We start from the raw sequence: 68648 nt of genomic DNA, 5'->3' as shown, positions 1-68648 counted from the left end.
GTCATCACCTTCTATAGATTGTTTTTCCCAGCCATCATTATCTTCACAGAAAGGGACCCAATTTTCTACATCGATACAAATGGGAGGTCAACTACCCAGACATATAGAGATCAATAGAGAGACCCAGCCATGCACAAATGTAAAAATAGAACCACGTTCGGAAGCAAAAAATGTCGATTTGTTTTCCGACATTGGAGATCGTTTTGTTGTCATTGTTGGTATGTTTATATTTTTCTTACTTCTTATTTATTTTACTATAAATGCACATTTACAAAATAGTAACAATGTCACTAAATCCATTTTTGCAGATAGTAATGGAGGTAGAGTAAAAAGACCATTGCACTCGATTTATGACATTTGACATCTTCCAGAAGGGGAGCGAATTAATATGGAGCTCAATAATCTTGGTCAACCCATCAAAAAGCAAGACTCCAAGGTGGTAAGGTTTGGTGGCCTGATAACGAGAACTAATAAGTTGGTTCTAATAATTTACAAGGATTGGAGGTCGGTGCCTAAAACTATAAAGGAGGAAGCGTGGGGTCTTATAATGGTATAGAACTTGTATTAAACCATTATTATTAATTAAGTAGGTATATTTTGAAAACTTTGTTAGAAATCAAGACATATACTTATGTAAATTTATTTTGACTGTAGGGCAAGTTTAAACTTCCTGATGACAAATTGGATGCATTCAAAAAATAGATATTGAAGGACCTGGGAAAAAAATGGAAAGACTACAAGCACGAATTGAAGAAAAAGTTACTTCTTGAAAAAGATACCTCTGCACCACAAGTTGTGGCAAGGGAAGTCCCGATATGGTGGACTTATCCTAACTAGCAGAGTTGACCAATCTTTGGTTCGATCCAGAATATAAGGTAAAAACGTGCGCATTTCTCTTAGATTTAGAAAGTCAATCAACTAGTTATTTTAATCATAATTCTCATAATTTTTGTGATGTTGTAGTCAAATGTAATAAAAATAAGGAGTGTCGTAAGAAGCAGGTGGTTGGTCACAGCGGAGGATCAAAAAGTTATGCAAGATATGCCCATGATGTGGTATTTATTTAATTAGTATTTATTTACTGTTGAATATTTGTTAGTTCTTTATTTTCATTATCTGTTTAATCTAGAATATTGGACGCAGAAAAAATCAATCGAAACATTGTTAAGTTGAGCCCAGTTGTTTGTCACGACCTATAAGAGAAATGATGGCACCCACTACAATGATGAGACGAGGAAGAAAGTGGTATATTTATTTTCAAATTTATTACTTTTAAATTTTAATGGATTTATAAGATGAATAATGTGTATTTTTTATTATCTATTACAGGCTGAGATGGAGGAACTTTTAACACAGGACACAAGTCCGATAGAAATGGGGTCTGGAGGAACCATGACTTGGGCATCAGATGATGTTTATTCTAAAGTTATGGGCCCAGAACGGCCTAGATGTGTGAGCAGTTTGGGATTTGGGCCAACCCCTACAAGGCAAACTTGTTAACATTCACTACCAACTTCTACGCAAGAAGATAGTATATTCAAGGAAGAGCTGGATAAAATGCGGAACGAATTAACTGAATTGCGAAACTTAGTAAACACATCCGTGCATGCACAGGTGAGCACCCCACATATGTTTAGTTGATATCAATCAACCTTATTTTGGAATTTTTAGACTCTCATTTGAATTTATTTTCAAGTTTGGGGATAAAATCAAATAGAGAATGAAAATGAAGAGAAAGATGAAGAAGAGGGGAATGATGAAGAAGAAGAAGAAGAAGAGGAAGAGAATAACGAGGACGAGAATTGAGGGGATTATAAGTCAAGAATTTGAAATTATATTAATATTTTAGTTTAATGGTATCTGCAACTTTTCTTAATTGAGATAATATTTATTTATGTCATATATCGACGTTAGCTCCGTTTTGCTAAGTTGGAATTGGAATGGATTCTAAAAATTTTAAAGTCAGGTGTTAGGTGAAGTGGTGGATTATGCATTAGTTTTACTACTCTTTTCCTAAGTTGTGAATCTTAATAAGATGCTCTTTACTAGTTTGGTTTATGACCCATTCTTTGAATGAATAATTAGTGATTTATAAAGAAAAATTATTATTCAAGTCCCTTGATAAATTGTCGATCTTTTTTTAAGTGCCGCAAAAGCTATATATTATTATCGACATAACAATATAAACGCTGGAATATTACTAATTTACCTGCGTAAAATTGATCAATTGTAAGCCTTTTTTAAACAATACAAACGCTAGAAAACTCAATAATTTATCAGCGTAAAATTGATCAATTGCTGACGTTTTGTTAAATGCCGAGAAAGCAATATATTATTTTCGGCGTAACAATATAAATGTCAGAAAACTCAATAATTTATTGGCATAAAATTGATCAATTGTCAGCGTTTTGTTAAACGCCGAAAGGCTATATATTATTTCCGGCATAACAATATAAATGCTAGAAAACTCAATAATTTACCGGCGTAAATTTGATCACTTTTCGGCATTTTTTTAACGCCGCCAAAGCTATATATTATTACTGGCGTAATAATATAAACGCCGGGAAACAACTAATTTACTGGCGTAAAATTGATAAATTTTTTGCGTTTTGTAAACGCCGTCAAAGCTAGTTATTATTACTGGTGTAACAATATAAACACTGGAAAATTCAATTATTTACCGTCATAAATAATAAGCGCCGGCAATAATCTATTTTTACCAGCGCATAAACAACCGCCGATAATATAAATGCCAGCAATTCTTATTTTTTTGTAGTGTTTCTTGCTAGTCTATCCTATATGTCTGTGTATAGCCTTTTGCCACCAGTCTTGTTTTGTACATTTCGATCAATCCATCTGCCTTGTGTTTTATGGAAAATACCCATTTGCATCCTGCTGCTTTCTTCCCTTCAGGTAACGGAACTATGGTCCATGTGTCATTCTTTAGTAGTGCCTCCATTTCTTCCTTTATTTCCTGAGTCCATTTTGGATCAGACAAGGCTTCCTGAACTCCAGCTGAAACTTGACTTGAGGAAAGTACATGTGCAAATCCTCTGAGGGGTTCAGATAATCTCTTGGTAGACACGTAGTTGGCAATTGGATACTTTGATCTTCGCTCTTTAATATCAGGAGAGTATCTATTTGGTGGCTTGCCACGATTTTCCTTGAAAGGCAATGTATATCCAGCAGGAGTATTCAAGTCACTTATATTTGAAGGCATGTCAAGAGTGCTTACCTCAAGAATATTCTCAGGAGATGGGTCTGCAAGTACTGAGGAAGGGGGGAGCTTGGTTCAGTTTCCGAAGGCGTATCATTTCTTGAAGGTGTATTCTGCTCTGTAGGCCCATTCGGCCCTATGGGCTTAGCCGGCCCTAGGTTTGGTGCTTCATCCACCACTGTTTCACTGTTCGGCTAGTCAAAGTGCAACCAATTCTGCTCTTCATCTCGTGTCTCCCCCTGAAGTGAAGAGTTGGGAGTAGGGAAAAAGGTGTCGGACTCAAGGAATGTGACATCCATAGTCACATAGGTGCGTCGAGTAGAGGGATCATAGCACCAATAGCCCTTTTGGTGCACGACATAGCCCAATAAGAGGTAGCGGAGAGCACACGGATCCAGTTTGGTTCATTGATTTTTGAGCCACACACCCAAATACTCAGGGGGAGCATTAGGGCTGTGGATAGGGAGACATGGGACACCAGAACCTGGAGTGGAGTCTTAAAACTAAGACTTTGGAGGGTAGTTTGTTGAGTAAATGCACGGCGGTGGACACCGCATCATACTAGTATCGAGTCGGGACATAAGTTCCATGTAGTAAAGCTCGTCCAGTTTCGAGAATATGGTGGCTCTTCCGCTCAGCTACACCATTTTGCTGAGGGGTTTGAGGACACGATATCTCATGAACGAGTCCATGGTGTTCGAAATAGGTGCGGAAGCGCTGATTAACATATTCACCGCCATTATTAGAGTAGAGAACTCGTAGCTTGGCTGAAAACTGAGTTCGGATCATCGCATGGAATGATTGAAACACGTGTAAAGCTTCATCTTTATGTTTCATCAAGTAAAGCCAAGTCATACAGGTACAGTCGTCAACAAAAATGACGAACCAATGAACACCAGAACTAATAGAGATAAGGGAAGAACCCCACAAATCAGAGTGAACTAAACCAAAGGGAATAGTGCTTTTATTCATACTTAGTGGATAGGAAGTTTGGTGACTTTTAGCTAAAATGCAGGTATTACATTTAAGGTCAGATAGCACCATATTAGAAAAAAGATCAGGTAGTAGATGTTTCAGACAACCAAAATTTAGATGCCCCAAATGTCAATGCCATAGCCAGATTTTTTGTTCCCTTCCATCACTCTATATGTGATGAGTATGACCCACACTAGCGTCTTCCATGTAGTATAGGCCCCCCCTTTTAGTACCACACCCAATTATCTCATTGGTGAGAATATTCTGAAGACAAAATGTAAGATAAATTAGAACAGCACAATTTAATTTTATAGTAACTTGACTAACAGACAATAATTTATGCGAGAGCGATGGTACAAGTAACATATTTGACAATTGGAGAGAAGGAGACAGATACACAGATTCGGCCCCTATGACTTAAGAGATAACCCCCATTAGCATTTGCAACACTGGTGCGTCGCGGTGGAGATGTCGTAGTAAAATTGGTAGCCGCAAAAGTCATGTGGTCTGTGGCTCTGGAGTCAAGGAGCCAGGCACCACGATCAATATCATAGGAGGAGGTAACTAAACCAGAACCATAGTTACCTATATTGGAGATGGGTCCCGCATCTTGGGAAGACTCAGCTTGAGGAATCAAGGAAATGTGGGGTTCGGCTAACACTACAACGACCTTGCCCGTGTTCACATCCTTACCAGCCGAGTCCTTCTTTTTCCTTGCTTGCAACTCACACCACCAATCAGGATAACCATTTTTTTTAAAACAATTCTCACTTGTGTGGCACTAGTTGCCACAATGGGAACATTTCATTCCATCAGGAACAGTCTGTGACTTAGGGATGCAGTGGATTTTCCAGTGGGCTGGCTAAAGACCGCAATAGAAGGTGAGGTGGTTGAACTCAGTTTCAGCCCCTTGGTGGTTAGAATCGCACCAGAGGTATTGTCGGGGTCGCCAGTGCTCATGACTGCCTGCCGGAGAGCCTCCCTGTGAACATGAGCATAAGCTTGCTCGATGGAAGGAAATAGACGCATCTGAAGCACATTGCTGCGGATGTTGTCGAGGCGATCATCAAGACCGTTGAGGAAGGTGTAAACGCGATCCTCTTGGAGTAGGTTGTTGTAGTGGTGGACGTCGGTGGTGCATTCCATCGGATTCGGACGGCAGAAATTGATTTCCCGTTGAAGTCCTTGTAGTTCGGTGTAGAACTTCTTAAGGGAGTCGACGACTTGTTGCAGGCGAGCCACACGTCACTGGAGTTCGTAGACTTGAGAATTATCACTACCATCGAAATAAGTCGTAGCAATTGTAACATCCCGTATTTTAGTGTATTTTCACAGAAAGATTATTTTTATAATTCAAAAATTTATTCTCTTGTTTTAAAATTATCGGATATTTTAAATGGGTTATTTTATGATCTTTAAATTGTGAAAATTAAATTGTTATGTTTTTTTAATATTTATTTATTGTTATACATTTAAATTATTCTTCTTTTAAATTAATTGATTGTGAGATTTAATTATTTTATTTTCATTATATCATTACGTTTAAATTATTTTAATTGATTTGCTGTTTTAAAATCATTTCCGTTGGATTATTTTTGTAACCCAAGATGTGAGGATTGAACCTCATTTCTTTCCCTCTATTTTCTCTTTCCTCTCTTTTTCTTTTCTTTTTCTTTTCTTTTTCTTCTTTTTTTTTCTTCTCCTTCTAGCTCCCTCCCATGCGACGCACTCTCTCTCTCTCTCTCTCCCCGTCCGATTTCTCTTCCACCCAACCCACCGCCGTGAGCTGCCGGTGACCGACATCGCCCCCTCCGTCCACCTCCCCACCGGCCGGCGACACCATCCTGTCAATCCCAGCCCCTATCTCGCCGACGTTCTCCTCCACGCACGACTTGAAGCCTCGACGTTCCTTGTGCCCGCGCGCCGCCGTCGTGCCACCTCCGGCCACCATCTCTTCACCACTTCATCCCCGACCTCTTGGCAACCCAATGGACCCAACCCCGGCTCCGATCCGTCACCGGTGAAGCACAACCAAGCTCATCTCCTTTTCATACTTTTTGTCCTTAAAACCACTCTTTGCGCCACCACCCACGGTAAACCACCACCACCATTGGCTTCACCGACCTCTCTAGGCCCTACCCTATCAATTTTGGGTCTTAGTTTGTCTCCGTTGAAAAGTGAGTATTTGAGACCCACGGCCACAGTGTATTTTACACTGTTACATTGCTGAGTCACCACTTCTTGCACCTCTGTAATCCTTCAAAAATCATATTATAGTACTGTAAGTATTTTTCCAAAGAACTTTTGTGATTTAAATGTATTTTTGCACTAACACATATTATTGTGAACTGGTTGGTTATGCCGGATTGAGTCCGAGGAGTTTGGGGGTCGGATGGATTGCAGACGGAGTTGATTAAATGTTTGGTTTGTGATTGGATTGTGTTGACATTGTTGGTTGTTGGATATTGGTGTTGTGTTTTGTTCACTACATTTGCACGCATGTTCATGTTTGTAATTGAAAACTGAGTTTTTGCATGATTGCATACATGTTCATGTGTTTATTTGAAAACTGGGTTTTCATGTGAGAAATGATTTTTGGGTGTGTTTGAAACAACTGGATCGACTGGTTTGAGAAAAAGGAAAAGAGACTGTAGGGACGGTGGTAAGCAGGGATGGTGGTATAGTCCTGCCTATGATTCCCGCCTACAGTGCTTTGATAAGTATTTATTGTGTGGAAAGGAACTGTAGGGATGGTGGTGAGCAGGGATGGTGGTACAGTCCCGCCTGTGATTCCCTCCTACGGTGCACGCGGTGGGGGTGGTGGTAAGCAGGGATAGTGGTTGTGTCCCGCCTGTGATTCCCACCTACTGTGCACGCGGTAGGGATGGTGGTAAGTAGGGACGGTGGTAGAGTCCCGCCTACGACTCCCGCCTACAGTGTTCGATAATTGGTTTGTTTTGTGTGAATCATTTTCTGCGAAAATGACAGACTATGTTTTTGGGCCAAAATGAGATTTTGGCGTGTGTTGGAAATAATCATTTTTTGGAAAAAAATGGTATTTTATGGATGAGTGGATTTTGTCATATAAATGCATGTTGGTTGCATTAATATGTTTTTATCCCGAGAGTTGTTTGGTTATACTTACCTGTGGTACCATTTTATGGTATCGCAGATTTTGATGCAGATGAGGATGAAGAGCCTTAGCTTGGCTCCATTGGTAGAGTGATCTGGGATTGCTCCTGTTTATTGAGTTTTTTTTTTTTTTTTATCAATTTATGTGTTGCCTTTGTAATATATTTGGGATGACTGTATAACTCTTTAAAGGTAATTTATTTTGAATATTTGTATTTAAATTTCTGATACTTAGATGACTTATTTATATTTTCCGTTGCGATTTTTATTGTGCACTATTGCATGTTGCACACACTTGAGCACATTTCATTAGGATGCGTGACCCGTGTTGTCATTATCCTGACGTCACGATTCCCTTGTTTTTGTACGTTGGAGTCGGGGCGTCACAACAATGGCATCCCAGACCAATTTTGCAGTGGGAAATCGGATGCAATTGCCAACGAGTGTCGGATCCATAGAGTTTATCAACCATCCTTTGACAATGGCATTATCGGTATGCCATTTTCGAAAGGATGGATCTACCGGTGGTGACGGTGAACAATCGTCGTTGATATAGCCTAGTTTTTCTTTGCCGGAGATGTACATCTCGACAACCTGGGACCAAAGGGCATAGTTGGAACCATCCAACTTGATGTCGATTGGAGCGGTCGAGTTTTCGGTGGTCAAAGTTGGGACCTGGACTTTGGAGAAAGCTTCGGTCATTTGGTTGGTAAGGGTGGTGAGGATGGAGTTGCTATATGGTGGAGGGTCACCGGAGTTGGTTGTAACGCTAGTGTCGGCCATAGCTAGAGAGCACGGATCAAACAAAGAAAGCTAGAGTTTTTTTGATGGAGGGAGCCAAGGATCGGATTCCTTGCTCTGATACCATGATAAACTTCACTTTTCTATTCTTTCGTATTTCACACTATATCAGCTTTACATTGAGAGAATACAAATATATAGAAACTTGCAATTCTATTTTTGGCTATACAAATATCTGACCAAAGATCATGTCATACTTGTCTGGGCTGCTTTTATATTTACATGTACAACTATCTACTTCCTCAATTGGTTTCTAACAGCTAATCTATATTTACGTCTACAGCTGTATCTTTCCTAAGTTGGTTTCTAACAGCTCACGCCAACATTATTCCCCAAATTTGGATTAGCACCCGAGTTGTCCTCCGGTCAAGAACTGCCCCTATTTGATGCGGGCACATCTGTCTCGACAATTGCTCTCTGCCTTGTACCGGAGCTCGGAATAACACCCAATGTGGCCTAGTTCCTGGGCACTGGAATGCTAGACAGGAACGACTTAACCGATGGGGTTTGCACCGCTGTGGACTCTAACTCCTTCCGCCTCCTTCGTTCTTTTTCTTCATTATCGTCTTCATTGTCAATCTCGATCGATTTGAACGCAGAAGGAGCTACAAGAGGCTTGAATAGGACGACCCTTTGGCCTTGGGCTCCAAGGATGAGGTATTTGAAATAGCCTGAGGATGAGGTATTTGAAATGGGTTGGTGGGGTCTTGATGGAGAATAAAAGGGTTGGGGGGCAGCGATGAGGGTTGCTTGGGTTTTGGTTGGGGTAGGGTTAAGGAGAGAGAGGAAGATTTGGGTTGGGGAAGAGAGGAGAAAAAGGACGAGGTCTTAGGATTTACAGATTTTGGTTGCAGTTGTGGTTGATGATGATCTTCTACTTCTTCCTCATTTGAAGAGGCGTGGTTGGCTAGAAAAGAGTCCATTAGAGAGACCTAGAGGAGCGTGAAACCTAAACAAGACTACGTGAAAAGTTGCAGTTGGGATGGGTTCAGGACTCAGGAGAGGATTTCGGGTTTTGGCGAAGAACCTACCCCTAATAAGTTATGTTAGATATAGTCGTAGCGTCCACAAGCATTGCGCAATCTTTTTCGAAAAGAGTGGGCTCAACCAATAGTTTTAAAAAATTAGTTTTTGTTGATTTGAGTCTCTTATACATTTTTTTTAAAAGGATTGCGCGATACTTGAGCATTCAATGACCGGAAATATCATTTCTTTTTTCAAATTAGCAACCAGCTTGGTTATTTTCCTTGCATCATTGCATGCCGCGTACCTCTGTGGAATTCTCATGTCTTCTTAATTAATTGGGCGGTGGAATTGAAAGAGGTTAATTAGTTTTAATTTGGTTTTATAAGTTGATTTCTTTGACATGCATTTAAAGCCGGTTCCTAGTTCAATACTGAAATAGGCTTTCCCCAATTAAAAGGAAAAATAAAATGAAACACAGAATTAAGGTATTTAGTATTTACACCCCATGCACGTCTAAGTAATTAATTAAATTTTGTATTAATTTTCATATATATAAACAATTAAGTACTAGCTAGTAAGAGGAGCCTAAGACTATATATATATATATATATATATATATATAAGAAAATCTCCTATATCATAAAAATTATTTTCATTTTTAATTCATATCGTTTCGTTAAACATATGTATTACATATCAATATTGGTGCACGAATTGGTGCCCAAACTTACTTGCAATAAGATTTTTCCATATATATATAGTCTAAGCAGCAGCAGGATCATCCCCATGTTGATCATCCGAAGCCAGGCCGTCTAAATATTGCACACATGATCATCATCCGGAGTTCCGCGACAACAGAGATCATGTACTCGGCGTTCGGGCTGCACCCAGTGCCCATCCTTGTTCCTCACCATTCCCTTATTTTCATCCTGCCTCCAGTTAGGCAGGACCAAATATTCATCTTCCAGGAAATCAGAGGCTTTGTTCACCAATGCAATATCTCTTCCACTTGCTAGCTCAAATTTATGGCTTTTTCCATGGTATCTGCATCACATTATTAACCAAATTAATCATGACATTAACCCCACATGCAAGAATAATGCCATGCCATGAATTAATGCATGCACGTACGATATTGAAGAAATATATAGCGTTTTTCATGCAGAAAATAGGAACAAATTATATATTGAGATTCTAGTTACCCATCAAGCAAATGCAGGTGAGCCTCCAAATTATGTGCACGAATCGGATCATCATGAACAGCCTTCTTTAAGAACGGCGAGTTCCTGTGATCCAATGCAAGCTCAACCCCAACGTGCGAGTAACTCCACGGCAACCACTTTGCATACCTCATCATCATCGGCGGCGATCGCTCGTTGAAAAAAAACCCCGGTACCTTCGGCACCACGTCGTGAGCATTCACCACCCTCAACACCTTCAAACCCAACGTCGACTCCAGCCTCTCCACGCACAACGGCACGGCCGGCCTGTCCGCGGCTAACTCTTTCAAGCTCGTTTCAACTATATCGTACGCGCTTAGAATGGCCAACGCAGCCCCGAGACTATGCCCCGTGATGGTAATGCTTACTTCTTCGTCTGCGTACTTATCGAGTAACCTTCTGACCTCGGAAAGTATCTGCTCTCTCGCTGAAAGCCTGCAATACTTGCAGTCCTCTTTCTTGCCTGTATAGAGGTCTAAAAACCCTTTTTGGACTTTCACAGTTGCATCCGAGCATGGGATTTTCGAAGAAATTGGCACGAGGAAATCCATGATGTCCTCCATCCACTCTAGCCGTGTCACTGTGCCTCTCCATGCAATAGTTATGTCACGGCGGCCTAAGCGCCGGGAGGTTTCGTCGTTTGAAACGGCGATGTATCCGATCCAATTAGCGTGCTTGCTCCACACTTTAGGGAAGCTGAATTCCTGAAAAAGTTTGGCAGATTGATGTTTGAGGTCCCAAACTGCAGGTAGCGACAGACAGTGTAACCGAGCTGTGACATTCCTAGGGAGTCAAAGAATTCACTTGGCGTGTACTTACAGGTGCCGCAGTACTTGGAAAAGAGGTTATAATCGAAGGCGTCGTAACATGCTTGTGCCATTTCGCCGTACCGGATCAGCTCCGATCGAAGACGCGGATCCATGGGATCGAGTAGGTCAATCCAGTCGTTTTGGCCGTGGATTTCACGCCAGAAATCCGCTTTTTGGCACTCAGATGCCGGTAATTGGATGGCGATTTCATGTTCTGCTTCATCTTGTTCTACTTGCGGTATTGATCTCTCTTTCTCGGGCTCGGTGATGTTGGTTAATAAGGATGAGTAATCGCATGTTTTGGGGAGTACGTTGGGAAAAGTTTGAAACTCCAACGTGGGAGTTTTGTCCGAGAAATGGTGCTGGGACATGAGTTATGGATTGGAGGGGGTTCTTGGTGTTTATAATTGTACTGAAGGCCGCGGGAAGGACAGTGCTAGAGAGAGAAATGGCTAACATTTATAATTAACTTCTGGTCCGTGTAATTGTTATCAAGAACTAGAAGAGGGGGATCGAGGAGATGCCTTAATTCCCTTCTGTAGATGGAGATATTTATAAACGTCTGGTCCGGAAAGATCATGTATTCTAGTTCACACAATAATTAAGATCATGTACATGTTACTTTCTCATTTACATTCAATATCTGAACGTTATTTTATTTTTGTGCAACCGTTGAATTTTCAAACCTGGGAAAAGTCAATGCAGACTGCATGGCGGCCATGCAGGTTGCAATATTATTGTCTTGATGATCTTAAATACATAAAAGCGACTGATCAGAGAGCAAGTCCAATCGATCACCTAGCTAGTCGCGCGTGCGCGGTACGTACGTAAGAAATAAGGAAGGAGTCTCGAGTGAGTCAAATTTGGAATTAAGGAAGGCATCATCTAAGGGTACGTACGTATATATCAAATGACATCACGGAAGACGTTTCATCGTAATTAATACATGATCACGGCCTTTTGTCGATTTAACGTAGGGTTTTCGGATAGATATATAGATCATCAATACAGCAGAGCCAAGTCAAAGTATTGTGTTTTTAGCCATTATTTAAGATCGCATAACCAAAGTACGTCGACATTTATAAATAATGAAAATCTATAATTACAAATTAAGGTGCAATTAAGCTAGCAATTATATATATCTGATCTTTGAAATCTAAATCTATTGGATTGAAGTTAATTACTAACTTACTGAATAGAGCAATATATACTTACTACTCTTCATTCTAATTATATTAATGTCATTTGATCCCAATTATATATACGTGACAATTAATTATAATGTATCACATTTCAAGAAGTAGCTTCTAATTCTATCGATTATTTAAATTGCAGCAGTACTTAAAATGTGTCACATCTCAATACCAATTACATATATAATGAATAAAATGAAGAATAATATTAAACATAACAACTAAGAGTACGTACTAATTGCGTGCATGTACATATATATAGAAAGTATCTTCCCAAAAAGGGCAAACTTCTTTTAAGTTGATCTCGTAAGTTTCACATGGCATTTTAGGCAATTTGCACTTATGCAGCTGCATGCCAATATATATATATATATATATATAGTTATATATATAGTTGCTAATGATTAAATTAGATTTGATTCGTTCCTTTAATTTGCTTTATATATTAACATTTAACCTGTCCATAGTTATTATATATATATGCAGCTCTAATTATCTAATTAAGTTTGATTTGTTTGTATTTTATGTGGGCATCATTGCATGCAGGCCCCTTATATAAATATATATATATATATATATGTATATATATATATATATATATATATAATAGGGAAAATACTAAGATGCCCGAGAGGTGTGACCAATAGGCCGGATTGACCGATAGTTGTTTTGGATGTGTGTGTGTTTTTTAAAAATATTTAAATGTTAAAAAACACACAAAACTACTATCGATCAATCCTCTCGATCACACGGCCTCTCGGGCATAATAGCACCAACCATATAGTATATGCCATCCTCCTGATCCATTTTTATCATAAATTAAAACAATTTTAATTTATATTAATGATTATTTTTTTAATATATATCATGATAACCATGCAAACTGTGAGAAATTTTCGTTTACCCAGTAATTAATTTTGCGTTGTTCATGATTGCTTTAAGATTCAACTAATAAGATGCATATATATATATAATAAATAATTATCTTAATTTTAAAGAATTGACAAATTAGAAAATGAGTAGTTTTTTTAATAATCGACGTGATAGAGTAATTGTTTGTTGGGTAAAGTGAGTTTGATAGTTTGAGAGATTAAATTAATGCAGTTTTCTTTTTTAAGGAAAGAAAATCAGTGAATATCACTTTCCTAGTTTGAAATATAAATTAATGTAATTAAAAAACGATGTTATTAATAATTATCAAATGCCTGCAATTAATTTTGGTGAGTGCTTTTTTTCTTTCAATAATTAAAAGTTATATTAAAATAACAGTAAGACTAGTTATTCTATACTTTATTTTTCTAATTATCATCTTTTCATCATCATGTGCATCAAATTATTGGACAATTATTAATTTGTTACTTTTTATTATTCACCAACAAGCTGTACGTCTTTCAAATCTATGACGATCATTATGTAACATTGAAATTTGAAAGACTTGAATGACTGATCATCTGGTACTATTATTGTCGACGTTGTTATTAGTAATGGTCGATCTGGGGGCCTAAATTCGGAAACCCTCCTCAATTAAAGGTTTGAAATCTCAAAACCCGAAAGTGATAATGGCGAGAACGAGACATTTCTTGATAACTCTAGAAAAATATTCTTAGGATTTTGCATAAAAACTTTAATCTTGTGGAAGGGGTTTTTTATACCCACCTGGGTCGGGTGCAGGTCGCTGATCCAACAACCCGTAATCCATGACTTGGCAGACCAGGAGGTGATAGGGAAAATGGCCCAAACCAGACTGAGAAGAGGAAAAACAGACGATAGTTCTCCAAACTCGACGCATTAATGAGGAAAAGACCTGTCGGGATCATGTCCTGTGCAAGATCGGCTACATTAAATGATACGTCGAGTGGCCAGTCCCGAGGTCGAGTCCCTATTACTGACAAGCGCAATCGCATTAAATGCAACACAATGCCATCTGGAACAGGGAATAATGATCATTACAGCGACATAAAAGATCCTACAAGGGATTGGATATAAAAGGGTAAAATGCTGACTACAGAAACAGGTCACTCATTCTTTCAGCCTCACTCTCCCTCTAGCTCTCTTCTACTTCTTTCTTCCTTTGCTCTGTCCTAGAGATTCTTATTTTGGCATCGGAGGCAACACAGTCACACCCAGTCACCACTTCTTCCACTCTCGTAGGTACTGGAAGCGCCATCGCAGTTGAAGGCTACAAAACAAGCATTAACACTATGATTCTAAGTATACAAGAAAAATAATGGGATATTGACCTGTTACTCTCCCATTGGATGGTGTGAACATCCTGACATCCTATACGCATCCTCTTTTTTTTATTTTTTTTAATGTTTTCTCATTTAAATAAATTGGAACTTTAATATTTAATGAAGTGGTACTATTGCTAAGGGTGCTACGTGCCTGACCTAACCACCCTCCCTTGGCCCTTGCCGTCCACAATCGTTGAATGGGAAGACAAATTTTCAAGTCCATCGTTCATCCAAACTATCCCTACATACAAGATTCACAAATCCAACACTTCCATGCCGATTATCAATCATCATCATGCCAAGTAGGGCTGTAATCGAGCCGAGCTAAGTTAGTCTTTGGCTTGTTGAGCTTGGCTCAACTCAAAATACTTGAATTTGAATTCGAGCTCGAGCTTGAGATTTTTATTTATTCTTTGTTTGATCTTGACTTGGTAAGCTAAATTTTTAACTTTGAGCTCGAGCACGTCCCAAAAACGAGGTCAAGCTCGGCTCGAATTGTTTATTTTTTTATTTTTAGAATAAATAATTAATAAATTAGATAATAAAAAACTAATATTGAATTCAACTAACAAGTAGAACCTCTATTGAATTATAAGATTTTAAAAATTTATAAATAATTAATATCTAACTAGTTGATATTTATCCATAATGACAATATATTATATGCCTATAGAAATTATTAATACATACACATAATATAATATCATATATCTATTTCATATATGGTTTCCACATACTAATGAACTATTTGGAGTGAATGATGATCAAGTCTTGAGTGCCATTGAGATGACGTAGTGCGCTCGCCAACCAGAGCTTGAGGAGGAGAGGATGACGCTGGAAAGGTGTAGAGACCATTACGTACGGGGCCATGAAGGAGGGGTGTCTGCCATCTTGGAATCCTTCACAATAAAACAAGAACTATGAAACTCAAAGAACACTAAATTATCATGGCAAAACTGTCACACATAAACTAAGTTTTTGGTTATATCTGGAACATGTAAAAGATTTTTGCGAGAAAAGGAGTTAGAAGAAGAGTGCACTACAAATTCACCAATGTGCAAAATTGGTAGTGCAGTGCCATCTCCAACACGAATCTGGTCAGGACCATTATATGCAGTAGAGTGAAGGTTGAGGTGGGCTAAGTCAGAGGTGAGGTGGTTGGTAGCAACATTGTCTGGGTACCGGGTTTGGTCAGGAGTAGAGGCAGAGGTAGTGTAGTTGACAATGAGGGATCGAGGTGGGCCACTTTGGTATGCATGATCAAATTTGTAGCAGCATTTTAGTGCTACATGACCAACTTTGCCACAGACTTGGCAAGTCGGTTTTGAATGGGGAAGAGAGGATGTATTCAGAGTGGAATGATTTGGAGTGAAAGTAGGAGGAGAGAAAGAATTTGGGCGAGCTCTACCACGACCTTGATAACTGCCCGGTTGTTGCCACGATAGTTACCGGCCATGGCCGCGAGCAGAGCATGTGCTCAGCCTCGCAAGCATGTTGGAAATAAAATTAGTAGAGGAGAGAGGGGTTCCTGTAGCACTCATTGTATTTGAGAGATGTTTAACCTTTCAGAAGAACTCAGTCATAGAGGTGGAACCTTTGGACATAATGGCAAGTTGATAGCGAAGCTGAATAACTCTGGCATGGGATTGGGAGGTAAAAAGTTTGCCTATAGCAGACCAAACTTCTCTAGCTGTGGAGTAGCCTATGACTTGGGCTATGAGATTATTGGATAAGGAAGAAATAAGGGCACTCAAGATGCTTTGGTCTGTTTGGTTCCAGTCTAGAAATTCTGGGTTGAGTGTGATTTTATTAGGTAGAAACCTAGGAGGAGGTGAACTAGAGCCATTGACGAAATGGAATAAGCGATGGCCTTTCAGATATGGAACCATCTGAGCTCGCCAGATAAGAAAATTTTCATTGTTAAGTTTTACAGAAACTAGATGATTCAGATGGGGGAGAAGGGGAGAGGAAGATGGAGGGTTTGGGGTTTGGGTTTTGGGAGTTTTGGGGAGAGATGAATCTTCCACCATTTCAGACGTTTGTCTATAGTGGCTCTGATGCCATGTAAAATAATAGAGTTGAAATGTATTATTTTCATGTATTAAAGCGTTTGTACAGGTCTCTATTTATAGAGTATTGTGCCAAAATCATTCTGGCATTCTTACAAGCACGTGTTGTGCCAATGGCCTAATGCTAGCTGTGGGAATTTGTTATAATAGAAAAATATGCCTTTGTACAAACAGAATCACAGAGGAATAATTCCAAAATACAAATAAAGAATTCTAGAAGAATTTATTGCTGAGATGGCTTTGTATCCACATTTGCTGCTGACTTGGAGTTTGTTGATGTAGTATCTGAGTTGGAGGATGAAGTGGCATTGCTATTAGCAAGGCGGCAGATCAAGAAACAAACCAAGTAGAAAATGCAAAGTACTATAGATGCAGAAAGTACTGTTATCACTATGGCCACCATGGATATCCCATAAGATACTGTTGCTACCAGCCTGGAGACTCTCCTCACACCAAAACTACTGATGAAGCCATCTCTAAACAAGGCTCATATTGGGGAGTTGATAACCACTAGGGCTGCTTGGCTGGTCCCCCGCATCTGACATAGGCGGTCCATTTGACTTCTTGAACCCGAGATGCTTCTTGAGAAACAAAAGAATGAGATGAAGAGGCATGAAGCTTGGCGTGTTTATGTAGCCCTGCTGCTGATATGCATGTTTGTAAAAGAGAATGATTTTTCCAGCATGCAGTGGGTCAATGTATATATGATCGCCTTAAGATGTGCCCACCTCTACCATCCCCACCAGCATGTGCAGCATGGAGGACGCAAGAGTTGTTACCACCACCCCAAGTAAGAAAATTGTTCCTTTTTCCTGTAAAAATATCTCATTGAAACACGTTGCTATTTACGAGTGTTGAATTCATTGAACTGCAATCAGAGTAAGATTGTGTGAAAAGCTGTTCTGCACCTAAAATTTTCTTTTTGTTTGGGAGGGACCCTGAATATGCTATATCTAAATTGTTGCATACTAAATGCTTTTTAACCTTTCTCACCAAGACAAATGCAAGAGGAGCATGAAGCAATTTGAAGAGCAACCGCCCAACAGAAAAATAGTAATTGATGGCCCAATTCTTGGGATGCCAACCAATTCATCGCCACCATACATGGAAGGGAAAGTTGTGGCTCCAACTCCTTTGAGTGACTCAAATGTGGGTCCATCGTCGTCCTCTACACAAATGTCTAAAGAGCGAATTTTGGACAAGATAGGTAGGAGAGACAAGGGTAATAATCAATCTCGGAATACATGGGCTATCCTCACTCAAATATGGAAGAATGACTTCGATTTTGGCAGTCTCCTGATATCGTCGTTTGAACTGTTTGGTGAAGGTATGTTATCCTTCATTCCAGCTCTTGAGATGTCTCTGTTCTTATGACCACAAGTACAGATGGCACTTTTTGGATGAGTAGATTATATATGTGGTGGATGCATTTGGATCTAATTAATGAACTTAAAGGCCACCCTTTTTGATCTCCACAAGATCAACATTCCCATTAGAAATATGATCAAAATTGCATGAATAGGAAATCATAAGCACGAGTATCCTCATCTATTTAGATCAAGCTTCACGTTGATGCCAAAGTGGATCCACAAGGCATGTACAATGTTGCCTTTGCTTGTTTGTGCTTTCTCATCCCCGTAAGGCGCATTAAAACGATTTTCAGATGATCAGGGGAAGACTTTGCTTGCCTTCGTCGGATCAATTGCGTATGGGGGACACACGACGACAACATAATTTAATCAATAGTTACTTGCTGCTTAATCAAATGTGTTTGTTGCTCGATCAAAGCATGATCCACATCTAGCTACTTGCTAATTGAAATAATGATTGTATCCACCATCACGATTTTGAAAAATTTCACAAATTAATAACTCTGAACATTGCTAACTACGTTCACACATTTTATTCTAATCTTGTCATTTTATTCTAATCTTGTCTGAGACCAGCGTGTATAGTTAAATTTAACAGATAAAAAATATCATATCTAATAACGTTAGCATATCTTAGGCCATTGTAAAGACCTAAAACCTTTAAAAGGATGCCAAAGTTAAAATTTTGGAGGAATGATATTTGCAGTCGTTGAGTGCGCAAGTGTCACACAATCTCTTTGAAAAAAGTGAATAAATACGGGATCTACATGAAAAAAAACTAATTTTTTAATAGTAGATCTCACTCTTTTTCAAAACGATTGTGCTGCACTTGCGCATTTCACGACTGTATGTAGCATTACTCAAAATTTTGATCTTTAAAACTTAGTTGAGTATCTTGATTCTCTCATTTCTCCTAATGAGGAAAAAAACCTTATAAACTTTGTTTGAGTGTAGAGAAGCACCAAAACTCTATATAATGTAACAAAGTAATTCTAGCCACCGAGAGTAGCAACTTGTAGATTTTTCAAAAACTTATAAATAATGGGGCAGGGGAGTGGATGGCTCTTAAAAACTAGTCCCTATTGCTAGTCTAAAATGAACAATACTACCCTTGAGGAATAATTTACTAATGAATATTCCAATAGATAGCAATACATTGCCAATTCAATAACTAAAAGGCACTATGTAATTTCCTTTCATGTAATTGAGGGTTTAGTATCCTTAACTTATCCTTCTAGATTATCTGATTATAAAAAAACTTCTACTTGGAGAACATGAACTTTTGGATAAAGCAAATATGCAAAAATAATGCTAGAAAGTATAAATGATACATTTATATCGTTTTGAAAACATATTACATGAGTATGTTTCATTTACTACTTCCTACGATTCACCCGACGATTCACCCGGCTTATTCGAGTTTGGCGTTGCTTCTTGCCAAAAATCTTGATGAGCTAATCTTGCTTTTTAGTTGTCACAATGTGCCCGATAACAACTCCAAATACGAATCCACATCCATATCCCATCACAACTACTTTCCAACCAAAATCAAATAAAAATCTTGGACCCTGATTCTCTTCAAAGGTTGAAGGTGGAGGTGTTGAAATGTCAGAATCTCCACAGATTGTGGACAATGGCCTTCCACACAGTCCTTGATTATCTTCAAATGAAGTATTTGGAAATGTTCTAAGCTATTGTCCCTGTGGTATGGGTCTAGTGAGGCAATTATGTGACACATTAAATTTTGAAAGGAAATTGAACTGGATTAATTCAGGAGGTATCTCTCCGAACAACTTGTTTTGAGAAAGGTCTAATGATTCTAGCTGTGTCAAGTTCACAAAGGATGATGGGATGTGACTAGTGAAAGCATTATTGGAAAGGTTCAGCACATGAAGTCCTTCTAGATTCCCCAGTATGTACAACAAATTGGCTACCCCGCGTTTTTCCCTTTTTTTTTTTGAGAAAAGATATTTGTAACTGTGAATTGTGCAACTGTTGCGTAATCGCTTTGAAGAAAGTGAATAAAACATAGGACCCACATGAAAATAATTAATTTTTTAATAATGGACCCTACTCTTTTTTAAAACGATTATGCGATATTTACGTACTTCACAATTAAATATAAAATTATTTTTATTAAAAAGATTATATTCAAACCCATACCATACGTTCAAAGCATCGCTTTAACTCTTTTCTTACGTGAATGACTCTATTATGATTGACTTAAATATATATATCAAGACTATCTTGATTGAGTGTGATATATAGAAGACTTGAAGATTTAATTAGGTACGTGAATTTATAATTGGTGGGCTCTACCCTGCATATCAATTTATTGCTAGACTTTCTTGATAGCATCTGTGGTAGAAAATTGCCACTCACGATAAGGAAAAAGACTTTGAAAGCCAACAAATAGGCAAGAACCATTAGTCTTCGTACCCCACATCATGCACATTTAGGAGTGGAAATTTGAAAATCAACATGTAAAGGAAATAGGCTACCCACGTCTTTCCCTTTCTTTCTTTCATTTTAAAAATTGAATGCAACGTGTAATGCATTCAATTTTGGTATACCGTGTACTAAAAGGATATTCAAACCCATATCATACGTTTAAACTAACGCTCTTCTTTTTTTACATGTATGACTCTATTATGGTAGACTTAAGGGGAGGTTTTGATAATGAGTTGAGAATAAAATTAAAAATTAAATAAAATATTATTAGAATATTAATACCAAGATTATTAATTCTTGATTGATTGTGATATATATAGAAGACTTGAAGATTTATATAGGTAGGTGGTCACTACCATGGATATATATATTAACTTGTTGCTAGACTTCTGTCTCTTAATAAACATCTCTGATCTTTCTCTTTGATGTTTATTCATGTTTAATTTATATATATACACCAAAGAAGAACGGGTATATAAACTGGTGTTCATGTCATCTTCATGAAAGTTCATTTACTTCATTTCATAAAAATGGGAATAAAAATCCAATCTCTATCTAGGCAAGTAATATTCCTAATTAATGAGAGTAGAGAGAGATCAGTGAGATCGTTCCAAACAAATCGTTATTGGATTTAAAGCTGGGATTAATATTGGTGCTTCTAATTTTTCTTAATTAGCAAGTTTAGCTAATTAAAGGCTCTCTAATAGTTGTTGAATGTTTTGCCAAGACAATAAAGAAAAATGATATTTTCATTTTTGGTTTTTTGAGTTCGTACCAATTAATCACACTCTCTCTAATGGAGACTGCCATGCATGTATATCTTTCTTTCAACAAATGAATTATGGGCAGGCCAGCCGCCTCCTCGCCCTATCACTTGCAATTAGTTTTCATAGATAATGAAAATACAACACTCAGATTAATTTGACTTTATAAGTAACTCAAATTAATTTATTAGTTCCTTTATTAATTTTCAAAAATCCCAAAATCAAAGATCAAAATCATCAGCTAGCTAAAACATTGAGAAAGACTATACAAGTATATATCCAATCCAAAGTAAAAGTAATTAAGATAATAAAAGCCATAAAAAATAAAATAAAACCAATGTAATCATGGAATTAATGGCTAGACAAATCAACCACAAAATTTGCATGACGAAAAACCAAATTGGTGCATGACATATATGGTGCATGGTGTGGATAACCGGCAGGTTACTCATCACATATTTCATGGGGGAGCACACATTTCAGCAACATTAATGATGCAACGTTGAATAAATAGCTAGGCACACATCTTTTAGTTAATTTGAACTAATATTACCAGAAGCTAGCAATTAGATTTGCTTAGGATCGATGAGGATAAGATCGAGTTGGAAATTTAGTCTGTATGAATATTCAAAAGAAAACCTAAAACGACATGATAATGATCACCTCAATTTGAAAAGATTCAACCCCATACCATATGTTCGCTCGTTCAAATCGTCGCTCTTTTCTCTTGCGTGAATGACTATATTAATTATGTTATACTAATTCCACATTGATCAAGACTTTAATTTCTTGATTGAGTGTGATTGAAGACCATATCGTGTTAAGAAAGAGAAATGATGAAACACCCAGTCCCAACACCGAGCTCAGGCCAAGTCTGCGTATTATAAATTTTTTTTTTTTTAGGGAGCCCAAATTAGATTAGTCGGTTAAGTTTTGGAAAGATCCCGGACCCATAAATTATTATGATATTATAAGAGTTTTATTAGGTTTAATATTTGGACAAAAACCCATTTAATATTTAGGAACTAACTGAGCCCTAAACAATTAACAATTGACCAAAGAAATTCTTCTAAAAGCTTAGAGATATTATTTGACGATGGATTTATTTTGGACATGAGGATTAAGACCCGGTTTATTTGTGAAATCCAAGCTCATGATCATATCCAATTTCAACCACTAGGCTTAAAAGTTTTGAATCCCCTTCACGTTAAAATTCCTTAACCAGCTACCTTCTATATATTTTAAACCCATGCAAGTATTTCCTTTCCTCATCAAACTTAGAGTTTTCAGTTTCACAGCAACCCCACGTCGCACGTCCTCCCCCACGGGCAGACCATGTTGTATTGTACTGCAACCTCCCCTCCACGCCAACCCAAGCCACTACACACACACACACACACATATGTATATATATATATATAGAGAGAGAGAGAGAGAGAGAGAGAGAGAGAGAGAGAGAGAGACCCATGCACTGTGTGTCCATCCCATTAGCCTCCGTTAATCCACACCAATCCACACCAGCAACAAACACCAGCAACAACCACCATCATCAAAGCCCTGGACAGCTATGTTGAACCTCACCAACAAGCCCTCCATGAGACCCCACCATGCATAGCAGTTCCTCCCAAGGTGTTCAGCCCACACGATTTCTTTCCCCTGCACCACCCACACGATCACAAACCACTAAACCCACGTTCAATCCATGCACACAACCAGCCATCCTACCCCTATTTTATACGTTCACTGAACCAAAGCAGTGGTCAACCTCCATGAATGCGAAATCAAAAGATGCCGTCACGACAACTGCTCCTCACGTAGATGAAGACCCACTCCATTACCACCTAGTCGTGAACTACCAAGCACTGAGGTGCTGCTTTCCTCAGCCATAAAGCCATTGTAGGCCAGCTCCCCTTATTCCGAAAACCACCTAACCCATGTACGTCCACCGCACGTGAATCCCTTCAAGCACGACAACTCCAATCACCTCATAAGGCGCTACCTCACGTCGGAAACACTATGAAAACAGCCCAGTGATCGCGTCCCAACCGCCCAGCAAACCTCCACGTAGCCATTAGTCCTCTATCTTACAATGCCAAAACAGAGCAATTTTTGTGCTCTCAGCCCCAAATACTTTCCTGCACGAAAATCCACCACCCTCACGCACCTTCATAGGCAATTGAAGACGCCAAAGATAAAGACTCCATAGTCGGACCTGCAGCCCCCACCGCTTGGTCATCATGCTCCCCCTCTTCTCCCACGAATGTGAAACACGAAGTGGACAGCACCCACGTCTCATGGTTTCAACCCAACCCTCACGAAAATCACCACTCCTGAGACTAACGCCGCCCAAATCCACCGTTTTACGCCGCCATGTAGACATCCAGCACCATTGTCTGTAGCCCTCATGTCTCATGGAGCGTAAAATCCCTCTCCCCACCTTTCTGGCTCTTTCCCTCGCTCCACGTTATCTCTCTCTCTCTCTCTCTCTCTCATTTTCATGCTTTGTCGCCCAAAACAACCATCGCCACTCACCCAAGACGGAGGTTCACGGTTGAACTCACGGCTCACGCCCACATTCATACTCTTCTCATAAGCCTCTCTAGTCTCTCCTCCACTTCACTTGTTAAATTGTTAAGCCCCTTACATAGTAAATTATATATGTGACCAATGTTTATTAATAATGATGATATTATTGTGATAATACTAAAAGAAATTAGATGTGTGGCCGTTGGAGATATTTTACAGTTTAATCACATGATCATTTGGAGAAATTATGTGGAAATCAAAATATTTTGGGGAAAGTTGATATTTTTAGGGTTCCGAGGATTGTTAGACATTAAGAAAAAATATAGAATTTTATATCTCAGGTTTTAATTACAACATATGTGTTCAATTGGAAATTTACGCAGGTTACGTGATTATTTTATAGGTGACGATTAATATTTGCTTGGTACTGTGGTGAGAAAATTCTAAAAAGTTAAAAAGTCCAAATAAGCGAGATTCTTATACTAGATTTTGCATAAAAAAGAAACGAACTGAGGTTGATTTTGAAAAATATGCATGCTTTATTATGAAAATAAATTTGAAATAACCTCAGTTATTTGTTCTACATTACTCACGAAATCAGTATGAAAGAGAAAAGTATTTTTGTCATGACTGGTGTAAACATGAGCAAATTTTTGGTATTCTGTTTCTGAACTATGCAAAAAGAACGAATATGAAATTTATAAAAATTTGTGCATGTTATGCGAAGATGTTCTGAATCTGTTTTTTAATATGTGAAATAATTTGAATCTATTTCCGTTCTCTATTTTGATATGATGTGGCATGTGAAAATCTTGGCATGAATTTCTGATTCTATATCTAATTATTATCTGGTTTCGATGTTGCTTTTGTTCTGTTTCCGTTAAGGCCCTGTCACTGGTATAATAATGGTATATGGCCCCACTATGAGTATAATGGTGGTTTATAACCCTACCACGTGGGTTAAATATGATATACAACCATGCCACAGGTATAATAGTGGTATACGGTCCCACCATGGGCATAATAGTGGCATACAGCCCCGCCATGGGTATAATGATGGTTTATAACCCTACCACGAGGGTTAAACATAGTCCCTATCCTAATGTGATGCTCTGATATGATATGAAGATAATGTCTCAATTTGTGATATGCCAAAAGATTTTTGAATAATAATATTTTTGAAAGTTTCTCTCTAATATTTTGATAACATGTTCTGATTCTGCATTCTGAAAATAAATGTTTTGATTATGTATTTTGAAAGTAAATATTTTGTTTTGTATTTTGAACTCTGTAAATGTTCATGTTTACATACTAGTTTATGTCATCTGCTTACTGAGTTATTGATAACTCACCCCTTATCTCTACAATTTTTTTCCAGATAATTTGAATATTTCAGTTGAGGATCAAGATTATGAAGCATAAGTGAGATGATTTAAGTATAATAGATTAAGTATAGAAGATTTCTATAAGTATTGGTGAATTCTATTAAGTAATTTTGTCGTGTTATGATAACTTGGTAATTTTAGGAGGTTGATTATATTGAAATAGCTGGTTTGAAATAACAATTTTTATATGGTATTGAGAATTTGGAGTCTATAAATATATTGTTGGAATGTGATTTTAAGTGATAGGGAGTAACTCTCTAACCCCATTCGGGACCGTGGCGTTACAAATGATGTTGCCGCATATGAAGTGACATTTTATTTAAGTGCCTCACTTACAAATTAATTATCTAATATTATATATATGCCACTTCAGTTAATATGATTAGAGATAATAAAATCTAAGAAATTTTATGTATTCTTTTTCATTTCTTTTGTCAGAATGCATGTGCCATATATAATTCTTGATTTATGATTGTGTGGACGGAAGAGGGAAGTGAGAAAAGGCCCACACACATATATATAAATATATATATATATATATATATATATATATATATATACACACTAGGTCGGGAGCAACGTGCAAATCACGTTGCCTAGTTGAGTGAAACAATTTTTTTCTTTTTACAAAAATAATATGGTTAAAAAAAAGAATTAATCAATAATTTAATGATTGAAAAATAAATAAATTTTAGCAAATATAGAAATAAAAACTATAATAATTAGAAAGAAGGGACCAATAGATCAATACTGCCATTTTCAAAATTGACGGAGACATAAAAAATGAAAAATCACTTTTACCCCTTATCACATAATATCTTATCGTTCATAGGTCATATATATAAATGTGTGAAATGATTTATTGTAGATTATCTAGGTGAGTCTCTTAATTAAATCGTATTAGATATTTCTTAAAACTGGATAATGATCAACAAATATTATAATCCTCAAATGTCGTAATCTTTTCATTATTTTATGATATGATATTTTATAATTATATGTAAATAATTTATTATATTTTATTTATAAATCTATCATTTAATATAAATTTGGCAATGAATAAATTTTTTTATATATAATTATATATATATTGAATTTAATTTCAGAGTTGGTGATCACTGCAGTACATGGGAATTGAAATAATATAATATAATGGTTAAAAGGTAGAAAATATTATTGCATGAAAGTCTGATAGTGATATTCATGTTCTATTAGTATTCCATTTCCTTTCCATTTCCCTTTCCCTCCCAATAATATATCCTTTTTATTATTATTAATGGGTTCTCTCTTGCACAGCCTCACGACAGACAACATCCAACCCTTCCCTTTCCCTCCCAATAAATTTTACCATTTTTAATGTCTTTGTCATTGAAGATCTCAAATCACGAGAATATCCATATTGCAAAGCTTGGCCAAACATCGAGATTTTCGTTTGGATGGACCTGCGGCTTGGGGGAACCAAAAAATAAAAAACTCATGCTCGGCTATGTCTTTTGGCCAGACAAATGAAATAAAGAAAAAGAAACGCATGTGGACCCACCCGAAGAAAAGGAAGAAAACGTACGGCTTGGTTCTTCCCTGGGTATCTTTTAAGAAACACAGACAAAGAAGAATTAAATTTCACAAATGTTTTCTTTTAAGAAGCTGTTCACATCACAAATCTACCAGTCTCAATTCTTATCTTGAATAATTGTACCTATCAATTTGTTCATCCATTATAAAACAAAACGATTATAATTTAAAACATTATCATTCGGCAATTAAGTGTAATTTAACACTGCCTTTGGAGTCTATCGGTGGTGGTTGACCACCCCCATGGGATCAGAGTTTCGACTAAATTACCAAACTTTCATATATAACAACCATATGGATATACATATGAGAGACGTTAAAATCAATTCCACCAAATTTGGATCATAATATAGGTAAATACCCCCCATCTGAGCTGCCTAAAACCACTATACATAAAAAGTAAACATATTTTTACAATTCATTCATTTATGTGCAAGGAAGTTAAGGAGAAAAAGAAGATTTTGTTTGATTCTCGAGAAAGTAAAGGAATAACACTTGAAGAATAGCTCAATGATCAAAACACATTGAGAATGTAAACTACATGAGTTTCCTCATTTTTACGTCCGTTTCAATGACCGAAACAGAGAGCGAAAATATAAAGATGCACATATTAAAACGTCAATACATGAATCTCCAATCATTAAGTCCAAGATTTGGCAAAAACAAATCTCCACCTCCACTTCGTCGAACTTAAATTGAACTATACAAATAGCTGAACCCAACTTTACCTCTTTTTTTCTTTAATCCAAAACAACCAGCTTAAATGACCAATTTTTTTAAAAATATTGCCAGGGAAAAAAAAGAAAAGAAAAAAACTACAAATTAGACTTTCTTTTCATTTCCCACGTTTCTCAACATCCAAACAGAAACTAAAATAATGAGGCACAGAGACAGACAGAGAGGTCACATGTTGAATTCAGGTGGGAGGGAAGTAGATCTCCACGGCGAGAATTTCCACATTCTTTGCCATTTTTGCTCGTTGCTTTCCTTCTCACTTGGAAATTTAGATTCCGAACAACGACTTCATTTCTCTCCCTCGCAGGGTAGCTCCTGGTTCGCGGCAAAGATGGTTAAGAGAGAGAAAAAATGAAATCTATGAGAGATTCTCAGAGAGAAGCTGTGGTGATGCTTAGATGTAGGTGCTCGGATGTCTATAAAAGATAAACTGGTGCGCAACCGGCTCTGCCCCTTCTTCCTTTTCATTCGTTCTTTTTCTTTCCTCTACCTTCTCCTTCGCCGAGCATTGAGAAAATGGGTAAAATATAAAAACTAAATAGTTGTAAGAATGCTTTACCTTACCCATAAAAGCAGTAAATGCAGAACAAAACTCCTTTCATTTGCTGCAGTTGTCAAAACCAGTCACAGCCTCGGCCTTAATCATAGCTCTGAGGTTATCAAAACCAGTCAGATCTGGACCCCCACGAAACTGAAGATGCAGTCGATCAACACAAATCGAACACCACAAACCTGAAGATGAAAACATGCACATTAGACAAGCAAAAAAAAATCAGCTTCAACAAATTGAAAGGAAAAAAAAAAAACTCTAGGTTGTCAAAACCAGTCAGATCTGGACGCCCACGAAACTGAAGATGCAGTCAATCAACACAAATCGAACACCACAAACATGAAGATGAAAACATGCACATCAGACAAGAATGAGCATCAAATTGAAAACACGCACGTACAATAAAATCATGCTAATAATCCCCATCTTGATGCCGTGTTTGGCTGCTGAGAAAAAAAAATTAAGAGTTTTGAAATTTGAAACCCGGATCTCTATGGGATGAGGGAGGTTGCATCTGGTGGCTGGAGGCAACGCACGGCGTCGCTAAGGCTGCCGTGCTCCATGACTGCTGATGGCGGCAAGGGCCGTGAGGTGGAGAGAGAGAGAAGAGAGGACGTTAGGTTCAAGATTGAGAGAGAACTCAAAGGAGAAAGGGAATCGGGAATGAGAGAAAGAGTGTTCTGCACTCAGAAATAATAAAACGAAGAGAAATAGTACTAAATAAAAAAGAATCACAAAATTTGACACAACTAAAATTATCTCTTCCCTATGCACTAACTATTGACCCACGAAAGAAAAGTATTTTTATGGGTCTTTTCCCTCAGCTTTTTCCCTCATCTTGTCATCTATAGTCTTTTTTATCTTTTATTCTTTTTAGGTGTTATGTCAGAGATGGATGGATTGATCGATAAAAGTGAGGGATAAAAAGGTAAAAATATGAATTAAACAAAATTAATTGAAGGATAAAAATGGTAAACAAATAAAATAAAGAGATAAAATTGTAAAAGTGCGAACAGAAGGTACTATTCTCAGACTGCGGTAGCAATTAACGTTGATTTAACGATAAGATAACGGAAAACAAGAATTTCCGTTTGGTGGCGTTAAATAGCCACTTATATAATAGAAGAGATGTGTATTTGTTTTATCTAATGAAATTTGGGCCTCCTCCTTGCCGATCTACAACGTCTCCTATTGAGAATACAAAGAATTAATAAATTAATAGACACATTATTATTTATTTATTTTGATCTAATATTTCCGGAACCAGTTAATTTACTTAAAATTAATATGGAAAATAACAGTACTACTGCACATATATGAGCCAAACTAAAGTACATTTCTTTCTATGTTAATTAGATGACATTTTAACTCTTTTATTTTATTTTTTATTTTTTTTTTAGTCAACATAATTCTACTTCTACGCATGGAATATTGCGTTCGTCGAAATGCATGAATATCCGCGTGTACGTTAAAATGCATGACCAGTACCGCTTAACTTAAAGTTAAGGAAAATGGAAGGGTTATTATCCTTTTATTATTTATTTATTATTATTTTTGAATTTAATTTTTGAAATTTTTTTTTATATTTAATGATTAAGGAAGTGACTATAAGTAAAATTATATATATATTTTTAATTTTTTCTTAATGATTAAAGATGTTAAAAAAATACTTAAAAAGAAAATAATAAATTTTTTTTTAAATACATATAAATAAATGGATAGTAATAAAGTAGTAACATTATCACCCTTCAACATCCCAAAGTAAATGCATGTCGTCTATCGAGTGTAGCCACATACGCAGGCAGTCTGAGCCCCATAAATGGTTGAGGATGGGGCTTTACAGAGGTGCTCTACCTAATCTTCATCGAGTTCTGAGACGCAATCCTCAATCCCTCAGGTGGAAACGCCACCTTCTCAATCGGAATTATCACAGCCAAAGAACCCAACCTTCCATCTTCCACATAGTCAAGTAAAGCCCCATCCCCTGTCGCCTGCTCAACTAACTTCTATGTTCCCATCATACCACATGACACCACCCTCTCCACACTCGGATTGACAGCCACTATACCAGACTCGACATTACGAAGATGTTGTTGGCATATGAAACCTTCTGCTTCCAACATTACTGCTAGCTCCTCATGGGTCCCACCTGAATTCTGCACTGTCAATGAGCTTGGACCAGCCCCCAAATACATCCACCTTTCCAGCCACCAAAGCATCAAATAGGATCTGCTTCCACTATACCAGAAAACAGATGCACCTTCACAAAATCAGTCTCAATGGTGAGTCGCACAAACACATTCTAAGGTTTCCTCATGGCTGAAACCATCGGTTGCGAGTTTAAGTCCTAGCGATTTCGGATGAACACTCTAATGGCATCTATATATGTACGTCGTCTTTTAGTATTCCTCCAACACTATAAGTAGTGGCCATGGAACAAGTTGCCTTACTCTTCAAACTCCGGTCAGCAATTTCTGAGAACTATTAATTGATCCAACAAAAAAAAATCCAGATAAAATGAATTCCAAAACTTGTATATTCTTCGGCTTTCTCCTTGCAGTTGATCTTGTCATCTCTTCGGTTGTAGTAGTAGAGACATCCAACGACTAGAACAAACATTAGAATACCCATTGCCATCTTGTTTATTTTCTTAGAATCTAAATTGATTGGTTTCTTGGAAATCTAAACATGCATGACGGAGTTGAGCAATATGCAGCTATATTATTATTTACTTCCATCAAAGGTAGTGTAAGCATAATAACAATTCTATAATGCGGAATTAAACACTTAAAATGAATCGAAAATTGAAATACCCAAGAAACCGTGCCTAAGACTGAAGGGGATTGAGAGAGCGAGTTTGGGGACCAAACCGGAGTATTTATATCCAAGCTTCCATCAAGCTTTCGGTGGTTACGTGTCAAGTGTTCCATAGGCTGCAATTGATCATGTGGAACATGTCAACTGCTCTATGAACGTGGTGGTGACTCAGAGGGAAGTTGTGGACCACTTCAAGAGCTCCCAAGCCAAAGGGGAGCGGGTCTCCGTGAGAAACGGTGGTGGCCTGTTCGACCAGAGAGCTAACAGGTAGGTCATGTAAACCTTCCAGAATGGACTCATTTCATATGCTTTGATCAGAATTTCAAGAAACATTCTTATTATGTCGACATATTTAATATATATATATATATATATATATATATATATATTGTTAAATATAACACATGGTATGTGCATGTATATAATGTTGGATTAGTCATCGGGGAAAATTCACATAATTTTTTAAAATTTGTAGTGGAGTCATGTAAAATAATAGAGTTGAAATGTATTCTTTTCATGTATTAAAGCGTTTGTACATGTCTCTATTTATAGAGTATTGTGCTGAAATCATTCTGGCATTCTTACAAGCAAGTGTTGTGCCAATGGCCTAGTGTTAGCTGTAAGAATTTGTTATAACAGAAAAAGATGCCTTTGTATAAACAGAATCACAGAGGAATAATTCCTAAATACAATTGAAGAATCTATTGTTGAGATGGCTTTGTATCCTCATGTGCTACTGACTTGGAGTTTGCTGATGTAGTATCTGAGTTGGAGGACGAAGTGGCATTGCTGTTAGCACCCTCCCGCTAGTCCAACAAGGGAACCATGGTGAGACTCGATCGAAGTGTAAGGAACATAGTGGATAGTAGTGGTTTGGTAAACACATCTGCTACTTGATCTCGTGAAGAAATGAAGGCAACATGCAATGTCTTGGATGCAACACGGTCACGTACAAAATGGAAGTCAATCTCCATATGCTTTGTGCGTGAGTGAATAACTGGATTTGTTGAGAGATATGTAGCTCCCAAATTGTCACACCATAGAGTGGGGGGTTTGGGAAGAAAGACACCTAGTTCCTTGAGAAGTGATTGGAGCCAAAGTAATTCTGCAGTGGCATTTGCAAGGGCCTTGTACTCAGCCTCTATACTAGACCTTGCAATTGTGTGTTGCTTCTTGGAGCCCCATGAAAGCAGATTATGTCCAAGAAAAATACAAAAGCCCCGTGTAGATCGTCGATCATCTGGTCATCTTGCCCAGTCGGCATCTGAATATGCATGAAGGTTGTAAGATGAAGATGGCCTAATGTGAAGACCATAATGGGCTGTGTGTTTGAGGTACCTTACTATCCTCTTCACAGCTTGCCAGTGAAGAAGTTTAGGAGCATGCATAAATTGGTAAATTTTGTTTACAACAAATGCTACATCAAGTCGAGTAAGGGATAAATACTGTAGACTGCCAACAGTGCTACGATATAGAGTAGGATCACTGAAAATAGGTTCATCAATGAGGGAGAGATGTGTGGAAGTGGCCATGGGTGATTTCACTAGCTTGGCTAAGTCCATATTAGTTCTTTTGAGAAGATCACAGATATACTTTGTCTGAGATAAGTGAAGACCATTTGAGAAATTTTGGATTTCAAGACCAAGAAAAAGTCGCAATTGCCCTAAATCTTTCATAGGAAAAGATAAACTCAGAGAGTGAAGAACAGGGTAAATAACATTCGAACAAGACCCAGTGAGTATAATATCATTAACGTAGACTAGAAAAAAAAGGGTAATAGACGAATGTTTATACAAGAAAAGAGAGGGATCGGCAAAGGATTGAGTGAAGTCAAGTTCAAGAAGCCGTGTACTCAGTTTTGAGAACCAAGCTCTTGGTGCTTGCTTGAGACCATAAATGGCCTTATTCAAGCGACAAACATGAATGGGATAATCTCGATTGATGAATCCAATTGGCTATGTCATGTAACTTGTTCTTGATGATCCCCATGCAGAAATGCATTGTTAATGTCAAACTGTTTAAGGGACCATCCTTCAGTGACAACAATAGAGAGAATAGTTCTAATGGTGGTGGGTTTCACTACAGGACTAAAGGTTTCAGAAAAATCAATACCTTCCTGTTGATGAAATCCCTTTGCCACCAAGCGAGCCTTGTAGCATTCCACAATGCCATCTGAGTTTCTTTTGGTGCGGAAAACCCATTTACAGCCTACTAAGTTGTTGATTCCAGATGAGGGTACCAAGGTCCAAGTGTTGGTATGCATGAGGGCCTGAAATTCATTTGCCATGGCTAACTGCCATTGATGGTGCTTGGATGCTTCTGTGAAGGAGCTGGGTTCATCGAGAAAGGAGGTAGAGGTAGTGGTGAGATAGCTTCATGGTGGCGGCCAAAGCACTGTCCCGTCGGTGAGCTATTTAGGATGAAGAGAATTAGTTTTGGAATGGGTGATGATTTTGTTTGAAGAGGAAGAAGGTACTGGAGACAGAGTGGGTGAGGAAGAGAGTGAGGGACTGGAACTCTCGAGAGGCTGATGTAGTGTATCTGAGTTGGGGGAATGAGTGGGCCTTGGATTGGAAATAGGGAGGGTTACAGGATCGATGTGGGCAGTGGGACTAAGACAGAGAGATGGCCTTGGTGGGTCATTGGGGCAAGTGTGTTGAGATGGTAACAGAGTAGAAAAAGGCGATGGTGATGAGTGTGGAAAAGGCTATGGTGATGTGTGGAAATGGGCCTAGAATGGAAGGAAGTTGCACATGATTGAGTTGAGGGGAAATAATAGTTGGTTTGGCAAAAGGAAAGAGATTTTATCAAAGATGACATCTCGAGAAATATAAAGACGGTTGGTGGGGATGTGTAGACATTTGTAACCTTTATGTGAGTCACTATATCTTATGAAAAGACACTGAGTGGAGCGAAGATCAAGTTTGTGACGATTGTAGGCTCACAAATGAGGCCAACAAGCTGTTCCAAAAACTTTGAGCATGCTGTAATCAGGTGATTTTGACCAAAAGTTTTTCAAAAGGGGATTAATAATGAAGCAGAGGGGTTGGAAGGCGATTTATTAAGTAAACTGCAGTATGAAAAGAGTTAGCCCAAAATTTTTGAGGTAATGACGTGTGAGCCATGAGAGCATGAAAACTTCATTATTAAATGAGGCCAACAAGCTGTTTCAAAAACTTTAAGCATGTTGTAATCAAGTGATTTTGACTAAAGTTTTTCAAAAGGGGATTAACAGTGAAGGAGAGGGGTTGGAAGGCGATTTATTAAGTGAACTGTAGTATGAAAAGAGTCAGCCCAAAATTTTTGAGGTAATGACGCATGAGCAATGAGAGCTAACACGGTTTCAATGATGTGCATGTGTTTCCTTTGCATGGCCCCATTTTGTTGATAGGTGTGGGGGCATGAGATGCGATGTAAAATTCCTTGAGTTTTAAAAAATGTGTGGAGAGCACGATACTAACCACCCCAATCACTTTGAATAGATTGAATTTTGAAATTTTAAGTAATAATTCAACTTGTTTTTGGAATTGGATAAAAACTGAAAGAACATCAGACTTTTGTATTAATAGAAACCACCAAGTAAATCGAGTAAAATCATCTAAAAAAGCAACATAGTAATGGAAACCATCATGGGACATCACAGGGGCAGGGCCCCATACATCTGAGTAAATGAGTTGAAGAGGCTTGGTGGAGTGCTGATGAGAGGCGCGTAAAGCTAATTGTGAGCTTTTGGCTTGACAGCATGCAGAACAAATTGAATAAGGATCTCGAATTGAAACTGGAAGTGAATTTTGAGAGATGAAACGTTGAACATGAAATTTCACAAGTCGAGGGACTTGTGTTAGATTGGCGACTTAGGCAGTGCTCGAGATGCTCTGGCCCGACCACTTCTTAGTGACGAGTCAAGGGACTTAGCTTATCGTTCATAAATTTCGGCAAGTTGAGGGACTTGTGCCCGACTGGCCATTTGGGTAGAGCTCGGAATGCTCTGGCCCAACCACTTCTTCGTGGTGAGTCTAAGGTCTCGGCTTATCGGTCACGAAGGTCGTCGAGTTGAGGGACTTGTGTCCGACTGATAATTTGGGCAGAGCTCGGGATGCTCTAGCCTGACCACTTCTTCATGGCGAGTCTAGGGACTCGGCTTCTTTGCTTCCAGTTCTAACAAGGACGAGTCAAAGTGAATGTTCATACTTCTTCATTTACAAAACAAGTTTGATACATTCATAGGTAAGATTATGCTTTCTAGGTGAAATACTTCTTAAGGTGCTCAACGTTCCACGAGTGGGGGAGTTCACTACCCTTATCGTCCTTGAGGCGGTAAAAGCCAGGCCTACCACTAGATGTTACCACATACGACCCCTCCCACCATGGCCTTAACTTTCCCTCTCCCTGGGTCGTCACCCCAGTCTGCTTCAACACTTGGTCTCCTATTTTAAACGAGCATGGCCTGACCCGTTTATTGAAGTATTGCTCGTCTTTCTCTTGTTGTTTGCCATTTGCACCTCTGCTTCTTGCATATCTCTTCCAGGAGGTCTAGGTTTTCCTATAATCTCCCGTCGTTGAGGTCTGGGTAGAAGTGTTGGACTCAGTAAGTGGGCATTCCTATTTCCACTAGGATCACCGCCTTGCTTCCATAGGTGAGGGCGAAAGGTGTCTCTCCTGTGGGGGTCTTGGCAATCGTTATTATTAAATCTTATTGACTAATTATTGTACAAATTATAAAATATAGCTATGAAGTATATTCATATAGATATAAGTAATTAGGTTACATATTATATATTTAATTATAAAAGTGCTATGATTATATTATTAGCTTATTAGCTAATGCATATATATATATATATATATAAATGTATATATATGTATATTATATTTTTCAATATATGAATGAACTTTAATTGAGTTGAACTAACAATTCGATTTGGGCATAAACGAGCAGACCTTAATGAGCCTTAATCGAGTTAAGTCGAGTTTTGTCGGCTATGTCTTATTTAACTAATCAAGTGGGTATATGCTTTTACGGGCGGGGATTTTTTTTTTACGAGTCGAATTCGATTCAAGTTTAACCGAACGAGTATCAAACATGCTATCAAATATACTAAATCATTTACACGTCTAATGCCAAGTAGATTACCAAATCATAAATCTATTTTCTGTCAGGAACAACATTGCCAACGATTTCATCGGCCCATTGATTACATTTTCAACGCCAACCAGCGAACAACTTTCAATTCATACAAAGACATTAAATTACCTTTTAATAATTAGCAAACCCTATTTAATGACAGAGTTATTACAAGATTTATCATATAGATTTTATAAACTGATGCATGCATATATGTAAGTGTAACCAATCACATTATAAAGTAGTGCCAACCCATTTCATTAGAATTTTATAGTAAGTTTAACATTTTTCCCGAATCCCAATAAGGAATTATTTACCAGCCATATTATATTTATCCATCTCCGTAATAAATCCTACAATATTTATAGTAATTTTAGATAATTAGATTTTAAAAACCTAAGTCTAAATATCATATTTAAATCATATATTAAAATTCAAATCAAAAGGATATTTGAGGAGAAACTTTAAATAATATAAAATAAAATATTAGAGGGTCAGATTAATAGGCTCCTCCGGTCCACCCGCTCCCTTTTTGTACTTGACTACTTTAGTGTCCTTTTAATAATTTAAAACCTAGCGCGCGAAATCTACGTTGTTCTCCCGCGCCTTTCCCGACCAGTCCCTCTCTCTCGCTGTCTCAGAGTCGCCGCGCCCAATTATATCTTAGCCATCTCGCACTCGCCCACACTCCCTCTCTATCTCGCGCGGTCGCTATGCAGCATCACAACCACCACCGTAACCAATCACCTTTATCCCCTGGGACTCCGACCACTCCATGCTGCGACGCCACCATAGCCGCCGAGCCCAAGCGGCTGAAGAAGCGTGGAAGTTATAACTGTGGCCGCTGTGGCCTCCCTAAGAAGGGTCACTCCTGCCATGTCGGCAGCCCCACCGTCTCCATCGACAGCACCCCAATGCACGCCGATTCATCCGCCGCGTATTCCACATCCCCCACGGGGCCCCCGCCCCCGCGTCAGCCCTACTCTCACCTACGCCGCGCGCTCTCATTCGACGATGACGTACGCGGCGGATTCCCGGAGCCCGAGACGGAAGAGGACGAGGAGGACTTGGACCTCCGCCATAGATTGCCGGATCCGGAGTCGGACGGTTTCCCGGCGGGTTGTTTGTGGGAGATACTGAAGAGGTTGCCGCCGGCAGGGCTATTGGCGGCGGCGAGGGTGTGCAAGGGGTGGAGGGAGACGGCGAGGAGGTTATGGAGGGCGGCGGAGGAGCTCAGGCTTAGGGTTCCGGCCAGGTCTCAGGTCGGATCTGTGTTACAGAAATGCCCAGGGCTCGCGAGACTCTCTCTAAGAATGGAAAGGTTAGGGTTCTCCGGTACAAGAAACCATATGATCTATGGTTTTATCGGATGGATCAGATTATTCTAAATGGACATTAAGCATAAACAAGGCGAGAATTTGCTTACTTTAATCGATCAGTTAAGAAAAATGAGCTAAAATGAAATGTACTTTGATCTATAAAGCTGGACACAAGAAACGATTTCGAAGTGTTTGGTCTATAAAAATCAACTCGAACAACGACATTATACAGTTTGATCTATAAGCATCTTAAGATACTTTATATTATGATTTCAAAGTGATCATTGTAGTTTTCAAAGTAGAAGTATTTGAAGGAGAACGAAATTAGGGAAATGGCTTTTTTTGGTTTAACTAAAAGTTATATTTTTTGGTTTTGCAGTGATGTAGATGCAACAATGCTAGCGTGCATTGCATTCTCTTGCCCTAATCTCGAATTTATGGAGATCTTGAAATCTGAAGCTGCGATAAATCGGATCTCTGGGTATGATTCATATTCTTCTGTTTCCTTATTCTATTTTTATTTTTTCTAAGCTGATAAAATGCTTCCGTGAGATGGAAACAATGTGATTGGTTGAGAGTCCTTGAGATAAATGTTTTGCGCAACAAATGCAAAACTTATCATGATGGCAAAATCAAACAGCGGTCTGTAGTTCTTTAATAATTGATGTTTATATAATTTATGTAGATCTGTTATTGTACCAAGATATTTGGTACAATAAGGTGCTTATTGAAGCATTTAAGTGGATGCTCTGAATCTTAATGCATTAACGTTATTGGTTTATTTTGTTTGTTTTTCCTTGGGATGCCAACTGAGTTTATGACATGATCTGTTTCACCCTTTCTTTTAGACAGTTATATCGTGTTCTGTAATGCGAGTAAACAGAACTCTTTCTTTTAGCTGAAAAATTTTTCTTTGAATTGGCTGGTTAATTGGTCTATGAACGTTTAACTGCAGCGATGAATTGGGGAGATTTGTTGCGGATAAGCGATGCCTCAAAAGTCTTAAGATGGAAGGGTGTTCTAATCTTGGGGGTTTTGTTCTTTGTTCGTCCAGTCTTTCAACTCTCTGGCTTTCAGATCTATTCTCCCTCTCTAAGACGGTGATTCTTTTTCCTTTCCTCTACTTTAGGTGTGATTTTCTCTACAATTGAAATTCAAGGTCTTTCTTTCTCTCCTGTGTTTAAATTATTTCTTTTGTATGTACTCAAACATTCTATCAGGTTTTTAACTGCCCAAATCTGAAAGAGATTTCCCTTGAATTTTCTTGCCAACAAAATGATAGTACCGATCTTATTACAATGGTTGATGGTGTGGGAAGGAATTGCCCAAGGCTGCAAAACATACACATTGCATCAGTTCGGCTTTCTCATTCTGTTGTGCTTGCTCTTACAGCTGCAGAGCTCAGGTTTGGCCTTTTCTTATTCGTTGTCTGGCAATCTTCACATTCTCCGTAATGTAGGAACTGAATAGTTTCTTTTGACCACTTGACAATAATAATAAAAATTTCATTGAAGGTTGTTCAATTGCTTATTCTTCAGGTGGTTGCGAATGCTTTCACTTGTTCTTGGATCTGAAATCACTGATGCATCTGTTGCTGCCATTGCTTCAAGCTATCCAGACTTAGAATTGCTTGACCTGAGCGGGTACATTTTTGCTCCCATGTACAGTAGCATTCAACTGCTTATAAGATAAGCTAACTATTGTCTTAGTATTAGAGAAATCCTTGTACTGGAAGCAACGTATAAGCAAAAAAGCCAACTTAAGTAAAAATGAGTTATGCAGCATCCCATGCTTGAGGTTGTGATTCTAGGTTTTAAAGTAACCATCCTATTATGGAATTAGATTTTATGAGGGTAATTTCTGAACTTTCAAGTCCTTGCATTGTAGATTGTCTATTGAGTTCTGATTCAAGTTGGCTTCAAATATTTAGTTGTAGGTTTTGAGCGAAAGATGGTTAAATATCTATAAACTTAAAGATAATAGCTTCTCCACTTCTCATGATGCGTGAGATTTTATTTTTGACACTATATTTCCTAATTTCAGATCAAGCGTCAGTGATAGTGGAATTGGAATGATCTGCAATGTGTTCCCTGAAACACTTTCAAGGCTTCTACTTGCTCTTTGTCCTAATGTTACTTCAAGTAATTATCCATTTAAGGCTCCTCATCTATCTAATGTATTATTATTATTTTTTTAGTTATCTGTTTAGTAATATTTGTTTTCTAATTGGCTTCTGCTCATAAACCAATTGACTGTAATTTCAGGTGGCATTCAGTTTGCCACAGCTCAGTTGCCTCTTCTTGAACTCATGGATTGTGGCATGACCATTTGTGATCCTAATTCTGAAAATCCAGTCCCTGATGAAAGCAATGATTGGGAAATAAAGAACACTCCAAACACCCAACTACACCTTATTCACCAGAAGCTAATTATCAAGCACAACCGGCTGAAAAAACTCAGTTTGTGGGGTTGTTCTGGCTTAGATGTAAGGCTTTTCAATCCAAAAATCAAATTGTCTTCTTGTGTAGTCCTCTCTTTGGTTCTTAGCTTGTGATTTAAATGCAGGCTCTATATTTAAACTGCCCAGAACTGAATGATCTGAATCTGAACTCTTGCAAGAATTTACATCCAGGTATGCCATTGGAAGCATATTCTTTGATAATGATCTCTGTGCAAACTGTTGCAATTTATTAGTCCTTTTCTGAGTCCGTAAACTACATATAATTGATTATTGTCGTTCATATGCCCAGAGAGATTGTTACTTCAGTGCCCTAATTTAGAAAGTGTGCATGCATCGGGTTGTCAAGGGTTGTTGATTGGAGCCGTTGAAAGTCAGGTAAGAGTTTTTGAGTACATCTTGTCTCTAAGTTCTGTTTTATATTCCAGAAAACTGAGTCAGGGAAATAGAACTAGTGGATTTGCATAATCATCTTTATTGCTGCACTATCATGCTTTTTTAGTTTTATATTCTCAGATATCCAACACCAGGAATTATAGTTTTGCTTTCAAGCCAATTCGGTAGACCACTCTACTAAAAACAAACTGATGACAGACGTTCCATTAACTTACATAATTGACACTCATAACACAAAATTGTGATTTCTTGTGGACGCAAGTTCAGTTATTCCACAGAATGAATGGCGTTTATTAATCTAGAAGATGTTCTAATTTTTGTGCTGCACTCATCTTAAGTGAGGTATAAGTTATTTATCAAGGCAGACATCCATCACATCATGAAGAACCTCATTTCTGCAGTGAAAATCTCCTAAACTATTTTATGTTATCTTTGAGACTGGACAACTATAGGTTAGAAGATAGGTTGAGGATAGATTAGGAGTAGAACTTGTAGTTCTTGTTTTAAATTATATGGTTACGGTACATATTGTTCTTACACTTGCATTTTTGCCGAATCTGTCCGCAGGTCAAGAATAACTTCTCTGCCATGGAAAATGTATTACCATGTAAACGTTTAGCTGATGGGTCCAAAAGGGTTCGGGTTCCTCATTTTCTTAGTGCACAGGTAAAGCTGAAAAAACTTGTTTATCTGCTACAGGGCTTGGATATGAGAAAACTGGCAGGAGATTAGCTATAGGAAGTTCCCACATCATGCTTGCCTATATGGTTGAATATTTTGGTTAACTGATCCCCTATTTAGTTTCAAATCCCAGTAAATTTATTTCTCTACTTTTCTCAGATATGATGCTTATTTAGGTTATAAACTAATGCACTTTTGATCATTTGAAGACTGTTTTGCTTGATTTCAAAAACTTTACTGAAGGTTTTGTTGTCATTTTTGCAGTCATACGACGATGACAAGAAGCCGAGGTTCGAGAGACAACATTGTAATGTTCTTGTGAGCTGACCACATGTATTCCCCTGACCTTTATATTAGTGTAGACATGGTGCGATCTCGCCTATATTGTTATGTAAATTTCCCGAGGCTGTGGCCCTCGTGTATTCAAACAGTTTATTATTGTTCAAAATCATGCTTGGGATTGGTTCCTTGTAGAATTGCCTTTCCCTCCAAGAAAGGGGGAAAACAAGAGGAAAAACTAATTGTAGTAGTCTCAATCTCCAATCATTATTGGAAAGAAACATTGGCTGACCATTGGATTTATCAGTTCCTCATCTCTCAAATAAAGATCTTAATAATTTTTACACTTGTTATTTGTCACTACTGATGTCTGTCTTTCATGCTTGTTTGGGCTATCAAGATTCTTTCGGTATTCTGTCTGTATATTTGTCCCCTGGAGCAAAATTTCAAGTCTGGCCCTTCTTAGTTGCCACCTCAACTGGCCTTTCCTCTATATGGTCCTCCCGATTGTTTGGGCCATCTTCTTTAGGGTATGTTGAGATGACCTTGATTGGATTTCCATATACCCAAGGCCGGGAGATTGTCAGTGGACCGAACTTTTTTATGGGCCCAGGCTCGAGTACTGCCTACAAACCCTAATACTTTGGTTTATATAGATCTAGATCTTTTAGGATATATTTGGGAACACAACTATTTTAATAGTTTATTATTATTCACAAACTATTTATTATGACTTTATTACTATTTAGGCCTCATTGACTAATTTTGGTGAAAGGGAGGCTTTGTGCCAATCAAGAGAGGCTCGGTCCACTTCATCAAAACATAAGGCCTCGGACTTGATGGGCTAGTAAATAAGTAGGGAGCCTAGCCCGAGCTAGAATTGGAAGAGCACATGATATGCTCTCGGATGCACCGCATTAAAGGGGAAAAGGTCAGTCGGGATCTTGCTCCGACAAGATTGGCCACATTAAATGCAACGTCGATTGGTCGGTAAAGAAGGTTAATTCCCAGTCGGTGACAGAAGTAGCCGCATTAAATACGACGTCATGCTGTCCAAAATAGAAGCATATCATTATAATGATAGGAGGGTCAGAGACATGTAGGAGGAGCATAAGTATAAATAAGGGGAGCTGGCAAAAGAGAACGATGATCATTCAATACGCACTCTAAGCTTTCTCTCTTTTTTCTCTAATTCTCCTACTGAAACCGACGACTGACTTGGACATTGCAAGTGTCCCCAACACACCCGACCACCTCATTTGACTCCTTTTGCGAGTTTAGGACACAATTCGAAACTGGTGGTTATAAAACACACCTTAACACTTGGTATGCTTATTAAGACATGGGTTTGGTTTAAGAATTATACTTTGGTACATGGAAACACATTATTTACCGTGGGACCCATAATAATTATAAAGACATGAGTTCTTTAATAACAAATTAAAAAACCAGACTTGTTACACATTATATAAAAAATCTTAATTAATGAAACGTGTATATAAGTGGAAGATAAAAACTATTAAAAATTCTATTCATAAACTTGTTTAGAGCATACATAATAAAGTTCTTATATGATATAGTTTAATTTAAAAGATAAATTTTAAAATTTGAATCTTACAAATCAAATCTTATAATTTAAGTGACTTGGATGATGTACTATATACGAGAATAGAATAACTCAAAAGCTATTTATTGTAGAAGTTCAACACGTACTTTTTTTATACTAGCTGATGTGGTAGGTTTCTATATCGGTAATGTGTTTGATACGTGTTGACACTTGTACATATGAGTCAACAAAGTTAGTAAGTTTAGTTATTTTTACAACACGTGTAGATGAATATAATTTTTTTTATATATATAAAATGCTTCACTCTGTACCAATTACTTCTTACTGAAATAACAGAAATGTTTCTTCCAACCTTCTTGCTTTCTTTATTTCCTTTTTACTTTCTTGCTTGATAGCTTAGTAGTATCATCTTTGGGTGATTTGATCATATGTTCTTCACTTTCTCCATAATGCGTAATAAGAGAGTTTGCAATATATATATATATATATATATATATATTCTTTTTTTATTGAATGTAAGAACCTTATTATCCTGGTCTTTCGAGGGTGTTGAATCTCATTTTCTAGGAGCATCATTTTAGAAAAAGCACTTGTGAAAATTATTATATATCCTTATGAGTTTGAGGGAATTATTCATACAAATGAATCTCATATGTTAAGTAATGCACGAGAATTAGAGATTCCCAAGTTCATGCCCTTGATTATGTATCTTATTTATATAATATTTTAACTTATTCAAATTAGAGAGGTTAGCTAGGAAGCATAACATGGGTTAAGCAAAGTAGTTGATGTATGGCATTATCGCCTAGGACATCTATCACTTGTTAGACAATGTCTGTTGACTAAACAAGTTAATATTATCAATTCTCCTTGTCAGAATATCTGTGATATATGTCATTATGCAAAGCATACTCGTTCATCTTTTTTTCTAAATAACTCTATTACTAATGAATCTTTTGGAATCATTCATTGTGACATATGAGGTCCTCTCTGTGATGCCCTCAACCCTCGCCTATGATTTTGTAGAAGTAGTGACGTCATGATATCAGCCTCAAGGGTCACACATCCCAGTGCATAGTGACATTAAATGTGTGCATACATGCAATACAATAGTGTGCAGTTAATTTGCAGCAAAAAAAATATAAGGACAGTCATTAAATCTAACGATACCAAAAGTTAAAGCTACATCACCAAACAAATATCCATAAGCCACGTCTTCCAACTCTGGCATATAAATATTACATTCATCCAAATTAAATTAACCCAAATAACAACACAACAAAAGGGGAAAAAGGTCCTAAATCTTCACTACTCAGGCGGAGCTAAACCTCCATGCTCGTGACCATCCCCTGCATCAAAATTTACAGTTCCGCTTGATGGGAACACCATAATGAAATTTTGCAAAATCTCCGTAAGTGAAACCAAGTCTAACATTCAAAATATGCAGGTGAAAAAATATGAAAATATGCAAATAAGAAATAACAGAGAAGTATAACATTTGTAATTTACCAAACTCAAGTATATACTCATTTCTCACACATGACACCTTACACCCGAAAATCACATTTTTCTTATTTTGAAAACACTATTTTATTAAGGTATGCACCATGATCTTCCTTATGGACCATCTGCACACTCTGACTCCCTTCGTCACACCATGAATAACGACCGTGTATGTGACTTCGCAACCAGCGATGCCCAGCTTCATGTAAGGTGCGTACATGACCAGACATCCTCTAGCCTCCGCCAATGGAGAGGCAACAAAGAAGATACGAGAGCACTACCGTCTCGCTCGAGCCTTTTTTGCCCAACAACAACCCAGGAGATGTCACTCAGTTTTACACGCTCCTAAGTGACAAGATGAGCTCTACCAGGGTAATACCCCATTTTTGCTTGGGGCCGTGATCAATATAAAATTCATACAATTATTTTATTAATGTATGTATCATGGTCTCCCCAATGGGTCATCCGCACACTATATCTCCCTTTGCAACCGTGAGTAACAATTGTGCATGTGACTTCGTAACAAGCAATGCCCAGCTCTGCACCCAGTGCGTATGTGATCAAGCATCCTCTAGCCTCTACCAGCAGAGAGATAACGGAGTCGTCCCAATAGTGTTACTGTCTCACCTGAGCCTGCTGTCGCCAACAAAAATCCAGGAGATGTCACTCAGTTTTGCGCGCACCCAAGTGGCCAGAAGAGCTCCACTGAGATAATATCTCATCTCGGCTCGAGGTCGTGATACGCATGTGTCCACAAAATAATCCTTTCACACCAAATTTTTTTACATATTTTAGTATACACAAAATTAGAGCACAATTACATAAATATTAATGACAAGTAACAAATATAATGAAGACAATGTGCAATAGTTAATTAGTGAATGACATCGCAACAACATTAACCATGAATTAAAACAAAAACACATAATTTCACAACAATTCAATTTCAACATCACAACAACTAAAATTTCATTTCCAACGCTCCACAAGGCCTTTGGCCACAGATTCACATCCAACTACAATTTATTCCCAATGCTCCACAGGGCCGTCGGTCACTACACAGATTCACAGTCATCGCTATAGATCAAACCCAACGCTTCACATAAATAATTCATTCACATTACACAAAACATAGTTTCATAACTTTCCAACTATAGTTATTTTAAGAGAGTCCGATAACCACTTACAACGCATAGGCAAATTTCTAGATGATCGAACCGTCCCTAGGTTGGTCGTAAACGTTACCTTCAACTGTGAGGTGGTGGTCCTTCAAGGCATCATCTAGGTGTCTCGGGTAGAGAGAGGTAGTGTGTACGTGCGTAGTGGTTCGCGGGTGGTGGTTCACAAAGGTTCAAACGAAGGATGTAGTGGCAGTGAGGTATATTGTGTAAGGCTTCAGTCGAGTATGTTGGTAGGGGCTTGTTGTAATAGTGGGGGCTTGTGGCTGGTGGCTGGAGATTGGTAGTTGAGGGTGGCAACCGAGAAATGAGAGAAACAGAGAGGGAGAGAAAGGTGTTGGGGTTGGGTGTCTCAGCTGGGTCCCACAATGGAAGGGAATTGGCGGTTGAGCTTCACGATCGTTAAGCTCGGCTTTTCTATCCATGAGAGAGAGAGAGAGAGATGGGGTCGAGAGGGTGGCAGTTTGGCTGTGAGTAGAGGCTAGACTTGGCGGGGATGTTTCTGTCGCATCACTCTAAGTGAGAGAATGAGATTGAAAGGGATCTAAGGGTGGTGAAACTAAGAGATGAGAGGGAGGCTCCGTGGGTTTTACAGCTTGGTCTCGGAGTCCAACGACGATAGTGGATGGTGGCTTCCGGAGGGCAATGAAATGGAGAGGGAGAAAACAAAGAGAATGAGAAAGAGACGGACAGAGAGGAGGGAGGTCGAGATCGAGAGATGAGAGGAAAGAGGGCTTACCGGTGCTAATGACAGAACTGGAGGCAGCAGCAAGGAACTGGCCTAGGTGACCCAGCTTCATCACATGGCAAAGAGCTCATGGCGGCATGGGTGGCATGTGAGGCTCACGGGAGTACAAGTGGGAGAGAGCCATGGGGGAAGGGTGCGACGTAGGAGGAAGGAAAAAGAAAGGTAGAAGGGAAAAGCTTATGGTTTTAACCTTTAAGTTTAAAACAACATCGTACGAGGTAAGGGGTTAGGTCTTGGTTTGGTCTTATACATAGGCTAGGCTCACAATAACAAAAGATAAAAGAATTGGGCTTGCGTTTTTAGGGTTGGGCTTCACACTCTCTCTACTCCCACTTTAGAAGGTTTTCATTATTTCTTTACAATTTTAGATTATTTTACACGAGTAACCTGGGTCTATATGATCAAAACCAAATATGAAACTCGACCTAAATTGCTTTCATTGCTTGCTCTTATTAAAACACAATTTAATCAAAATGTTAAAATTCTTCGAAGTGATAATGATCTAGAATTCAATATGTCTAGCTATTATGCTTCTAAAGGTATTATCTATCAAAGGAGTTGTAATGCAACTCCTCAGCAAAATAAAATTGTGGAAAGGAAGCATATATATGCATTTATTAGAAGTAGGTCGAGCCCTCAAATTTCAAGCAAATTTGCCTTTAGGTTTTTGGGATGACTGTATCTTAATAGCAACTTACATTATCAATAGATTGCCCACTCATCTTCTTTCCAATAAATCTCTGTATGAATTACTTTTCTCTAAGAAGCCTTCATATTCCTATTTCAAAGTCTTTGGATGCCTTTGCTTTGCTAGTATACATTTATCTTGTCAAAGTAAGTTTGATTCCAGAGCACGAAAATGCTTGTTTCTTGGTTATCCTTTTGGTGTAAAACAATACAAACATTATGATTTACAATCTCATACTATTTTTCTTTCTCGAGATGTCATTTTTCACGAACATGTGTTCCTTTATAAAAATAAATCTCTCACTTCCTCGTCTTCATATGTTGTTCCTTTGGAATTTTTTTTTTCCAATCTTTATTGCGATCAGTGGTTTCACAAGTTATCTAGTTGTCTTTTGAATAATGGATTTACACAATCTAAATGTGATTATTCTGTGTTTACCAAATTCACTGCAAATTCATTTCTTGCTTTACTTGGTTGATGATGTAATAATAGCAAGTAATGATCTTCTAGGAGTACAAGACATCATGAATATTCTTCACACTGAGTTCAAGATTAAAGATCTTCGAGAACTGAAATATTTTATTGGATTAGAAGTGGCTCGAGCATCCAAAGGTATTTCCATTTGTCAAAGGCACTATGCTCTTGAAGTGCTAGCAGATTTTGATTTTCTTGGCTGCAAACCAGCTAAAGTTCCTATGAATTTCAAGTTGCATCTCGCTAAGAAAGATTCTACTTTTTATCAAAGACTAATAGGAATGTTACTTTACCTAACAATTACAAAACCATATTTAGCATTTTCTATTCATGTTCTAAGTCAGTTTATGGATAAACTTGCCCAAATTCAATTGGATGCTGCACATTAGGTATTAAGGTATCTGAAAGGCACTTCATGATAGGATATATTTCTTTCTACTTCTTCCTCTTTACAGCTAAAAGCCTTCATTGATTCAGATTAGGCAACATGTCCTGAAATTGGAAAATTAGTTATTAGTTTTTGTGTCTTCTTGGGTGATTCTCTCATTTCTTGGAAGTCTAGGAAGCAAAATACTATGTCACAATCCTTAGCTGAAGCTTAGTACAGAGCTCTTAGTTTTACATCTTGTGAATTAACTTGGTTGATTGCATTACTTAAGGACGTTGGTGTTAATCACACTTCACTAGCTTTGCTTTTCTATGATAGCAAAACTACTCTACACATAACAACTAATCCAATGTTTCATGAGAGAATGAAACACATTGAAATTGATTGCCATTTGGTCATAGAGAAAATTCAGTCTGGAATTATGTGTACTCTCAATTTCAATATCAGTTAGCAGATTTCTTTACAAAGACACTATCCTAACCACAATTTGCATCGCTTCTTTCCAAGATGGATGTGCTCAATATACACACTCCATCTTGAGGGGAAGTGTTGACACTAGTACATATCAGTCAGCAAAGTTTAGTTATTTTTACAACACGTGTAGATGAGTATAATTCTTTGTTTATGAAAGGCCTCACTCTGTATAGATTACTTCTTATCGAAATAATAGAAAAAATTCTTCCAACCTTCTTAGTTTCTTGATTTCCTTTCAGTTTCTTGCTTGATAGCTTGGTGCTATCATCATTGGGTGATTTGATCATATGTTCTTCACTTTCTCCACAATGTATAATAAGAGAGTTTGTAATTGTATTTTTGTTGAATGTAGGGACCTTATTATCCTAGTCCCTCAAGGGCATTGAATCTCGTTTTCTAGGGGCATCATTTTATTAGTAAGAAAAAAAACTTGGGATTCAAATTATTATACACCCTTATGAGTTGGAGGGAATTATTCATACAAATGAATCTCATAGACTAAGTAGAATTAGAGATTCCCAAGTTCATGCCCTTGATTTTGTATCTTATTTCAACTTATTCAAATTAGAGAGGTTAGCTAGAAAGCATAACATGAATTAAGCAAAGTAGACCAAACAAATTAAATGGCCTCCATTATATTCTGGGTTCTGTCATCTTCGTGAGAGACAGAGGATCATGACAACTATTAAGGCTACTGCATCACCAGATGAGCACGCTAGTGATGCAGCACCTGAAGGATAGTACATGGTCTTTGTTGTAATCGAATGATACAGAATCATCTAGAAGAATATTTTCATAATAGAATTTATGAGCTGTAAAGTGAAGATTTCATTTCCATATTGTAGTTTGTTAGGACCTCTGTATTATATATACACACACAAGAACAGTGCATTGTATTGAAGAAAGAGTCTGTAAATCCTTTATAAAAGTTATGAAATTCAGTCTTTTATGAGTCATTCTATCGAGCATTTTTTGTGCATCATTTTCCTGTTTTATCATCTTCTTCATTTATTCTTTATGGTACCAGAGCCTAAATAGGATTCACGTCCATTTCAGTTCATGCAATTCCCTATGGTAGCAGAAAGATCTCCCTTCCCTCTTCCTTCCTCCATCACAAGTTTAGCTATCCAATCCATTACTGTCAAGCTCAATATTGACAATTACCTTCTATGGAAGACATAGATACTTCCTTTCCTCAAAGGCCATCGTGTGTTTGGCTATATTGATGGGTCAATATCCATGCCTCTACCTACTGTCGATGATGTTCCTAACCTAAATTACATGAATTGGGTTCTTCAAGACTAGCTCATTTTATCTGCCATAAACACGTCCCTCACTGATACTGTACATACCCATGTCCTCAAATGCACAACCTCTTTTCTCCGCCCAGTCCTCTGCACATATTATGCAGACAAAGTGTCAGTTAGCAACCTTAAAAAAAGGTGCAGAAAATATTTCGGCCTATTTTCATCAAGCTCTTGCATCCTTTCTCAGTGTCGTTGGGCACCCTCTTGCTCCCTCTGAGTTCACCATTTATCTCCTAGCTGGATTAGGATCAAACTACGAATCAATCGTCACCTCTATAACCACATGTCTTGAACCCTTATCCTCTTCCCAAGTCTTCAGTTATCTATTAAATCATGAGTCCAGGTTTGTCCATTAGACCCATTCGTTGCTCTCTGCCAGTCCTATTGTTGCTAACTTTACTATCACTCAGTCAGCAAACACCTCCACCCCATCTAATCGAAGTTGTGGTCGCTTTTTTCACTGTGGTCGTGCTAGGGGTAGGGGTCGAAATTCTTTTTCCCCGAATCTAAATTTCTTCCCTAACTTTGTTTCTTCTTGACCCACTTGTCAAGTTTGCCATAAATCTGGCCACACGGCCATCTCCTGCTACTACAGATTTGATCATGCTTATCAGTCGTCCCCTCCTCCTTCTCTCAACAAATTACACAGCTCTTTCCCCCTCCACTTCATCCCTCAGTCACTGGTTCCCTAATATAGCTGCAACAAATCACTTTACAACTGACTTCTCCAATCTTAATCTAGATTTCAGTCCCTGCCAGGGTCCTGGCCAAGTTCACATTAGCAATGGATCATCTCTTCCCATTCAAAACACTGGCACGACGCAACTCCTTACTTTCTCTCGAAAAAATTTCTCCACAATCTCTTGCATGTTCCGTTAATCACTCGAGATTCATTATTAGTTCGTCAATTTTGTCTTGACAATTATGTGATTTTTGAATTTAACTCTTCTTCTTTTTTTGTGAAGGACCAACATACTCGGGAGGTGCTTCTCTAAGGCTGCGTTAAAGATGGGCTCTATGTTCTTCAACCGGATGCTTTGGCCAGTTTTAGTTCCAGCAAGTCTTCCACGCCTCATACAGAAACTTCACCATTTGCTTTGATTGGAGAACGAACCACACCTCAAATTTGGCATTCTCGTTTAGTACACTCTTCCCCTAGACTAACTTCTCTTACCCTTAAACAATTTAATCTTCCTATCACAAATTCCTCATCATCTTTTTATTGTTCTGCATGTCTACAAGCTAAGTCACATGTCCTTCCCCACCCACCCACCTCTTCTCATTCTACTTGTCCTTTTTAGTTATTGTTTCTTGATGTATGGGACCAGCACCTGTGCTGTCCTCCAAGAGTTGTCATTATTATCTATCTATTGTAGACAATTTTACCAAATATATTTGGTTTTTTCCTTTAAATGCAACATTTGATGTTGTTCCTATTTTTTTAGCTTTTCTTCGCTATGTTAGCAATATTTTTTCTTCAAATGTAATTTCTATTCAAACTGATTAGGAAGGTGAGTTTAGACCACTTAATTCGTTGCTTAAAACCTTTGGCATTACGCACCGAATTACGTGTCCCTATTCTCACCCCAAAATGGTTCAGTTGAAATACGTCATCACCACATTATGGAAATCGGCCTCTCCCTCTTGGTTCAGGCCTCCATGCCTAAAAAATATTGGGTTGAGACTTTCCAAACAACTACTTATCTCATAAATTGTATGCCCACTCTTGTTCTAAAAAATCTCTCACCATTTCAAGCTTTATTTCATCGTCCTCCCGATTATTCTTTTTTTTTTCTTCGTATTTTTGGGTTCGCTTGTTGGCCTAATCTACTGCCCTTTAATCATCATAAGATTGATCTTCGTTCTCAATTATGTATTTTTGTAGGTTATAATTCAGACCATAAGGGTTATTCTTGTCTCCACCTCCCATCAGGCCGTATCTACCTTTCTCTGGATGTTCATTTCAATGAGAGCATGTTTCCTTTTGCACCAAGTCCACAAATTTCTAGCCCAATACCCATATCTACTCCCTCTATCCAGACCTCTCTTCTGCTACCTCAACTACGTTCAATCTCCCCTGGCCCATCTCTTCAGTCCAACCAACATTTCCCACAACCTCAACTCTCACCAACTCATTTAACATCAGACTGACCCACAAACACTCGGCCCATACTAACCCTACCTGTTCCTTCGAATGCCCACACCCCTCGCGTATCTTATTCCCTTGCATCGTCCTCCCCATGCCTCTCCTCTTCCCTGAACCCTAGTTCCTCAGATATTGACCTCGCTACACTCCCTTCATCTGAGCCTTCTTTCTCTGGTACGCTCAACACCTCCATTTACCTCTATCCATCATATGCTAACTCGCTCTAAAGCTCAGATTCACAAACCCTTACATCGATTGGATGGAACCATTCCCTAGCCACCCGTAAAATCATCCACTTCCCTTACTGTCACTGAAACCTCTCGTATTCCAAAGGAACCCACTTCGTATTTTGAAGCTGCAAAATACTCAGAGTGGCGTGAGGCTATGGCCTCTAAGTTTCATGCCCTACTTGGGATTTAGTTCCCCCTTCTTCCAATCTCAACATTCTTGGCTGGAAATGGGTGCTCAAGACCAAGAGGTATGCTGATGGCACCCTTGAGCGCCGTAAGGCTCATCTTGTGGCCAAAAGGTTCCATCAGCAAGCAGATTTGATGACATTGAGACCTTCAGTCCTGTGGTCAAACCAGTGACCATTAGGCTTCTTATCTCCATTGTTGTGTCACGAAACTATCCCCTATATCAACTTGATATACAAAACCCCTTCTTGCACGGAGACTTGGAAGAGGATGTGTTTATGCATCAACCTGTCGAGTTTGTTAATCCTAACTTTCCCCAGCATATCTGTAAATTACGCAAGTCAATTTATGGTTTGAAACATGCCCCTAGGGCTTGGTTCTCTAAATTAACATCCAAATTACTTTCGTTAGGGTTTCATGGCTCAATCTCAGATTCTTCATTGTTTATATTTTCCATTGTGTCTGCGTCTATCTATGTGCTTATTTATGTTGACGATATAATTGTTATAGCTTCTAATCCTACACTCATCACTGATTTTACTTCATCCCTACGGTCTGATTTTCCAGTAAAAGATCTTGACACTACTTCTTAGGGATAGAAATTAATCGCACTGCTGCTGGTTTGTTCATGTCACAATCTCAGTACATATCTGATTTACTTGTCCGAACCAATATGCACAAGTCTAAGCCAGTTTCGACCCCAATGTCAGTTTCAGCCAAACTCTCGGCTCATGAGGGACCCTCTTTTGAGGACCCTCAACTTTATAGGAGTGTTGTTGGGAGCCTACAATACATTTCATTTACTCGACCAGACTTGTCCTTTTCCATTAACAAATTCTATCAATTTATGCGTTGCCCATGTGTGTCTCATTGGCAAGCTGTCAAGCGTATCTTATGCTACCTTAAGTTGACCTCTCATTTTGGTCTCTACTTCTCTCCTTCTTCCTCTTTCAAACTTACTGCCTTTTTTGTTGTAGATTGGGCAGGGTGCCCAGATGATCGAAAATCCACTGGTGGTTTTTGCATCTACTTTGGCTCTCATTTAATTTCATGGGGCTCCAAAAAGCAATCCACTATAGCAAGGTCCTCTACGGAGGCTGAGTATAAATCTGTGTCTAACACCACATGTGAAATACTGCGGATTCAATCTTTGTTGAAAGAATTGTCCATTTTCTTACCTAATCCACCAACTTTGTAGTGTGATAACCTTGGTGCCACTTATATATCTGTAAATCCAGTTTTACATTCTAAAACTAAGCATGTTGAACTTGATTTTCATTTTGTGAGGGATCGAGTGGCAACCAAGACTTTACAAGTTTCATTTGTTTCAAGCAAAGACCAACTTGATGATATTTTAACAAAGCCACTCTCAACTGTTCGATTCAATCTTCTCCGCTCAAGTCTCACTATTGTTCCAGTGCCGATTGAATCGAGGGGGGCTATTAAGGCTACTGCACCACCAAATGAGCATGCCAGTGATGCAGCATCTAAAGGACAGCACATGGCCTCTGCTGTAACCGAATGATATAGAATCATCTAGAAGAATATTTTCATAACAAAATTGCTGAGTTGTAAAGTGAAGATTTGATTTCTATATTGTAGTTTGTTAGGACCTCTTATTATATATACACACACAAGAACAGTGCATTGTATTGAGGAAAGAGTACTCTGTAAATCCTTTATAGAAGTTATGAAATTCAGTCTTTTATAAGTTATTATGTCGAGCACTTTCTATGCATCATTTTCCTGTTTTATCATCTTCTTCATTTAATCTTTAACAACAAGTAATTAACATACCAAACCATGCATATATGTAATATCTCGGTCGGACTTTTCCTTGAAGCACATAATGTTAATAATTCTGTAATTGCGTATATATAAATAAATATATATATATATATATATATATATCTTTCCATATCACATTCATCTGATCTCTCCCTCTCCCTCTCCCTCTCCCTCTCCCTCTCTGTGGTAATGGAAGATCTAGATCATTTCCCGATACGTACTCACATATTAATATTCTGAATAAGCAGCCAATCTCTCCTAATTTCTTTGTGGTATTTTTAATATTTTGACCAGTTACGTATATATAGTACTACCCTTATCATTTGGAACGCTTAGTACTTCAACAAAATCAGATCCAAGATTAATAGAGAGAGAGAGAGAGACTAATTATTTAATTAAGTAGCTAGTTGATCATATATATAAACATGATATATATACAGATACGTACACACACAAAATTAATAAACGAATTAAAAGAAATATGATATTGCGCGCAAGGGCCAGCCAAATGATCGAGCTTGACCCATCACACACAGTTGCAAGCATTAATAATGCATCAAACATAGGGGACCATGCTCAGTGGTCAAAACGTACAGATTATTCATTACGTGACTCTGTGGTATGCCGCCTATTTACAAATTAATACACCAAAGCATGCAGCATACAATCCCTTCCATATGGTTCCAGACCAATAAATTTAGCCAACCAAAACAAATGGCCATTGCATAAATGCTCCATCAACATGCACATGATCTTGCTCCCTTTTTAAGCTTGGCCATGAAACATCTCCCATTAAGACGTGGTCTCCACCCATAAAAGAACAGCTAGCTAGCCATGCATACAAGTTGTACGTTTCTTAACAAAACCAAACAAATAGCATGATTCAAAGAATAATTATCATAAATTATAAATTATTATTATAAGAAGGATGATCAAATTTTTTCAGGAATTAATAAAAGAGCAGACATTATATAAAAATATAACTATTTCAAGCATGCCCGCGTACATTATTACACTTGCACTGCTATAAATCAAACAAGCAAGCCACGCAGTACTACATTTGATACCAAACAAGCAAGACAAGGTCAAGTCTCTTAATTGGAACATAGATAAGAGCTAGCTGTTATGGTTTTTGTCCACGACATATACTCAAATATATGAATAAATATAGATCATGATCATGATATCTCACACTAATACTTAATTATATATCAAACCATACAGAAAACATCACTCCCCATGCATCCTGCTCAATCCATCTGCGCGCTTTTGGGTACCGTTGATTTGGTTTTAATTTGCACTCATAATCATTGCGACCAGATCAAAGGAGAAGGCGTTGTGGAGCTTACTAGTTTAGCTTCTGTTCCTCATGCATTTCTCCATGGCTCTGGGCGCTGAAATCCAAGATCAATTAACAGTTTCGTCGACAAATCAGATTTGGAAAGATAAAACCAATATTATTATTCTTAGTTTTTAAAGATTAAGCTAACCGAGTCCAATCGCCTCCTTTCCCTTCATGATGCGCAAACGGTTGCATGAATCAACAAACATCCTGCATATATATATGGTAATTTGAGGTAAAAATTAAGAAAGTAAAAATATATAAGCTAGCCAGATGCATGATGTTTTGAATATATATATATATATATATATTATATTATTTAGTAGTGTTTGTGAGAGATCACGAAGAACCTACTCCCATGGGACATCACCAACGAGCATCCAGTCACCGACCTTGTCCTCATACGTTGGAACGTAATCAGAGCTGTTCAAAACATCCATCAACTTGCTCTCATTCATGAAATCCTTCATTCCTTGGGATCCACAATTACCAGTTTCAATATTGAAGAACCATATTAAATTATTGGGCACTTTAATAACAAAGAAAACGAAAGAATTAATATACATACATATATATACATATATATATATATATATGTATACACACCAAGCTTTTACCTATAGTGAAGGAACTGAACATTTTTCCTAAGGCAACCGAGAGCTCTTTGTAACTTTGGTACGTCTTTAAGTCTACCTTACGAAGATAAGGTGCACCATCCATGCTAACCTTCACAAAGGCAGCAATATTGCCACTCGCCTTGTTGTCACTCTCTTCGGAGCTGCCCTTTTGGACAGCTAGCATATTCTTTCTGAAGGATCGGACTGGTGGCCAACCCACCACTTGTGCCCTAAATTTCCATTTCGTTAAATCATTTATACTTATACAGCTTCAGCTAAAAAAAACTACGTTCTCTGGAGTGCCAAAAGAAGAAGAAGAAGAAGAAGATCAAGAACAGAGAGAAAATAAAGATCTTTCTTTTTAATGGAAATAGGGAGCAGATAGTCTATAATTAGAATATGATGAAAAAAGGAAGCAAAAATATAACGAAATCAACAAACTGATCCAGAATATAGAAATTAAGTGCGTGCTAATTATTAGCTGATCAGGAATATTTATTGAGAAATTCATCAGGAAGGTATATAGCGCGGATATATTTCAACGCACGTTTATTTCTTTCTTTTTCCCATCTGTCTGTGATGTTATAATGATTACTCCGAACTGCATGCAGATTAGATAAGTTTCAAAAGAAGCTTTTTACAACTTATAATTAATTGTAAATTTATTAGCTCATTATTCTCATCTGAAAGGATTATATACTCAAAAATCATTACTTTATGATGACTTTCTCTCGACTTCATGAACACAAACTAGCTACATATACAGAGAACCTTGGGATCGAGTTTCCAGGAAGCCACGATAACTTTTGAACCCCATAAAAATATTTTATTTTCCACTTTAATTTTTAGAACTTCCTTCCACATGATCCAGGCCCTCTCTCTCTCTCTCTCTCTCTCTCTCTCTCTCTGATGTGAACTTGTTCACCTCTTTCTCAATTCCTGATCTCTCAGCTGGTAAATTGCGATTTGCCTAACCCTAATCGCTACTACTGTTGAGGATTCTCCACAATCCTCTGATTCCCTTAATTGTAGTAGTTGACCCATGATTGTAGAGATGCTGTATTTATTTTGTGATTGTTTCCTTCTCTATTGTATAGCTGTACATGTCTGTATATCTCTATAAATGGAAAACCATCTCCACCTTTTACAGTGTGGTGGATTCACAAACATTCTCAACTACCACAGCTATGCACTAACATGCTCCCAAGAATAACAAGAAAAAGCAACTAACAAGCTTAGTAGATAGAAGCACGATTAAAGAAAGTACGCATGTTAATATATGCAGCTTACTTAGCATGATGCTTGGCTGTATCAGCGGTGAGAAGGTTCTTCTCCTTCTTTAGGGTCTTCGCCTTCTCATTCAGATCCATCCCCGCGTCCTTGGAAGAAAGTTTAAGCTTCAAATCCATAGTTGTAGCCTCAGTCTCAGAGAAACCTCTCTTCCTCGCCACCTCTCCTTCAGTACTTCCTCCATTTCCTGGCAACCCTAGCCTCAGCTCAGTTTCCTCGAATCCCATCTTCTCCTTCTCTGACCCAATTTCCATGAATTCCACTCTCTAAAAATCCTTGTCTTTATCTGTCTAGAACTCTCTCTCTCTCTCTAAGCATTCAGTGCTTTGTTTCTTTGTGATAATAATAATAATAGTGTGGGGTGTGGGGGACGTTAGCTAGCTAGGGAGGGAAGGATGTTGCGTTTGGGCTTTGCGGGTATTAATAGAAGAATGGATGGGTTGAACTGTCTTTTTAGGGGTTTGGAGGGAACTGCGATTGTGACACGTGGCAGGGTGTGTGAGCTGGATTTTCCAACCTTGCTGGCATAGATGACGACACGTACGGTAATATTGTTAGCTTTCTATGAATATTATTGTTGTGTGGGAGATTTGACCTTCCAATTTTTCCTCTTTTTATGCATGAGAACCCAGCAAATTAAGTTTCAATTTAATTATCTTCTTTTTAATTAAATTGATTGGTTCTAGTACTTCACGGACATTGATCAGCCTTTGATCCATTTTTCCCCTCAATTAACTATATATTAAAGTGATAATCCTTGAATTAAAAAGAGAATCAGGCTTCGTTTGGAACATGAACTACTCTTAACTCATCTCAATTCATCATTATAACTTTTTTAAATCCCAATACAAAATATAATAAACAATTCAACTTTTTCAAATTCTAAAATAGTAATAATATTAAAAAATAATATTCTAACAATATTTTATTATCGAAACTCGACTCAACTCACTTCAACATCCAAACTCACCAATCTTATATAACATACAGTAGTACTATGCATGCAACACTTTTATTAATTAATAAAATGTAAAGATCATATATATATATATATATATATATATATATAAATATACACACACCATGTTAATGATCTATATATAATAATATATTAAGTGCATGAAACTGGCCTGCCGGCTTGTTACAGTTGGCTCTTTACCGCCTAGTACTCTATGCATGGAAACAACTCACCTCTCTCTCTCTCTCTCTCTATGTGATTTTTACCATTATGATCATTATTGCATTTTCCATTATTGTTTATACTATAAAAAAATTACTTATTTGTTATCAGATAATTTCAACGAAATAATTATTTACAATTAAAATTAATCGTAAATAGTCTTTTAGTTACAATAAATTTATCGCAAAAGTTCATTTTTCTTATAATCAGCCAACATCAATTTGTTTTCCTGGCCCTGACTTATCGTATTAATGTTGCTTAGATCCAATATTATTTTGGATATTATCAAACGTTATATATATATATATATATATTAAATCAGTTGAAAAGCGACAATTAAATATTCTTGATGTTAGACATATGAGAATTTTAATTTGTTGTAGCTTAGTTAGCCGCACGCACTAGTGTACCAATATCCCTAATGATTAATATTATTCAACATTAAATATATATAGCTAGATCAAGTAGTACTATTAATTAATCGTGACTTTGCTAGATATATACCAACCATAATTATCGCATGAATTTAAGTAGATGTGACACGTCACCTATCAAGAACCTCTGATTTCAAATTGAGTTATGGCAGACTACCTATCAACATATTGATGGCCGTGAGCATGCCTAGAAGTTTGAACTGAATACGCGCGCGTACGTGGTCCTTTTATATATATGTATGTGTATATATAAATTCTACTATTAATATTATTTACTTCCACATTTTATATCTATAATTTTTTTTAATGATTTGTAAAATATTTTTCATAATGTGTAGAGTATAAAATAGTAAATAGTATGCGAAGAATTTCTCATTTAAAAAATACTACTTTGTCTATTCTATTTATTCCCTCATTTTGACACTTCATGTATTTTTATTTTTATTTTTACTTAATAGTTAAGATAGTCACTATTAATGTATTTAGATTTTTTTTTAAAAATATTTTAAAATAATAATAAAATATGAAAAATAAATAAAAAAATAAAAACAGCATATTGAAATACTAGCTGTCAAAATGAGCAGAGTAGCTCTTTTTATTTAGAAAAATAATAAACATACAACACTTTATATAATATTTTATACAACAATATTTTAAAATGAGAGATATTTTTATAAAATATCTTATAAAATTAATATTATTTTATAAAAATTAATATTATTTTATAATATATATTGTAAAAAATATTATATAAAGTGTTATATCATTATCCCTACTCTTTCATTTATATTGGAGTATCTTCAATTAAGTATCATCACTAATACCCATGAATTTCTGAGCCATACACAATATATGATTCCATCAACTAATCAATGTAATCATCATCAGATACTTAATTGGTCTATTCATGGCTAGCTGCCTTCAAACAGCTAGCTTAGCTAGCTAATAATATCCGACGTACTGGCCAGCCGAAAGGACGAAAAAAAGGTTTTTTTTTTCTTTTTTTTTTATTTTATTTTTGGGAACAAGCTTGAGAAAAAAATATTTTCTTTCCTTTTTTTTTTTTTTTTCCTACCTAGAAAAGCTGTTCTTGGTTAGTTATAGCTAGTTAGGTTCTCAGCGTTGTATATAATGTTGATATAACCGTGAATTATGTAATTATTGTGTAATTATTTTGAAAAAAATTAATAAAATATAAGATTAAAAAATTAATTTTTTAATAATAAATTTTATTTTTTTTAAATAATTATATAATATTTACGCACTTCAACGTTATATATACAATTATTCTATATATATACCCAATGTTTCAACAATAAATCGTGCACGTTGCAAATCTTGCAAAAGCTGTACTACTAATTGATCTAAAGGAGACTAATTTGCTTAATATATATTTATATATATAGAACCCAATTAAGATGAGTGTCATAAAAAAAACGAACAAAAAAAAAAAAGAAGGTATTTTTATTAATTAGGGTAGCATTGATATAGAGCTTCAAAATCTACCATCCTCAATATATCTTCTTTATTTCTTTCTCTTTTCCCTCTCCGGCCACAGGCACATGATCGAAAAGAAGTAATATTATATATATATATATATATATATATATATATAGACACACACACACACTAGTAATAGACCATGGACGTTTGCTTAATTTAGATTTTTTACAAAAATTATATGATCTTTTATGAAAGAAAAATGATTAGTAAGTTATTTAACAAATTTTAGCATTGGTTTAATATTGTGCAAAACACGTTTGCCACATTTGTCTAATTAAAAGAAAAAATAAAATTCTTGAAAATAATGTGTCCAAACAGTAAATAAAGTGTGACTCCTTACATGCAGTACAAAATTTTGAATAATTGAATTAGTTGTTAGTTCACAATCATCAAGATTCAAAGAGTACATAAGATTGATTTGTAAATAGTCTAATGCATAGGAGCATAAAATCTAATATAAGCAAGCATCTATGAATTTCCATCTTTCTCTACTTTAATAAGAAAAGTTTGTTCCAATTGTAATTATTTATATGGTTTTACTTCCTTAAAAATATTTAGCAAAACTTCATCATTTATTTAATGATGAAAGATTAAATTAAATTTGATAGTTTATGTATGATATGGTATTTATATTTTAATTATCTGGATCAAATCTGGAACTTAAGATGAAGGGTTAGGATTTAAATCTCAAAACTTGTCTTTTCCCCTCACTTTCCTTTTCTCTCTCCTTCCCCTTCAACAGCCACTTATTCCCTCTCTCTCACCCGATCTCCTCCCTCAAGCAGCCTAGCACCACCGTGCGCCACCCTGCAGCGTCACCAACCACCTCATCGGCTTCCCCTCACATCGGCGACCAAATCCCACCATCAAAGCCCCTTGGCAACTCCTCCTTTAGCCGCACGCGAGCAACCTGAAATGGGTCTCAACGCATGAGTTCTCCACCCTTGCGCCACCACGGCTTAGCCCCAGCTCCACCAAGCACCACCACCAAGTTTCCCTCACGCTATGAACCACTTCCATGGAACCCACCACCCGTAGCTCCTCCTTAGCCCCACCCACGCAGCCCCTCTACATGCACGAGTTTCTCTCCATAGCGCCGCCGTTAGCCAACCCCATGCCACCGCACTATCATGATAGCCTAGTTCCACCGCCTACCGTCTACAGCCCACGACGCCACCACCAGCCTTCCACAGCACCTCCCCTGCTCCTCCATGCCTAGCCTAGCCTCTACCTCTCCCTTGTTCTGATTTTGTGAATTTGTACAATTAGTATGATTTTGTACAATTAGGATGATTTACGGTGATTTTGTGATCATCCTACGGTGATTTTGAGATGATTCACGGTGAGGTTGGTTTGTGCTTGCTGTGAGGTTGTGAGGTTGTACAGATCAGGGACATAAGTAGAAGAAGGAAGTGTACAATATTCATTCTTGTTCATCAACCGATAGGTTCTTTTAAGTATAAGGAGATATATACACACGCACACGCTACGTGTACATTAATGGCGGATTTCATGGCCATTTATGGTTGATCAGATACGAATTGATCAGCTACAAGGACAAGGGGATCGAACTCTCCGGTGCCTCGATTTATGCCTATCATTCATGCATGCATGCTTGAATAATAGAATATTCAAGTTACAGGCTGGTAACCTGCATGGCTTATAAATATATCTACCGGCCCAGAGGAGAGATAGTAGTTCGAGTGCATGCATATTGTACGTAAGTCATGTGTAGACATGTCTGGAATTTATCTTCTCATAATTAATTAGCACGATACACAGCATTTAATGGTCATCGGCCACCTGCATGCAGTCATGCAAATGTTTCAAAAAAAATAGTGAATAATATATATATACTGTACATGATCATATATGTCTGGAATTTATTAATTTGAATATGCTATACGTACATCATCAATATATATGTATATAATTAGAAGCATGACTTTTTCGAATACATGATGCATGCGGCCTGCCAAAGTGCTAGAGAGAATGGAAACACACTAAAAGGGCAAAAGCATATGTTGGCTTGTTTCCGATATGTTTTTTTTCTGTGCTTGCTTTGTATGCAGTCATGTGCTACGGACTGCTCCCCAATGGGAATTGTTGGAACAAAATCAGAAACATTATCATGTACGCATGCATGCAATAACTTAATTTGACAGCCATATATGCACTCTAATTATTATAAGCTTAGCTAGATGTGCGCGCGTACGTACGTGAATTATTAATGGTGCTGATCTGTGCAGGTGAGATGTTGTCACGTTGTTCAATCTTTGCAAAAATATTAATGCCTCACACAATAGCTAGTGTTTGGGGGCAACCAAATGCGAATTAGCTAATTGTAAATATTAATGAACAATTGATCATCATGCGTCCAAGGCTTGCTCCCTACCTAGATATATAATATAATATATATATATATATATATATATATACACACACTACAAGAAAAATGGACGATTGTGACGGATTATTTGTAACGAGAATGACTATTTACGACGAAACAAACTTATTTTAACAGAAAATAGTAATTTTCACAGAAAATAACTTACTACAAATAAGTAATTGTCTTGTAGTATTGATATAATATTTTATCTCTTGGATATGGCCGATTTAAGTGGCCTATATATACCAAAAAAGAAAAATGATATATAATGACATACCCATTTGATCAAATTAAGAATGAGTCCTGTAAATCAGATTCAATTTTGAGATTTGTTGTCAAGCGAGGTCATGATGATATGAATAAAATCCAAGATGGTTGATGCAATATGCATGGTATCTAAAGGAAATATGTTAATTTTGGTAGTTTAAATGTAAAGTATAAAATTGATTGGAGGGTGAAAAGTGTGATCTCTTTTAAAAAGATCAAGTAATAATGCACACATATTGAGGTAGTTTTGGGATATATAGTACGTAGATGATGACCAGATCCGGTCACGCCCACTCTCGATCGGTGTACGTGATTTGTTCTCTATTTATGAACATAAAATTAAATGATCAGTCGATTCATGTGTAATGCTCAAGTGCTATATATACACTATTTAAACAGTGAACTGTAAAGAATTAGGGTCAGATATTCTCTGTTAATTAAAATTATATTGACAAAGAAATGTAACCAATATCGATCAAAACTCGCTCAAATTAATCGGGACGTTCTTTAATTAATAATTCTGTTCTCTTCAGTAGTACTAGTACGTACTTTTCTAGCTAGCCAGACGTTGCATGTATGGTTGAGAGAGAAGAGGCCAAGTACTGAAGGTGGTGGGACCTAAGTACTGTAAGATCGAAGCTGGCATGTGCTGAGATTCATCGATCGGCAGATCATCGGGCATGGAAGTGGCCATGTGAACTTGTTGGGCGTGTCACCCTCTCTTGGTGTCAAAACCCTATTCCATGTGCGTCGCTGCAGGCATGCAGCTTCCCACTGTATTTCCCGGCCCTTTGCTTCTGCAGCATATATACATCGATTAATGCCATATAAATCTTCCAAAAAAAAAAAAAAAACAGAGGGAAAAGACTTCCATCGACAAAACCTCCCACTGATCTATCATGTATTGATCTTTACTAGCTAGCTAGCTATAGCATGCTCAGTCAGAGGCTTATAAGGGATCTTCTCCAATGAAGATCTATAACTTTCAGTAGTCGTAAGATTGCTTTTGTAAAGTTTTGAAGCAGATCATGAGGTCGGTCCTAATTGGCATCATGCCCATCTCACTCTCCTGATCCCCAAAAATATAAAATAATAATAATATTAATGCACCCAAATTAATGTCAGAGATTATTATTATCCGACGATATAAGTCTTTTTTCCCTATGTATTTTCTGTTTTCTCTTATCATTATATATTCTCGATCAGAGATACTGCTAACTAGCAGCTTTCTGTATGTTATATTACTGGTCGGCGGTCATGCAGCCGATTAAATAAATAAAACTATGGATATATAATATGGTCTCAAGGTGTAATTAGTCCTAGGAGAACTCAGAGGAAAGGGGTCAAGAAAATGTTAAGCAAATTACTTACAGATTATATTGGTTGTGATCATGACAAGGTGCAAAAAAGTTCCCCTCTAACCTGAAAGGAAGAAGAACTGGCGGTAACCTTAACTTTATCGGGCAGCTTTAATTTCGCCCCGGTTGCAGTGCATGTCTCTAAAAATCAAAAACCAGACTGTCTTTCTCTAAAAACTCAATCCAGATAGGGGAAGGGGAGCTTCGGCTCCTTCTTCCTCTTCTTCTTTTCCCTCTCCTCGTTGGCCCTTCGTTTCAGATGGATTTGTTTGGTTTTTTTTTAGATTTCGGCTGAATAAGGGAGGGTTGCCGGTTCAAGCTTCTCCGGTGACCATCGTCCGACATGCACACCACTGGGAGTAGCCTCACCCGCTGATCTTGCCATCGACTGGATTGGACCCTAATCAAAGCGGCGCATTGCGCCGACGCGTTGTTTAAAGGAAACGCATGGGACACTCAACCACCACGTTTTATCTTCCGTCAACGCCATGCACGTCAGCTCAAGGCCCAATGACTCCGGCAATGTCTTGACCGACCGATCAACTCCTTCCCAGTGCGCGCCACTGCGGCCTGCCCTTTTGTTTTCCTGATTCTACTTTGTTGGTGTTGTTTGGTGGTTTTCATTTTCTGTATTTTTTGCTTTATGTCGGCGTGTTTTTATTGGTATTTGTTTGTTGGTTTTATTTGTAGAAAAAATAAAGTGAAATAGGTTATTGGACTTATGTCCATAGCAGTGTTGGTTCCTCCCTCTTCTAGTTAGGAGGATGGATGTAGTGTTTACTTCTCCTCCTTTGGAAGATGGAGTTTGGATGTGAGTTGGTTCTTGTTTTATACAGAAATTGATACTCTCTCTTTTGAGAGTTTTTGAAGTTCAGGCAATGCCGTCGCAAAGATATTTGTGTACGGGGAGCTTACAACAGGAATTTAGTTTGACTTGTAATTTTGAGTCACAGATGTAACTTCTTTATGGAATGAAATGATGTCTATTTCCTATTAAAAAAAAAAATCGCCCTGTCTGTCAAACACCATTTTTATATATATATGGATAGAAATTTGCAACTAGAAATTTGCAACTACATATTTGGGGTTTGCTCATTCAAGCCCATACACTTATGTTTAAAAAAAATTTAAAATTATAATAATATCCTTTTTAAAATGATGATTTTTTTCTGTTTACCTCCATTCATCAATAGGACTGCACACGAAATCTCTCACTTAGGACTGCAAATAGAATTGTTATATATATATATATAAATATATATATATATATATATATATATTACATATATATAGTTTACAAAGAAAAAGAAGACTCGAGATTAATAGGGAGAAAAAAACAAACAAACAAAGTGTTGCCATCTTTTATTTATAATATTTCTCCTTGAAAGAATGATTTTTTTTTTCAAGGCAAATATTCTTGATCTTATGATCAAACACAATTGATCAATTGGGCTCACGATTTTTCGAAGAGTACTAGAACCGCTTGTCAGCCTCCATGTAACACTCCGTATTTTAGTGTATTTTTACTGAAGGAATTATTTTTATGTACCCGTATTTTAGTGTATTTTTACTGAAGGAATTATTTTTATGTAATTAAAATAATTTCTCTTATTTTAAAATTGGTTGGATTTTAGTGAGTTTATTTCTATGATTTTTATTTGGTGAAAATTATTTTTTATGTGCTTTCCAAATATTTATTTATTGTTATGGATTTAAATTGCTTTTAATATTAAAATTAATTACCGTGGGATTTAATTATTTCAATTTGACTTTACCATTACGTTTAAATTATTTTATTTAACTTGTGGTTTTAAAATCGTTTCCGTTGGATCATTTTTGTGACCCAAGTTATGAGGATTGGACCTCATTTCTTTTTCCATCTTTTTCTTTCCTCTCCTTTTCTTTTCCTCTTTTTTTTCTTTTTCTCCTTATTTTTTTTCCTTCGGTTTTTTTTCCTCTCCCGCGCGATCTCTCTCTCTCCTCTCCTCCGCCCGTTTCCATCGTCCCCTCCCAGCGCCGCCGTCCGTCGGCGGTGGTCGACACCGCCCGGTCCTTTGCGTTCCCCAGCCGCCGGCCGTCCTACCCCACCAGTATCACCGCCGCTCGTGCCGCCGTTAGCCTCCACGAAGCCCACGAAACCCACGACGCCGCGGCACACTTTCCACCATTGCGCCGCCGTCGCACCGCCATTGGCCACCATCTTCCTACCACTTCATCCCCGGCCTCTTGGCAACCCATTGGACCCAACCCCAGCTCCGATCCGTCACCGGTGAAGCCCCACCAAGTCCATCTCCGATTTACACATTTTTGGCCTAAAACCACCCCTTGCGCCGCCACCCACGGCAAACCACCACCACCACTAGCTTCACCGACCTCCCTAGGCCCTACCCTATCAATCTTGGGTCTTCGTTTGTCCTCGTTGAAAAGTTGGTATTTGTGACCCACGGCCACAGTGTATTTTACACTGTGGTGTTGCTCAAACGTCGCCTTTTTCAACTTCGTGATCCTCGAAAAATTATTATATTGCACTGTAAGTATTTCTCCAAAGAACTTTCGTAATTTAAATGTATTTTTGTACTAACCAATTTCACTGTATTTTTGGCATGCCGGACTGAGTCCGAGGAGTTCGGGGGTCGGATGGATTTGTGATTGGAGTTGTTTGGTTGGATTTGATTGGATTGGTATTTGTTGGTTTGGATATTGTGTTGGTACATGTGCATTTCATCATTTCATGCATGATCATGTTTGTAAAAGAAAACTGGGTTTTCGTGTATTGCATTCATGTTCATGTGATTTGAAAAGCTATGATTTTATGTGTTAATATTTTTGGTGCGTGTGTATCACGACCCCAAGCCGAGATGGGGCATTAACTCGGTGGAGCTCCTCTGGTTACTCGGGAGCGGAATATACTGAGTAACGTCCCCTGGATTGTCGCCGGGCGACAATGGGTTCGGACGAGATGGTCTCGTGCCGACTCCGTGGTCCTTCTGCTGGCGGGGACTAGAGGATGTCTGGCCACGTGCGCGCTGGGCGCGGAACTGGGCATCGCTCGTTGCGTAGTGTGGGTGCTTGGCCATGTACGCGCTGGGCGCGGAACTGAGCACCGCTGCGAAGCCAGGACGTGCGGATGGTCCATAGGGGAGACCATGGTGCATATGGAAATAATGCATGGTGCATTTGGGATTAATGCACTATTTTATGGGAAAATAGTGCGAGTTGATTTTTGGGTAAATCATTTTCTGGAAAAATGTTTTACGGATAATTTGGACCAAAATGGGATTTTGGTGTGTGTTGGAAATTTATCATTTTCGGGGAAAATGATGTTTTGTGAAAAAATGCATGTTTTCATGTGCATGCATGTTAGTTGCATTTAATGCATTTTATATTACGTTGTTGTTTGGGTTATACTTACCTGCGAGACCATTTTGTGGTATCGCAGATTTTGATGCTGATGAGGAGGAGGAGGGCGAGCCTGAGGAGACGGCTCCGCCTAAGGAGTGATCTGGGATCACTCGTTTGTAGCTTTTAAAACTATTGTAAATTATTTTATGGATGACTGTATAACTTCTATTTAAATCTTTACTGATGTTTGATTGTAAATAAATTCTGATACTTAGTTGACTATCCGCTGCGTTATTTTATTTGTACACTGTTGCATGTACACACACTGGCACTTCGTTGGGATGTGTGACCGTGTTGTCACCATCCTGGCGTCTCGATCCCTGTGTATTTATATAAGGGGGATTGGGGGCGCCACAGGTGGTATCAGAGCAGTTCGGCTCTGGGTAAAACCACATGTCCTTTAGGATAGTACCAGAAAATTATTTTATTATTATTTTAATAAAAAAAAAAAAATTTAAAAGTTATGTAAGTTAAGTTATTTATTTTATATTATGAGTTTGTTGCTATGTCATTTTATGTTAATTGTTGTTATTTAAATTATTTTATTTATCGCTTTAATTATTGTTTATTTTTTGTTGAATATAAATTATCTGGATTTAAGCGGGGTTGGAGAATGTTCTATGACAGGATTATGGTGAGGCCAAGAAGGCAAGCTGAGGTGCCTGAAGATGAGTTACCTAGAGGTGATGGAAATTATGCTATGGCAAGAGCATTAAATAGAATGACAGAATTTCTTCAACAGAATTTCCGTCCGCCGCAGGGAGATTCAAGTAGAGGAGCCCAAGTGGGGTGTCCCTATGAGCGCTTCCTAACGCATAGGACCTCTGCCTTCACTGGGGAGGAGGACCCAATGCGAGCTAGGAGGTGGATTCAAGATTTGGAAAGAACATTTGAAGTTTGTGGATGCACGGAGGCTCAGATGGTATTATATGGAAGTTATATGCTGCAAGGTGAAGCGGCAAATTGGTGGGAGACCAAGCGGACATTATTAGAAATGGAGTTGGGTTCCTTGGCTGCTGTGTCTTGGCAGCGTTTCAAGAAAGAGTTCGATGACCGGTTCTTTCCTGCTTCAGTGAGAAGGCAAAAGGCTCGGGGGTTCAATAATTTGGTCCAAGGTGGCATGACTGTGGAGCAATATGCAAGAA

At 37.7% G+C, this 68648-nt stretch overlaps 3 protein-coding genes and 1 long non-coding RNA gene across 5 annotated transcripts; 1 reads left to right on the top strand and 3 right to left on the bottom strand.

Moving 5' to 3' along the window:
* Positions 1-9852: 9852 nt before the first annotated feature.
* On the bottom strand, positions 9853-11491 carry LOC121253576 (phospholipase A1-Igamma2, chloroplastic-like). The gene is made up of 3 exons (XM_041153575.1): positions 11072-11491; positions 10294-11015; positions 9853-10135 (listed from the first exon to the last, which is right to left on the bottom strand). The coding sequence occupies exons 1-3, from the start codon at positions 11489-11491 to the stop codon at positions 9904-9906; spliced, it is 1374 nt and encodes a 457-aa protein (XP_041009509.1). The 3' UTR covers positions 9853-9903.
* An 18861-nt stretch (positions 11492-30352) lies between these two features.
* Positions 30353-47511, bottom strand: LOC121251379. Its single transcript, XR_005938009.1, has 4 exons — positions 47501-47511; positions 46896-46902; positions 42482-42497; positions 30353-30575 (listed from the first exon to the last, which is right to left on the bottom strand). It is a non-coding gene; the product is annotated as an uncharacterized LOC121251379 (long non-coding RNA).
* On the top strand, positions 36503-41390 carry LOC121251378 (F-box/LRR-repeat protein 17). The gene is made up of 11 exons (XM_041150635.1): positions 36503-37232; positions 37610-37711; positions 38186-38330; positions 38451-38635; positions 38769-38873; positions 39274-39371; positions 39495-39715; positions 39796-39862; positions 39981-40066; positions 40652-40750; positions 41030-41390. The coding sequence occupies exons 1-11, from the start codon at positions 36625-36627 to the stop codon at positions 41090-41092; spliced, it is 1779 nt and encodes a 592-aa protein (XP_041006569.1). The 5' UTR covers positions 36503-36624; the 3' UTR covers positions 41093-41390.
* A 7298-nt stretch (positions 47512-54809) lies between the features above and the next one.
* Positions 54810-57390, bottom strand: LOC121253051 (auxin-induced protein AUX28-like). 2 transcript variants are annotated; one of them, XM_041152949.1, is made up of 5 exons: positions 56971-57390; positions 55681-55910; positions 55418-55535; positions 55212-55273; positions 54810-55115 (listed from the first exon to the last, which is right to left on the bottom strand). In XM_041152949.1, exons 1-5 carry the CDS (start codon positions 57222-57224, stop codon positions 55075-55077), a joined length of 705 nt encoding a protein of 234 aa, XP_041008883.1. In that variant the 5' UTR covers positions 57225-57390; the 3' UTR covers positions 54810-55074. The 2 variants fall into 2 exon arrangements, with proteins under 2 accessions (XP_041008883.1, XP_041008882.1); XM_041152948.1 differs by having other exon boundaries at positions 55418-55592; positions 56971-57378.
* Between the last annotated feature and the right edge of the window lie 11258 nt (positions 57391-68648).

Source organism: Juglans microcarpa x Juglans regia, chromosome 2S (assembly GCF_004785595.1).
Source record: "Juglans microcarpa x Juglans regia isolate MS1-56 chromosome 2S, Jm3101_v1.0, whole genome shotgun sequence".
NCBI classification, from domain to species: domain Eukaryota; kingdom Viridiplantae; phylum Streptophyta; class Magnoliopsida; order Fagales; family Juglandaceae; genus Juglans; species Juglans microcarpa x Juglans regia.
The sequence above is the reverse complement of the archived record's forward strand: the minus strand, read 5'-3'. Positions and strand labels throughout refer to the sequence as shown.

Excerpts from the sequence above, each read along its gene's own strand:
- LOC121253576 (XM_041153575.1), bottom strand. The coding sequence starts at position 11,491 with ATGTCCCAGCACCATTTCTCGGACAAAACTCCCACGTTGGAGTTTCAA. Across the intron at positions 11,016-11,071 it reads TGTCACAGCTCGGTTACACT|GAATTCAGCTTCCCTAAAGT; the intron begins GTCTGTCGCTAC and ends AAACTTTTTCAG. Across the intron at positions 10,136-10,293 it reads CACCTGCATTTGCTTGATGG|ATACCATGGAAAAAGCCATA; the intron begins GTAACTAGAATC and ends AATGTGATGCAG.
- LOC121253051 (XM_041152948.1), bottom strand. The coding sequence starts at position 57,224 with ATGGAAATTGGGTCAGAGAAGGAGAAGATGGGATTCGAGGAAACTGAG. Across the intron at positions 55,274-55,417 it reads GTTGGTGATGTCCCATGGGA|GATGTTTGTTGATTCATGCA; the intron begins GTAGGTTCTTCG and ends ATATATATGCAG. Across the intron at positions 55,116-55,211 it reads AAAGGAGGCGATTGGACTCG|CGCCCAGAGCCATGGAGAAA; the intron begins GTTAGCTTAATC and ends CTTGGATTTCAG.
- LOC121251378 (XM_041150635.1), top strand. The coding sequence starts at position 36,625 with ATGCAGCATCACAACCACCACCGTAACCAATCACCTTTATCCCCTGGG. Across the intron at positions 37,233-37,609 it reads CTCTCTCTAAGAATGGAAAG|TGATGTAGATGCAACAATGC; the intron begins GTTAGGGTTCTC and ends TTGGTTTTGCAG. Across the intron at positions 38,331-38,450 it reads TATTCTCCCTCTCTAAGACG|GTTTTTAACTGCCCAAATCT; the intron begins GTGATTCTTTTT and ends ACATTCTATCAG.